This window comes from Gossypium hirsutum, chromosome D01, assembly GCF_007990345.1.
Source record: "Gossypium hirsutum isolate 1008001.06 chromosome D01, Gossypium_hirsutum_v2.1, whole genome shotgun sequence".
Taxonomy (NCBI): domain Eukaryota; kingdom Viridiplantae; phylum Streptophyta; class Magnoliopsida; order Malvales; family Malvaceae; genus Gossypium; species Gossypium hirsutum.
Genome location: NC_053437.1, coordinates 59250476 through 59317852, shown reverse-complemented (window position 1 = coordinate 59317852; position 67377 = coordinate 59250476). Strand labels below are relative to the sequence as shown.

The following is a 67377-nucleotide window of genomic DNA, read 5'->3' as shown; positions in this document are numbered from 1 at the left end:
ACAACAAAATCCATAGTTGCCCGAATGATTGCATGTTGTACTGGGGCGATCGGATAAACCAACAGTGCTGTCATGTATGCGGCGAATCCCGTTGGATGAATAGAAACACAGAAGATGGGAACAGCGATGAAAATGATACACAGCCAAGAAAGAAGCCGGTCAAGATTTTGCGATATTTTCCGCTGATACCAAGGCTTCAAAGGCTATTCATGTCGTCGAAGACAGCGGAGTCAATGGCGTGGCACCATGAAGGACGAATCGATGATGGACTATTAAGGCATCCGGCAGATTCTTTAGCTTGGAAATCATTTGACAATAAATTTCCAAGCTTTGCAAGCGATCCCAGGAGTGTGAGGCTTGGCCTAGCATCTGATGGATTTAATCCTTACAAGATCATGAGTACTGCATACAGTACTTGGCCAGTAGTGCTTGTTCCTTACAATCTGCCTCCGTGGATTTGCATGAAGCAATATTCCCTTATCTTATCTATGATTATCCCTGGAGAGAAAGGGCCCGGGAATGATATCGACATTTATTTACAGCCACTTATTGAAGAGCTAAAACAATTATGGGCTGGTGTCGAGACATACGATGTGCTGAGAAAGGAGAACTTTAATTTACGTGCAGCTTTGATGTGGACCATTAATGACTTCCCCGCTTATGCCAATTTATCCGGTTGGAGTACTAAGGGTCATTATGCGTGCCCTTGTTGTGCTGCACAAACATGTTCGCAATGGTTATACAGTGGGAAGAAGTTCTCTTACATGGGGCATCGTCGGTGGTTACCGGAAAATCATAGATTTAGATTTTAGAGTTCGGCATTTGACGGTACTGAAGAGTTCAGAGAAGCTCCTTCGCAGACAAGTGGATCTGAAATCTTGTTAATGTTGGAAGATATGAATTTCAGTTATGGGAAGATGAATCAACCGGAAAACACGCAAAGAAATAGAAGATCAAATGATGAAGCTGATGATAACTCCGATGAAGAGGATGATCCTAATGAGGCGGACTTGTGGAAGAAAAGAAGTATTTTTTTTAAGTTGCTTTATTGAGAGCACCACCTTTTACGACACAATCTTGATGTTATGCATATTGAGAAAAATGTCTACGAGAACATTGTCTGTACAATTTTGAATGTAGACGGAAAATCAAAAGACAATCTTCAGAGTCGACTTGATTTAGTTCAGATGGGAATTCGACCCGATCTTCATCCGAATCCACTTCCGAATGGTAAATATCGGTTGCTGCCTTCTATTTTCTCAATGTCGAAGACAGAGAAAGAAGTGTTCTGCATGGTGTTGAAGGATATAAAGGTTCCAGATGCGTATGCATCAAATATATCTCGATGTGTTAGTGTTAAAGATCGAAGACTATATTCGCTAAAATCACATGACTATCACATCTTGATGCAAGATTTACTACCAGTTGCTCTACGATGTTGTATTTCCAAGAAGGTGACGTCTTGTATAATTGAACTATCCAATATAATGAAAGCCATTTGTGGCAAAGTTTTGGATGTTCAAGAACTTCAGAAGGTACAGGATCGAGCCGCTTTAACTTTATGCAACATGGAGAAAATCTTCCCACCTTCCTTCCTCACTATTATGGTTCACTTGATAATCCATCTCCCGCGTGAAGTAATTCTTGGCGGACCCGTTTTCTATCGATGGATGTATCCCATAGAAAGGTGTTAATTACAATTTTTAAAATTTTCCTTTGTTCACCTATGACTTTAGTTACAACTTTTGATAATGTTGTATATCATGTTTAGGTTCCTGTCCAAATTAAAGTCTTATTGCCGCAACAAGCGTTATCCAGAAGGATCGATTGCTGAAGGCTACTTGGCAGAGGAATGTATGACCTTCTGTTCAAGATATTTGGAAGATGTTGAAACACGGTTGAACAGACCTAATAGAAATGCTGGACTCACGGATCATAACTTTGCCGACAATTATTTGTTCCAAAGTTTTGGAGAATCAATCGGTAAAGTTGAAATTGCAGAATTAGATGATTTATCGTGGGTACAAGCACATCGATATGTTCTGTTTCACCACGAATCAATGGAACCTTTACGCAAGTAAGTTCTAGAAATTTGATAAATATTCATCATTTAAAAATTGTTTATAGTCTAACAAACTGAACATTTTTTTAACATAGTGAGTACAAACAAATATTGAGATCTCGTTCGTGCTCCCGAAGAACACAACATCGAGATATCAATAAGTTGTTTACAGAATCTTTTCATGAATGGTTAAGCCAAATGGTATGTAATTGGAGCTTTCACCGACAAATAATAATATTTGTTCAAAACATTTTTAATTACTCAGTTTACTTTCCATTCAATAGGTTTGGAGTGGGAAGAATGTCACCGACGAAGTTAAATGGCTTTCCCAAGGTCCAAATCGGGTGGTTAAAAGATATAGTGCGTTCCTCATAAACGGATTCAGATTTCATACAAAATACGCGAGAGATTGAGGAGAACGCAAAATTGTGGAATAGTTGTTAATTCCTCAATTACAAGTTATGCTAGTGCTAGGGACAATAATTCTGTGGAGGGAAATATGGAATATTTTGGACTTCTTATTGACATAATTGAGTTGGATTACTACGGCAAATGGAAAGTTTTCTTATTTCGAGGTGATTGGGCAGATGTTAATACTGCACGTGGAATCAAGCAATATCAGTTTGGTTTCACAATGGTAAACTTCGCTCGATTGATTCACACAGGACAACAATTGATTGATGAGCCGTATGTATTTCCTTCTAAAGTCAAACAAGTTTTTTACTCAAAAGATCCAACTGATGAGGGTTGGTACGTTGTACTCCGTAACATCCCTAGAGACTTGTTTGACATGGGCAGTGGAAGTAGAGATGACATTGACGACAGAACACAAACTTTACCATTTCCAGAACAGAACTTAAATGAAAACATCCCTAGTACTAGTACACAATTTGGATGGGTCCGCCAGGATACGGATGAAGATATTTACGAATTATAATGTAGTAAGCTTTTACGATTATGTATGTATATATTTACGAATGATGATATTTCAACTATTTTATATGTGATATTATTGTTGTAATTGTATACTATGTTTTCAACTAATTTATTTGTATTGCAGATAAAATGCCTAGAAGAAAAGTGCGATCGCACCGCATTGTTCAAGGTACTCTAAACTCGGCGGAAACAAACAGCACTGAACAGCAGACTACTATTGGATCTTCGAATGTTCCGGTTACACCTGAGGAACCTATAGAAGATCAAAGTAATTTAACATTTAATTTACATATGTGTTGACTTCTTTATTTTTTTTAAATTTCGTATATTACAATACTTTTATTTTTCAGATGAAACTGGTGGGACTCGGAGAGTTCGCGGACGTACAGTACTGAGCGATTTATACGACCTAGATCCAGTCGAGCGTGTCCAAGTATCCAGTAATAGCTTTGGTCAGCCTGTTGGATCAGAAGCCCGCCTTTTAGCAGGATACATGGACATTCTAGCACGGAATGCAAATATGTTGCCAATTAACTTCGAGTCATGGCATAAAGTGCCCGAGAGTAACAAGAACCAAGCTCTCGATAACATTAAGGTAACAAAACGTGTATGTCATTTATAATACTTGGGTTTAAGTTTCATTTACATTTACTTTCTTAAATTGTGTTTTTTGTAGGCGAGATTTGCTCTAGAGGTCTCCGATGCTTATGTAAAGAAGGCATTGGGAAAAAGATGGAGAGACCATACTAGCACTTTAAAGAAAGAATATTTTAAGATAAAAACAACACTCGACGAGAGATTACAAAATGTCCCGCCGGGAATGCTGAGGTACTAGTGGGAAGAGGTCGTTAGATTTTGGACTTCGAAGAAAGGAGAGGTATGTGTAACTTATAAAATTTTGTAATTATTTTGGTGTATAGTATTTCCTAATTAACGTACTAATAATTTCATAATGTAGGATCGTGAAAAAGTTGGAAAACAAAGTAGGCAGCAACAAAAATTCACTCACACAGCTGGGTCGAAAAGTTTTGCGTGTGTAGCTCATGCAGAGGTATTTTGAATTTTTTAATATTGGCAGATATTTAATACTTTCTATCAATTAATATTTTTACTATTGTATTGTAGGAACTGTCGTCCGGTCAAAAAGTTGGACGACTTCAACTTTTTGACATTACACATAGGAAGAAAGATGGTAACCCTATGACTCCTGAAGCTGCAGAAATTATGGTACGTTTGCTTAATACAATTTCACTTGTTTTAATTATTTATAGTGTTTACTTTCTAATTATTTATTTCATTTATTGTAATGCAAATATTGTTAAGTTATGTTGCATTCAGTTTTTTAATATATATTGCGTTCCTAACTATGTGATTTATTTTTTAGGAAAAATTGAAGGATAAAAAGGCAGAGTACGAAGCGATTGCTTCCAGTGATAGTTCTGTTCATATTGACGACATTGATAACCGGATTATCACTGAAGTTTTGGGTCCTGAAAGGTATGGTCGGGTTCGATTTCAAGGATCTTTTGTTAACCCATCCCAATATTTTGGATCTAGATTGCAACAATATATGCCTTCGGGGAGTCGAGCTGAAGCTGAAGTTCAGAGGTTAAGAGACCAGATGGCTCAGATGCAAGTGACAACAGCTGAGCAAATTACACAACTTAAAGCGGAGGCAACATCGAGAGAAGCTGATGTTCAAAGAAGATATGAAGAACTCCAACTACAATTTAAAGCAGATGCAGCAGCGAGAGAAGCTGAGGTTCAACAAAAGTATGAAGAACTCCAGCAGCAGCTTAGAGCAGATGCGGCAGCAAGAGAAGTAGAGGCGGCAGCGAGAGAAGTACAGGCTGCTAAGAGGGAAGCAGAGGCTAAAGCGAGGGAAGTAGAGCTACAGCGAGGGAAGCAGAGCAGCGTCAAAAGTTCGATGAACTCCAGCAGCAGCTCCAGAGTATGATGAAGATGTTTCAGCAGTCGCAACCGCCGCCGTCTTAGACTATCGTGTAAATATACTTCAATTTTTACTTTGAATTACCATTTTAACTTTTAACATTTTTGTACGAATAATACGAATTTTATAATATTTATTGATATTTATTATATTATTTGTTTAATATATAGATTTATTACTTTTGGCTGGTTTAGATATGATTTCTTCTGATTTGTTTTTTTACAGGAGGGCTGAAAATATATAAAAATTTATTTTACAAATCTGCCAAATTTAGTGGCGTTTTTAAAAAAACGCCACTAAAGGTGTTAGTCTTTAGCGGCGTTTTTTGGTATAAGCACCGCTATAGACTAGGGTTTTTAGCGGCATTTCGGTCACAAACGCCACTAAAGACCCTGATCTATAGCGGCGCTTTTACCAAAAACGCCGCTAAAGACCCTAGTCTATAGCGGCGCTTATACCAAAAACGCCGCTAAAGGTATTACTCTTCAGCGGTGCTTCTACTAAAGCGCCGGTAAAGCTCTTACTCTTCAGCGGCGTTTGTGATATAAGCGCCGCTATAGACTAGGGTCTTTAGCGGCGCAATCTTTAGCGGCTTCTGTTGCGGCGCTTATTAAAGCGCCGCTAAAGGCCTAAAAAAGCGCCGCTAAAAGCCTGTTTTGGTGTAGTGATATGTATATATAAATAGGTTATAAAACGTACCCATGCACACACACATATATATATATTATAAAAACGTATGTATGTATGTATATGTACAACGAAAATAAAAAAATAAAATTAAGCTATAAATGGGCATATAATAACAATGGCATTTAATAATAACAGCAATAGCATTAAATTAATTAAAATAAAATGAAAGTCACGAAAAGGGGCTTAATTAAACTTTGAAACAAGATTCAGGGTTTAAATCCACAAATAAATGAAAACTTAAAGGATTATATTGAACACGCGAATAATATAGAGGGACTAGAAGGGAAATTTTCCCTTCTCCTCTAAAACGGCGTCTTTCAAATAGGACTAAATTGAAAACGAAAATAAATCAAAGGGGCAAATTTAAAAATAAAAGAAAACCTGATTGAGAAAACATTAAAAAAGTGGAGGGGCCTAAAGCGCAATTTACCCCTCCACATGAAAAACACGCGGATCCTGCCCGGGTCGAGTCGGTTCCGGGTCGGCCTCCCCAAAATGACGTCGTTTTGGCTCCTGGGGAGGCCAAGTGAAACAGCGTCGTTTCACTAGGCTATTTAAGCCAAAAAAACACCTTAAAAAATTTCATTTTTCCCTTTTCTTTAAAAAAAATCTATGAAACACTCTCCCCCCTCTTCTTCTCCGGGCATCGGCCCAAAGTCCGATAAAGGGACCACCGCATCGGCCATCGGTCACCGGCGACGGCGCTGCCGTATGCGGTGGCCGAAAAAGAGGAAAACCTCAGATCCGATCTTTTCAAAGCCTCAAACCTAAATCTAACCCCGAAATCTTCAAAATATTGACGAAAAGGCTCCAAATCTTAAAAAACCTTTCGGTTTCTGGCCATCTATCCTCGGAGGCGACTTCCTCGGTCATCCATGGCGATTTGGGCTCGAATAAAGGTCGTTTTTCACTTTTTTTCTTGTTTGTTTTATTTGTATGCAGATAAAAAAAAACAGTAGATTAAAGTGAAGCGAAAAATAAAAAACTGTAAATATAAACCTTTTGGATTGATTTCTGTTATCTCAATATTGGATTCTCTGTTCTTTTTTTTTTTGAAATACTCGTTTTTTATTGATTTCTCAATGTCTTTTTTACAGTATTTTCAGTGGCTCTTTATAGCCGTAATGAAACAAGAAAATAAAAAGAAATCCATTCATATTTGCTTGATTCGCGATTTTCTGATTTTCTTGCCATCTTTGTCAATACTGTTGTAACACCCCGACCCGAGTCCGTCGCCAGATTAGAGTTACGAGGCATTACCAATCAAAATCTGACCCAAAATTATTATTACAAAAATTAGTCAACAATTTATTTACAAAATTGGACCAGATATTAAAACATTAATAGACACAACAATGCCACTTTTGGACAGCAATAATCCTCCTCCTAACGGCAACATTTAACAACTAAAATACAATAAGTGTCTTAAATCGGACAACCAATGATTCACATCACAACCTTAGCATATTAATTATCTAAATACCATAATTATGCCCTAATTTGGACAGTCAATGCTTCATAATATAACAGCATCATATTAATTAGCTAATAACTTGTCTTAAGTTCAACTTTAACTCCTTCATGCAGTACAAACCGAACAGCATGTAAGTTAACTTCAATTTTTTTTTATATATACATCGAAAGCAATAATGAATGAACATCAAACTAAATAAAATTTTAAAGTATGGAGTTCAGCAGATTAAATAACACTTACTTATCTATCATAGCTTATACTAAAATCAAATATGTATAATTAAAATCTCCATTTTAATGACCTTTAAAACTATATGCATAGACACCAAAATAGGTCAAAACAAAGTAAGCCATTTTCGCATGGCTCGTATTCTCATATCCCAAAATTAAACATATTAACTAGACTATACATGCCATAGGTTCGAATACAAAATATATAAAATACCAAAGACGGTCGATAGTGTGATAGACTATGCTGACGATCCCCGAGCTCGTAACGTGACTTCAAAATCTATAAAACAGAGGTAAACAAATACAACACACGTTAAGCTATTTAAGCTTAGTAAATCATGAGCAAAAATTCATATATATATACTTATACTTATTCCATCATTAAGTTAAAATAAACCAAAATCATTTATATATTTATATATATATCAAATGCATATATTCACTTAATTTGACATATTCAGATCACCGGCACTTAGCCTGCTAGGTTTATAACCTGATTCATATCACCGGCATTTAGCCTACTAGGCTTATAGCCTGATTCAGATCACCGGCACTTAGCCTGCTAGGCTTATAGCCTGATTCAGATCACCGGCACTTAGCTTGCTAGGCTTATAGCCTGATTCAGATCACCAATTCCAAACTTGATAATTCAATGATTCAACCGAATACATTTATATATATACCTTTATATTATAGATTCAACTACTACCATCATAATATTTAACTTCCATTATACTTAAATAATATATATTTCACATTCGAACATATTAAAATAATCTAAGCTAATAACTTCGTTCCTTTGATTCAGATCACCGGCACTTAGCTTGCTAGGCTTATAGCCTGATTCAGATCACCGGCACTTAGCCTGCTAGGCTTATAACCTGATTCAGATCACAAATTTCAATTTCACATATACAAAATATTTCCTCAAATAATTCTTTATAACAAACGCATGTTCATTGTAGTTCATGTCCAATCAATTAAAAGTTTATAAATCATGTCTTCAATTCAATTCAAACACTTATAAATTTATAAACACACATATATATTTATATATTATTACTTAACTAAATTTAATACAAGAACTTAACATATATATATATTTATATATATATCCATCTATTTGAAAATAACTTTTACATGTATATCCGTACATATGCAGTACTACCCATATATATTTAACATTCACACCTTGAAATATGTTCAAAACCTATTCAAACATATATACGTATATGTTTCAACTCACACACACATATATATATATATACTCTTATTCGAAATTATCTATGCAAATGCAATATACATACTTTTAATCAAACTCAAAGATTATACATGAATGTACATATATATTCGAATTTTGTGTTTACATTTATAATCCTCATATCATCAAATATTTTCAATAACATAAACATATTGATACATGTTTAATATTCAAACAATGTATATATATTTTTCTATATACCATTCGTACTTACAATTAATTCAAAGACTTATATAGGCATATATTCATATATTCGAATATGGTATATACATATATACCATTTATATTTCAAACTTATTCAATCAAACTATTTTTAATTATAGATCAACAAAAATAAAATAGATATACATACATATATACTGATTTAAATACGTTAAATAACTAGTAGACTTACCTCGGACGATGGAAAATCGAAGTCGGACGATTATTCGACTAATTTGGCTTTTCTCCGATCAAACTCCGATTTCTTTGGTTCTCGATCTAAATATATTCAAAATAAGATAATTTATTTATTAACACATTCAATTTAGTCCAAAAACACATAATTTGGAAAAGTACTATTTTGCCCCTAATATTTACACTTTTTGCAATTTACTCCCTATTGCATAAAACACAATTTATACAAAATTTGCCCATACCACACAAGGGCCGAATATTCATGGTTCTCATACAAGTCCACACATTGCATTTATTTCACATTTTAGTCCCCAAAAATTTAATTTCACAATTTAGCCCTATTTACTCAATTTCACTAAAAATTCCAATACAAAACATATTAATCTATCACATATCTTTCATTTTTCATCATCAACTATCACAAAGTCAAAGCATTCATCAATGGCACATTTCAAAATCATCAACAATTCACAAAATTAAAACATGGGTTTTGAAGAACACAAAGCAACGATCTCAAAAACGTAAAAATTATTAAAAACCGAACAAAGAACTAACCTCAATCAAGCTTTTATATGACCGAATGTAGCTAGGTTTTCTTTATTTTTCTTTTGTTTACTTTCGGCTAGTGAAGAAGATGATAACCTTGAATTTTTCTTTGTTTTTAATTAACATATATTAGTTTGTTTTATTTATTTACCTTATTAACCTTTAATAAATAATTTATATTTCATATAACATAAGGATGTAATTGTCCATAGCCACCCACTATCATTTCAAATGGTCTAATTGACATTTAAGACCCCCATTTTTAAAAGACAACATCAATTGGGTATTTTTAGATTTAACCCCTAAATTTTCATTTTACGCAATTAAACCCTTTTTATCAAATTGAACATTCAAACGATTAAATTTCCACACGAATTTTTCACACCTATAACTTAACATATAATAGACACTAAAAATAATATTAAAATATTTTTTTGATTCGAATTTGTGGTCCCGAACCACTATTCTGATTAGGGTCAAAACCGGGTTGTTACAACTGTTTTGTTGCCTTTCTTGCTGTGCAGGTACAAGTTTGGTGAAGGCGCGCGCGTGGAGACTTGGCTCGTGCGAAGGGGCTTGGCTGCGGCGCTAGATGCTACTGTTTTGGGTATTTGGGCCATATTGTAATTGGGCCACTATTTTTAGATTAGGTATGGGTTTTGGGTTTTGTAATTTGGGCTTATTTTTATTGTAAATGGACTGAACATCTATTGTTTACATTTCAATCGGGCCCGGGAAAATTGGGCCGATTACAAAAATATTATAAATAATTTTTTTTTTTAATTTTTCACAATTTAACCAAACAAAGGTAGTGAAAAATCCTTCACTTCACTTTTCTTTATTAATTTTAACTTTCCAAATAAAATAAACATATATACAGTGGTGGAACCAGGATGTTAACTTTGGGGGGCAAGCTAAAATCTGATGTATTACATAACAATCGATTTAAATATATAAACAATCGATTCGAAAAAAGAAGAATCAATATTCCACCATAACAATAAATTTAAACATAAAATCAATCGATTTTGGGAAGGGCTATAGTATATATACAAAGGAAGAAATTTCAAAAATTTTAAACCTTGGGAGGGCTTATTTATATTTTTGGGAAGGTCATAGTATATCTTAAAAAAAAGCTAAATTGCAAAAAGTTTAAATCTTGGGGCCTATGACCCCTGAACTTCTACTAGTCTCCTCCATTGCATATATAATTTCCTTTCCTTAACCCTCCTCTTTTATTTTCCTTTAATTTTTTCCCTTTATAATTATTTACTTAAATATAGTGTTAAAGATTCGCACTTTATCCAAATGTATGAGAGATACATAACTTCTCTTCAAAACAATGCATGTTTAGCTCGAGAAACGTTCGACTACTTGTTGTGTGTGAGTGCGAAATAAAGAGATGGTAGAAAAATACTTTTGAGACGTAGGTTGAAGAGAATGAATTGCAGGCAAAAAGTGAGGAAGAATGAGGGAAAGATGAGTTAGAATGGAGGTCGGAAAATTTTTTAATGACATGGAAACACAATATTATATTATTCGTTGGAGACTATGGCTGATGTGGTAGAAACTTCATGGGCTAAAATCAATATTCTGAAAATATATGTATCATATTAAAATATTTGCTAAAGTAAAAGGTTCGTTCATACTATTATCCTTTAGATTTATATCAATTACTACAAAGAATCAAAATAGGTGTTGGTGGGTCGTTGCTAGATCTAGATGTGGGCCAACCAGCCGAGTATTAGTATAAAATATAGATGATGAACTGGGTCTAATTATCTTCCATTAATGTTTTTTTTTACAATGACTGTGCTCAACAACAGTGAAAATGGCGAACCCCAAATAACCCCTCTTGACCAAAACGCCAACAAAAGAAAATGATGGCAGCAGTTGCTTGGAGGTCTTTATTGCCTGTAATAATGATCTCTATTTTCATGGTATACGAAGATTGGGTCTCATTCCCTTCTTGCAAACTCCTCCCAAGCACCACCTACAGTCCCGACAAACATGTCGAGAACGTAGATGATTCGCTGGAGGATCTTAAGGTTATGATGGTTGCCAACTTGCTCTTGCTTGGCTCTGAAGCTGGGTTTGTCAACCTCTATTTCAGAGACTATTACATGTCCAAGTTTTTCAAGGTCAAATTTTCTTTTTGTAATCTCTGTTTGCTTTTATCTTATGCATTAAGTGAAAGTGATGTTAATTATTGAAATAATGATTTGGGTTCATTGAATTCTTTAGGGAAATGGGATATTTTGTTTTGAAACATGACTTGGCCTTACTGGATTGGAGGTGTGAAGTTGCCATTGATGATAAATAACATTCATTCTAGAGTAGAGATATATAGGGATTCCGAAATGCCAGTGTATTTAGGTTCTTTTTAATTTATTTCTCCTATTCTGGAAGTTGCAAAAATGCAAAAAAGAGAAGCTAGTAAAAAGCTAAACCATGTTGATTAAAGATAGGGAAATAGTTAAACTCATAAGGTAATCAAATATAGTTGTCCTATCTATATGATCATACATTTCTCTAGTCACGGAATAAGCTTATAATTCTTTTTCATTAAAACATGCTTGGTTTTGTATTTTTATTTAAAAAAATTTGAAGTTAAAGATATTGATAATCTTCGCTAATATACAATGCAGAAATCTTTTCAGAGTTTGAACCCTGATATGCTACTAGTCTTAGGTGATGTTTCTGCGAAAGGGTCAGAGTTGTCGAGAACTAAGTGGTTATCGGTGCTTCATCAGTTTGATAACATGTTGGGTCCATTTCTTGATCTTCCTTTACATGTTATTCTTGGTGATAGGGATGTTGGAGAGTGTAGTGGTCTTTGTGCAAACTCTGTTACTTGGATAGCTAGGAATTTTCCGGGGTTGGATTCATCAGGATGTGGTGCTTTCGAAATTAGCAATATCAGCTTTGTTTCACTTAACGCTGTTGCGTTGCTTTGTGGTAACAATAAACTCCGTTTTGATGTTGAGAAGGTTATAGAAAGGGAAAGTGTGGGTCTACAAATGGAAATAGAAGGCATGGATGAAACAAACAATGGGTTTGGCATGTTTAGCGAAATGTCCAATGACTTTAGGTGGAGAGTAAATGCTATGAAATCCGGTTCTGGTCCTGTCCTATTACTTCATTTTCCCTTGTATCGGTCGGGGAAGACCCATATATGGGAAGGTAGTACTTTCAAGTCTATCATTGATCCATCGGGCAAAGTTCCAGCTTCAGCACAGCGCGAGTAAGTTTGTCTTATCACTGCATTCTATATGGCTTATCATGGAATAATTCCTTAATGTTAAAAGTTTCATGTCTGCACTTCAGTTTCGGTAATTGGATGTTAAGGGTATGGTATTGAACCTGCTATCTTAATATTCAGTTCCCAATGGCCAAGTAATTATAGATTGAACTGTCATCTTTCTACTACCTGGTCAATCATGGGTCAAGGCCATTTTTATTCGTGGGATCATGGGAGATCAAGGGGATGAATAATGTTGTTAAATAAAATAATTTAAGCAAAATTTTGTGCACTTCTGAGATCTGGGTTAGCATCGCATTCCTTAATCATGTCAATGGAATATATGCATGTAAACTGAATTTTTACCATGTAATATTTTGTTTTTATTTTTATTTTCCACTTCTGCTGCAAAGCATTTTAATCAATAGTTCCAATTTTCTTTTCCTCCAGAGGCTTTTCTGGGACCGGCCCTTATGATCTATCACAGACTGTCCCACCAAATGCTACTGAATACATTTTTCATGCTCTTAAACCTAGGTAAGCATCCACTAGAGAATCTGCAAGGAATTTTCTGTTTGCTTGTCTTTGCACTTTCTATTGTTACCTAATTGTATGTATGTCTCCTGCTATTATTTAACCGTCTTCAACTACCGATAATAATTCATTTCCCCCTTTTCTGGCATAATTGTATGCTTTGAACGAATTTGATATCTTTTAGATTGCATCTTTGGAGGATTAGATGTTGACTAACTACATTTTCAACAAATTAAGTATCACATAATAGAACTTATTATTACCTACTGGCATCTTTGATGTTAGTTAGATATGGCTGCAGGCACAAAAGTAACATTGATGAAGTAGCTACATTATTAACTTTGGGAAGTGAAGCAAATTTGTCTTTTTGTCGAATGTCTGTTATTTCCCTTCTTGTTATAGAATTTTCTATTGCTTTAAGAGAATATTTTCCAGAACTGACATGGAAGTGGATTTTATGTTGTGACATCAATTTCCCTTTCATTTTCTGTATGTAGGATTATTTTTAGTGCTCACACACAAGAATTTAGTGACCACACTCACCCAGATGGGACTCGAGAGGTAACAATTCCAGCCATGACATGGAAAGTGAGGGATGATCCAGGTTTTATTGTTGCAACCTTCCAAAGGAACAAAAGTGCAGTAAGTGTCACCTATTGCTCTGTTGCTAGGGAATCTCGTATACTAATAGCCTATACTTCTGCTGTGGTTCTGTTTCTATTCTTTATTGTTGTATCAAATACACTAGAACCAAAAGGTTTAAGTTGATTGTTTGGAATACTTGCCAAACATTCTATGTTATGCACTATTCACATTAGTGTCATCTTTTAACATAGCTGGTGATTTAACATCATAATCTTATTGATGGTCACCAAACTAACTATAAATATGATTAAGGCAAGCGCACCAATCGAACAATAGTATAGTTATGGTGAGTAGGGAATATCGTATCCACGAGGACTAAAAGTACTAGTAATTATCGTTTTTCTATTATTTAGTTGACAAATTGGAGTGATTGTTTTTAATCTAAATTTACTAATCTAATTTATCTAGTAACGCAACAGAGAATAAAATAGGAAAATAATCAAAGATAACCAATGAGATAGACAATACCCAGGAAAAAATCCACCTAAACTTCACCTATTATTATAAATCTAAATTAAACGATTTATTCACTTGTGTTTTGATTTGTAGAAATCCCTAAATTATGTTAATATCTCTTTTGAGAGTAAGAACAACTAACTCTAGGTTAATTAATAGAAATCTCTTTCTAATTAAAGATTTGACTCTAATTCGGTAGATTTATGTCATCCTATTTCTAGGATTGCATGCAACTCCACTCAATTATACTAGATCTACTCTTAAATAGGGATTTTTACCCCATTGAAATAAGCACATTAAATATGAATTAATATCCCAAAAATATTAAAACACGAAATAAGCATACATAATTGAGAACAAGAATCAATATTTATCGCATAAAACTGAAATTAAATAATAAGATTCATCATAGTTTTCATCCTTCCTAGGTATCTAGGGAATTTAATTTATAATACTAAATGGAAACATCTCAAAGTTAGGATAACCACAAGACATAAAGAAACTCAATAAAACTTCGAAAGAAATTAAATAAAGATCTTCGATTTTGAGGGGGTTCCACTTCCGAGTTGATTCCGATGGCGTTCTTCGAGTGTTTTCTTTGAACTCCTCTGATTGCCCCTTTAGGTCCTCTTCTAATTGGTATTTATAGACTTTAGAATGTTCAGAAAGCCTAAAAATTGGGTTTTTCCGCGTATTTGGGAAGCAGGGTGCGAAATCGACACGGGCTGGCACATGGGTGTGTGGCCTGCCCGTGTGGAAATGCCCAGGCCTGTGGATACTGAAAACAACTCTATTTGTCCGATTTTGACTCGTTTTTCGCTCCCAAATGCTCTCCTAAGCATAGAAACATGAATTTAAAGGATTATTAGCATCGAAATCACTAATTTGCATAATTAATCATCCAAAAATACATTAAGAATGAGATTAAAATATGTTACTTTTACAGCTTATCACTTATCATATTTCAGGGGTTGCTTTAAACAAAAAAATCTGCTTAGGTGCAGAATGAAAATTTGATATTAGTTCGAGTGCCATTAGTTTTCCTAATTTTGTTATCTGTATAGCTGATTGTTGTTTATGAAATTGTATTGCATTGATTTGCAAGTTATACCTGAATGATAAAGCGCTTAGGGCAATATCTGTTTGGCTAGTGGTTGTGATTTCCTATCTGGTGATGCCTAGCTTCTTGGCTACTCAAATTAACTAGAGATTGTTTGGCTATCAACCTGCTGAATTTGTCAGTCCCTGTAACACCTCAAACCCGACCGAGTAAATTCGACCCGAATCTAGCGTGTCACATTAACCACCGATGTGACTCTCCATTAACTCCTAACTTAACCTCCAATACACCACTTAGAGATAGCATGCGAATAAGGTGTTTAAACTTTAACAAAGCAACGAAAGTCATGCATTCATATAACATAAGAGTTTGCATGCAAAATAGATCAGAGTACATAATTATGCAAAACAATAATTGTTATATACTTAGAAACATTTATAGGTTCGCATCACTTAAACCTTTCACATAACATTCAAACATAGCTCAACTACCTTAATATCATAAGAGATCGCAAGCCAACACACAAACATGAGTTTGCAGTTCAATCTAGGTTCGCACAAAAACATGAATTCGCAAGATACAACAGTTCGCATACAACGATATAAAACTTTTAAGTTCACAACAGTTCACATAACACCTAAAATTCTCAGAAATCATAGTTTCACTAATTATTAGTCTTTACAAACAAGAAAAATATGCATGCAAAAAGGAATATTACACTTAAACAGGGTTCTCGCAAACATGTAAGGGTTTGCAAAGGTAAGGGTACGCATGTAAATATGGTAAGCATACCTAGGGTCTCGCATGTAATAAAACTATCACAATAGGGGCACGTTTGTAATCAGCATACAGTGGTTCACATGTAAATAAATTAACACTACAAAAGCACGCAAGTAATTTATGCAACATAAATGGATCACAAACCAACAAAAATACACATGTATGAATAACATCGATTTATTAATAATGGAAATAGAACATATGTTTCTAGACATGGTTCGCAAGAATAAAATTAACTTAAAAATAAAACATACTAAATTCAACTTTAAGTAAATTGTTTAGTAATCAAATCAACGATATAAATATTGTTCTAAACAACATAATAAAGTCCTATCACTCGTCGTTATGGTTCGCCAATATTAGTTAGGTGCTTTGCCAGATCGTCAACCTCGTCAATGCTATTCGTGACTTACTTGAGAAGTAAGAGAAGAGTGGGTGAGTTCATTGAGAACTCAGTGAATAATCAGAAACGTTATGCTTTAAAAATAGTGTTTGAAAACAGTAGAAACTTTAGTTTGTAAACGTTTTGCGTGTTGGGTTCGTGGGTAGGATTGCGTGACCCATTTCGCATCTTTCAACAGAAAAACATCTTTTGTGGAAACAGTTTTTAAAAAAACGATGCTTATTAATCATTTCTTTGAAAACTTGCTTTAAAAGGAGCTTGCATTAAACTTGCGAGACCAGTTTTGTTCAAAATCATTTAAAAACCTAAGTCTGGGCTCGCCTTAGGCCGCGAAGTCAGCTCGTACATAATTTTCAGAAAACTTTAAACAAGGTTTGCCTTTGGTTGCAGGACCAATTCACATATCAAAATCTCGAATAGAGTCAACCTTTGGTCACACGACTGGTTCGTCAAACAGAGTCTTTGTCTCGTTGAATATGTTTATATCCAACCTAGTTTGCAAGAGAGCACATAGAATGAAACATATCACAGAAAACTCGTATGCAGAGGTAGGCTCACTGAGAAGCAAAACTTCGTCTTATTGGATATATAAATACCCAACCTAGTTCGCAAAGGAACACGCTGAATGAAACAGAAGCTTAGTGAGCACTCACACTTTTTGGTACACAAATGAGAGAGCTTGTACAAAGCTGAGCTTTAATAGAGAGCTCGCATAAAGTGAATTGAAAAACATTTGCTTATAAAAGCTTGCACGTTAAGTGCCTTTAAAGCACAGTTTAAAAACTTTTCTTTTCAAAACATTCTTAAAACATTGGCTCGTATAGGAGCTCGCATAAAACTGTGGTTTAAAATCATCCTTTTAAAATATAATTCCGTAGCTTAAACAGAACTTTTCAAAAAACTTACTTTTGGGTTTCGAAATCAGAGTTTCCTTTTTAGAAAACATTACGGTTAACATAATAAATAACATAATCGGAGTAATCTCAGACCACTCATCGAAAACGACGATACTTAAATGAATTTGGCTTTACCTTTGTCCTTGTTAGAAGATGGTCTGGTTGGTTTGCAATAAACAAGAAAATTACTAACAGAGCATATAGATTTCACACATGCAAGCGAACCTAGCTTTTGGGACGATCAATCCTAACAAGACAGAGACTTACCCGAATTGCTATGAACAGAATCTAGAACAAAGACTTTGAGGATAGAATATTTAGTGAAGAATTTCATAGAGTTAAGGGTTGTATGTATAGACTTAAGAGTGCTAGATATCTTTGGATACCCTATTTGACTTAGAAAGTTGTTACTTGCACGTAAAGTATTCCTAAATTTACTAAATCACTTTTTCTTAATTTGAGTCTGACTGCATCTTTAACCGGCAAACTCAGTTCGCCACACAAATTGGCGAACCCCAACTCGCTAAACAAACTAGCGAACCCCAGCTCGCCAACACATTAATGAACCTGACTCGCAGGGAAACTGGAGAACCCCATACCATATCATTTGGAGTGCACTGCTGCCGGTGAACCCCCTTACTGAAACTCTCTTTGTGAACACCCAGCTTGCCTAACTTTGGCAAACTCTCAGTTCGCCCGACTTTTGGCAATCCCAGTTTGTCGGAACACTGACAAACCTTCACTTCGCACTACGAAAACTTCCAACCTCGATCTCGGGATGTGACAGTCCTCTCCGTCCTTGTTCAGATCATAATTCTGATATACTCTTTGTTCTCCATAATCAAGATATTAGAACTTTCTTCCTTAACCATCAAACCATCTTCATTGGGTCAGCTAAGGTGCTCAGGAGGGCTAAGTTCCAAGTTTCCCATTCTCCTGTCTTCAGATTCACATTCTGGAATCCCATAAATTTGTTTCGTGGGATTCAGTTTCCCATCCTTGAATACCTAATATATATATATAGAGAGAGAGAGAGGGAGAGAGCAACACCGCATGCCTTCCTGCCATCCCTCCAGAGTTTTGAACTCCAACTTTGACTGTAAACCTCCTCTTCTCATTGCATTTGGTGTCCATATCTGAAACTGATACAAATCTGATAGGTTTTGGCTTCCTGTTAGTATGGTTCTGGAATACTGTTTGAAGTAGAGCTTTGTTTGGCGATGGGGAGGAATTTGTAAGAATAGTTTGAGAAGCTGAGCCCATAGCTGAAGTTGAAAATTTTGGGCCTTTTATAGATTCTGTAGGGAGATGGTTCAGTGCACATTCTCATGTATGTCATCGGTGTTTTGATGAAACTTTGTTGGTATCTGAGTAACAGGCAAATTTTCACCTGAATTGAAACATGTATTGTAATATTGTCATTAATCAATAGTGATGGATTGCGTCTCCTAGTTTTTTAATTCAAAGGATTGGAGCTTATCCTACAATCATAACTGAGATCACCTGGGTTATGGTCACCAAAATAGATGATTTCTGCTAGTGTTAGTCCTCCAGTTTTATGTGTCAGTATTGACGTCCTCCAGTTTTATGTGTCAGTATTGACGTCATCTTCACGACTCTTTTAACATGACCTCTCTCGTCAGTTTGAACAACTTTTGTAACAGCATCCGATCTGTTTCTTTTACTCTTTTAAGTTTTTACTGCTGCTCAGTGCTCCTTTGTACTTTGTCGAGAAAATGAAAGCTATTATATTGTAGTTTGGTTAAAAAGAAAGAAGAACGCTATTAATTTAGACCCATGTTCTTCTGTTGTTTGGAAGTTTAGATATATGGATAAAATTAATTGGGTTTAGACGTTTGATTTCATGTTTATTATTCATGTCTTGAAAATTTTCAAATCTAATCAATCAAATCATGTAAGCATTCTCTTATCCTCTTGCATGTTTCTATTGATAAAGTTGAAATTAAAGAAAGCAATCACCAAAATATTTGTAAACTAGAAATTACGAACACTGTGAGAGTGATAGCTTAAATAGAGTGGTGATGTGAGTGATGGGTTGGGGAGGGGGCAGCAGGCTTCCAAGATTACTGTTTTAAGGTTCTGTTTTCATTCTTTTACTGCATTGCTTTGTTCCTAATAGGGAAATAGCATTGTAGGGAATACAAAATCATCACTCATAATTTGCAAGCAAGAGAAAATTATTCTTAAAGGTGACAAAACAGCTTTTTTTATTGGAATAGCAGGATTGTATTTCCCGTGTTTTTGAGAGCCATTCCTTTGTATCATAGGATGACTGTTATCTCAGATTCTTTGTCTTCAATGCTCAAGAAATGAGAACCTTCCTCAATGACCATCAAACCATCTTCATTGGCTGTGCTAAGATGCTCGCAAGGGCTCAACTCAAATTCAACATCTGCTCTTTCCCCAGCATTCAGAATAACACTCTGGAATGCAACCAGTTGTTTTTCAGGCCTCCCATTACCAGCTTTTGCTGACCTGACAAATAGCAAAAGTGGATGCCTACCTGCCATATCACCATGGTTTTGAGCTCTAACTGTGACTGGGATTCTCTTACTGCAAAGTTCTGTTCCTATCTCTGAAACTGGTACGTGTTTGAGAGCATTTGAGTTCTCAAGCTCAGCCTTTGGAGACTTTACCGGATGGTTTAAATAGACCGTGTTTTGTGCTACAGGGAGAAATTCATAAGAATAGTTTGAGTAGCTCAGACCATAACCAAATTCAAAAACCTTTTGTCCTTGGTAGAACCTGTAAGTGCGTCCAGGATAGCCTGATGATGGTTCAGGACGCATTCTCATGTCTGTCATTGGTACTTTAACAAAACTCTGTGGATACCAAGTAACCGGTAACCTCCCTCCTGCATATAAATATGAAGCTTATAGCTTTAGTAAATTTATCTCCAGTATAAGAATGTCTTATTGCCTTTGTTAGCATACAAGCTTAATGAATGAGTATAAGAGTTCACCTGGATTGTGATCACCAAATATAATTTCTGCTAATGCAAGACCTCCAGCTTCACCTGGATAACCAGCCCATAGAATACTCCCAATGTGTTTATCGTATTTGGCAAAGCTTATATCTACTGGACCTCCAGAAAGAAGCACCAAAACAACTGGATTCTTAGCTGCTCTTGCGACTATAGAGATCAGGTTCTGTTGCTTTGGTGAAAGAACCAAGTCTACACGATCGAGTTCTTCCCTCTCTTGGGTTTGATCCAATCCCATTACTAACACCACATATTCTGCCCCTTTTGCTACTTTCACAGCTTGGTCAGTCAAAACATAAGAACAGTTAACTGCATTACAACCTGGGTGATACGTGATGTCTTTAACATATCTTTGCAACCCTTGCAGAGGTGTAACAGTTTTGCAAGGAGGGCCTGCATAGTTGCCAAGTAGTGTTTTTGCAGAATTGGCATTAGGGCCTATTACTGCAAGAGAAGCAGTTTTTGCTTTCGAAAATGGGAGGAGTCTGTAGTTGTTTTTTAGAAGGACAATGCTGTTGCGAGCAGCCTCAAGGGCAAGATTCTGATGCTCTTGGGAACAAACTTGGTCTGGACCAATCTTACCAAAAGGCTGTTGAAGTGGATTGCCATCGAAAAGCCCCAGTCTCATTCGAACAGAGAAAAGGTTATGAAGGGCTCTATCTATTTCAGATATAGGCAATTTTCTCTTTACGACAGCTGATTTGGTGTAGTTCTTCAAATAGTTACCACAGTTGACATCCATTCCTGTGAATTCATCGATCAAAAAGTTCAGATTCATATGATGCGTCTAGCAAGAAAAGAATCAGAATGATGGAGACACCATCACAGTCTAATACATGGAAAAATTTGACCATACTTGGGTCAGATACATACAGATATTCAATACTCGTACTTGTAACATAGAAGAAAGCTATTCATACCAGCTTTAAGAACATCGGCTACTGCATCCTCTGGTAATTTAGCATATCCTTGTTCCTCATGAATGATGGAGACAGCATCACAGTCAGATGTTATGTACCTGACTATATTTAACCAAAGAAAACCACAAAGTTTGTTATCTGTTTGAATTATAACCTGTATTTTTGTGCTATTAACAGTCTTTGTCATTATTACCCATTGAAACCCCATTGTGCTCTGGCTGTTTTTGACAAGAGATTGTAATCTGCACAATTGGGGACTCCATTAACACGATTGTAAGCACACATTATCCCACTGGCTTTACCTTCCTCTATGCAACTCCGAAATGGAGGCATATATGTATCTGCTAAATCCTGTAAACTAACCTGAAATCCATAATAAAAAAGAGGAAGGACATAATAATTAAACGTAGCAGTCCAATAATCAATCAAACTGAAGCAAACAAACAAATATTAACCTTTGCATTAAAGACAAAACGGTTGACTCCTTTCCAGTTATCCAAATCATAAGCTGTAAAATGCTTACAACAAGCTGAAGCTTGAAGATGATGGCCAAGTTTCCCTGCTTCAAAAGTATCCCCTTGTATCCCTCTCACGAACGAGACTGCATATTTCCCAGTAACAACAGGATCCTCACCTGGTGTCTCTTGCCCTCTTCCCCACCTTGGGTCCCTAAATATGTTAATATTTGGTGCCCAAAATGTCATCCCCGTTGCTTGTCCAGCATTATATATGGCTCTAGCTTCCCTTCCAACTGCCTGCAAGCCATCATAAACACGTAAACACGAGATATTAATAAGTAGAAAAATACAAAAAGGAAATGGTCTTTATAAATACTTGCCTGACCAATGCGGTAACAAAGATGAACATCGAAGGAAGCAGCAGTGAGAATGACTTGGGGGAAACTCGTGGCGGACTGAATGGTTCCGTTGAGACTCATACCAGTATGTAAAGTGGGGAAATAGGCAACACCATGTAAGGCTTCGGACCACCATTCATACTCGGGGATGCCGAGCCTAGGAATGGGTGGAGCTGAGTTAACGAGTTGGGATATCTTCTCATCTAGTGTGAGCCTGGAGATGAGATCTTGGACTCTTTGGTTGATGGGGAGTGTAGGTTTGCAGAATGGGTAAGATTTGGTTAGTGGGTGAGATGAATCGCAGGCAAATGGCGGCCGACTTGACTCTGCTAAGATAAACACCACTGTACTAATGTGAATAAGGACAAAGGGATATTTCAACTTCATCTTCGTTACTATTTTTTGAGCTGTGAAGTAGAGAGCAGGAAGCGTTAGCGTTTTTATAAGACCGACAAGGTCACTGTTCTCATTCCATCTACTCACTCATTTCTTACAACTTGTTTATTTTTCTAAACTTTTATTTGAATTTTTCGGATAAAACAAAAATTTACATTAAAAATTTACTTCTTTTAATATATATTTTTATGTTTAAATATTATGTAATTTATATCATTTGAAAATTATATGCTACTTACATGTGACACGAAAGGGTATCAGATCTTAGGATCCAATAGTTCTTTGGGAGTTTACTTAGTATTGGAGGCTGAACTTTAAGATATCTTTGAGAATGTGTCTCTTCTATTGAAGCAGGGGTTTAATAGAGTGTTGATTATTAAGAAACAGTTGAGATTATTCAGGACAACAATTCAAGAAATTTTAGTTCTACTTTGGTTAGGTGTATACACCAATCGCTGGAAAGGGCAGTTCAATGGAGCATCCAACATGTGCCAAAATAAATAATAAAGTTGCTGATTTTCTCGCTAAATTGAATCGAAACGATGAAGATAGTTTACTTTTGTTTAAACAACCTCATTTAGAGGTTTTAGGTCTCTTTATTAATTTATAAAATTTTAAATTAGTAATGGTAAAGTTACACTTTGGTCTCTCACAAAATAATAAAAATTTAATTTAATCTTTTAAAAATTATAAAAATATAAATTATTAAAATAATAAAATTATATTTTTATTATCGTAAAAATATATAATTTAATTCTGCATATAAAATTTTCTAATTTCGAATCAGAAATTTCTATGAAAATAAGATAGAATGTTCTAAATCCTCGTCATCTTTGATTGATGGATGTAAGAGATGATATACTAAACCAGGTAATCACTTCCATTAATTCAATCCAACTTTAGCAATGATGTAGATTGGAGTGGTTTGCAGTTAGCCAATATTGGTCCACAGCAAGGGGGATCATTGTAGAGATTTTCTTTAAAATTATTTATCGTTTAATATAAATATTTTAAAATGATTATAAAGAAACTGATAAAAATATCTATAAGAATATTGATGTACATATTCTTCTTCTATTAATAAATTTATAATTTCACATCTTTTTAATATTGTTATAAAAATAAATTAATTATTTATCATTTTTAATAGTTCGTTTTTTTTTTAATTTTTATCTTTCTCTTATAGTTATTTTTGAATCCAAACACACACCCACCATTAATTTTAATCTTATTGTTATAGTATCCAATCTCTGCCCCTCCAAAAAAATTTGTGTGAAATTTTTAATCTTTATCTATAATATATGTAATATTTTTTCTTTCTAATTTAGATTTCAAAATTACTTTTAATCAATAAATATTTTATACCACCTTCAATTCCCAGAGACATCATTATTGAAAGGGTTGGGTAGACCCAAACATGTAACATAAAACAAACGGGGGAAAAAAAAAAAGGATATACATTTGAAACCGACAATAAAAAAAATAACTTCAAACCGACAAGTAAAAAGTAAATAAAAAAGAAAACCGAAGTAGTTTCTTAAATTAGGATATACATTTGATCTTAGGGACTTCTGATAAAATTATTATTGCCGACATTTTGGGGGGTTTACGAGTAAGTCCCACATGCATCAGATTATAATAGTAACCGGCGATTTATCATCTCCTACAACCAAGAAATGCCTTCCTTCATCCATTACCATCACCCCATACTCATTAGCCCTACTTAGATCCTCACAGGGACTTACCTCAAACTCAATCTCACCCCTTTCCCCTCCACTTAGAACCACACTTTGGAACCTAATCAATTGTTTCTTCACCCTCCCATCTCCAACCTTTCCTTGCCTCGCAAACAACAATACCGGATGTTTACCGCTCATCTCCCCATCATTTTTCACTCCCACACCAACCTTGAACTTGTTTTCATCACACACTTGCGTGCCTAGCTCCGATACAAGCTTGTACCCTACGGAATCCCAGCTCCTAGTTGTATGTAAACTTGATGAATGGTTTAAGTAAAGATTCTTTCGGGACACATGACTGAATTTGTATGAATATTTTGAGTAACTAAGGCCATAGCCGAATTCAAACACTTTGTCTCCTTCATAGAATCTGTAAGTGCGACCTGGATAATCCGAAAACGAGTCCGGTCTCATTCGCATGTCTGTCATTGGTACTTTGGTATAATCTTGTGGATACCAAGTTCCCGGCAGTCTCCCTCCTGCATGTATACAAAAACATGCATGTAGTGAACTAAATAGCAATGAACGACAATATTATCAATGGCCTATTTGTTACCTGGATTATGATCACCAAAGATTATTTCGGCAAGGGCAATACCACCTCCTTGTCCGGGATAACCAGCGCACAAAATGGCTCCGATTCTGGGATCGTCCTTGGCAAAAGATACATCAATTGGACCACCAGAGAGAAGCACCAAAACAACTGGTTTCTTTGCGGATTTTGCGACACTGGTGATGAGTTCCTGTTGCCTCCCAGGAAGCAATAAATCGACACGATCAAGGGCCTCTCTTTCTTGAGTTTGGTCTAACCCCATTATCAACACCACGAAATGTGCTCGTTTCGCTATATCGACTGCTTCATCAATCGCAATGCTCGAACAAGAAACAGTATCGCAACCCGGGTGGTAAACGGTGTCCTTAACGTAGCTCTGTAGAGCTTGCAAAGGAGTAGTAGACTCGCATGGAGGACCTGCATAGTTTCCTACAAGTGTCTGCGGGGATTTTGCATTAGGGCCAATTACAGCCAGGGACATGGCTGACTTCGGAAGCCGAAGGAGCTTTGCATGGTTCTTCAAAAGGACAATGCCGTTACGAGCGGCTTCGAGTGCTAGAATCTGGTGCTCGGGGGAGCAAATTTGATCGGTCCTGATGTTGCCGAAAGGATTGTGCAGCGGATTGCCATTGAAAAGTCCTAACCTCATTCTAATAGCAAAGAGATTATGGAGAGCTCGGTCTACCTGGGATTCAGGCAGTTTTTTCTGCAGTATTGCTGATTTCGTGTATTTCTGCAGGTAGGATCCGCAGTTGACATCCATGCCTGTGAAATGGCATCTAAATAAATGACAAGAATGAAATTTTATAAAATGCTAAGTGTCATTTGGAGCACAGAAATTACATAGACAACTATCACCTTTGAAATTCTTTTATGATGCTTGTTACAGATATGATCATAGATGAATTATCAAAATTTGGTAGTATTTTTTAAAATCCTATACCTACACTCTACCCATATATAAAAATGGGGTACGCAGCACTTAAAAATAAAATAAAACAAAGGTTTAATTATGCCTCAATCCCTATTTTCTTCGTATTTTTGAAATTTAGTCACTTTACTTTTATTTTTAGGAATTATTTGAAAATTAAAGTTCAATTGATAATATTGATAATGAATTTTTATGAAATTTGAATACGTTGCATTATAGTATCCAAATATCTTATTTTAATTTTTAAACCAAATAAGTAGAGAGATTAATTTCTTGGAATTAAAAGTAGAGAGATTAAATTTCAAAAGTTGAAGGTACAATGACCAAGGGCATAATTAGATAAAAAATAAATAGGGAGAAAGCAACATTAGTCCCTAAACTTGGTAACTTCTCCAAAATTGGTTCATGTACTCTTTTCTTGTTCACATTAGTACCCAAACTTAAATCCTAACAAACAATTTAGTCCTTTTTTTTAATACAATTAAGATGATTTTTAAAAAATATATATACTATATAAAAATCGAAATTTATAAAGTATATATAATAGAAAAATATAAAAAATATAAAAATTAATAGAGATTTATATAAATTACTAAAAATTGCACGTTTAATAATTTTAAATTAAAATCTCAGTTTTAGATATATTTTTTTTAGAATTTTGACTAGATAAACCTGCATTTATCCCACTCATTTAGAACATGCATTTTTAATAATTTTTTTACGTTTTTCTAATTTCAAAAAAAAAAATTTAAATCTTAAAATTTTTATTATTTTTAATAATTTTATATAATTTTTTACTATTTTCTAAAAATTTTATAAATTTCTTATAATCTATTTTTTTATTATAAATTTTTATTTTTTTAAAAGAAATTCAGATGTTTTATGTCATTACCTTTTAATGGTGTTTAAAAAAAACTTAAACTACCTGACTGAATCCAATTTAGAAGGTTAATACACAAAAAAAAAATTATAAACCAAATTAAAAATTATCAAATTCAACAACTAAAGAGTTGCTTAAATAAATAAATAAATAAATAAAGAGTTGAAACTTACAAAAAAGAAAAATCTAAGCATCCGAAAGAAGACAAAAAGTCTTTAAAAAACGTATAGAATGATAGCGGGTGGAGTCTTGAGTGCAATGGTATATAGGATAAAGAAGATTATAATACCAGCTCTTAGAACATCAGCCACAGCATCTTGGGGTGATTTGGCGTATCCTTGTGCGTCATAGATGATGGCCACTGCATCACAGTCCGATGCTATATACCTGTTTACCATTTCCATTATTCCACAATTCCCAAATAAAAGCATTCAAACCAAAAATATATTACCCTTTGAAATCCCATTCGCCTCTCACCGTCTTTGACAAGAGGTTTTGGGGTCTGCACAGCTTGGCACTCCATTCACTCTATTGTATGCGCACATCATGCAACTCCCTCCTCCTTCCCTTACGCACTTCTCGAACGGTGGTTGGTATGTATCCGCTAAATCTTGCACCGTAACCTACCATTTCACAAATACAAACAACTTGCTTCAACAGTTTCTTCTTCAACCAAGTTGGATTTTACGTTACTTACCCGAGCATCAAAGACAAACCGGTTCATTCCCTTCCAGTTATCCAAATCATAAGCTGTAAAATGCTTACAACAAGCTGAAGCTTGAAGATGCTGCCCAAGTTTCCCTCCTTCAAAAGTGTCACCTTGTATCCCTCTTATGTACGACGCTGCATATTTCCCTGCAACAAGTGGATCTTCCCCTGGTGTTTCCTGCCCTCTTCCCCATCTGGGGTCCCTAAATATGTTAATATTTGGTGCCCAAAATGTTAACCCTTTTGCCTCTCCTGCATTATATATTGCCCTTGCTTCTCTTCCAATAGCCTTCATTAACAAGTATTAGAGTCTTGAAGATTAACAAAGTTTAGACTATAAAGCAAGGAGAGAAGAGAGAGAGAGAGAGTTACTTGTCCAATGCGGTACCATTGATAAGCATCAAAAGAAGCGGCAGCGAGAATGACTTGAGGGAAGCTAGTGGCGGCTTTGATAGTACCATCGAACTTGATGCCAGGGCCGACATTGGAAACACCATGCAGTGCCTCCGACCACCACTCGTAGGCGGGGATACCAAGTCGTGGAATTGCAGGAGCTGAGTTAACAAGTTGAGAGATTTTCTCATCTAAGGTCAACCTGGAAACAAGGTCCCTAGCCCTTTGAGTAACGGGGAGTGTACTTTGGCAAAATGGGTAGTTTTTTGTTGTTGGGTCTGATGAATCACATGAAAACGGGGGCGTAGTTGTTGAAGCAACATGGATGAACAATGTTAAGGAAACCAAACACAGTTGTTCAAACTTCATTGTGGAGGTGATCAGTAGTGAAGCTGAAGCTCAAAGTAACTTCCTATTTCCTAGTGCAGCGACAAGTGAAGTTGTTTCAGTTTGATCCATTTATCAGAATTGTTAATGACATGCTTGCCCTTGCATTCAACATTTCCAAGTCGGTATTTTGGGTAATATGTAAAGATTAGCTTTCTTCTACCTTTTTCTTTTCCTTTTTTCACTGTTGGGTCAGCACCGAGGGTTACGTGCGAGTGTAACGGTTGTAACTTATACCAAAATAAATGATTGTCATGAATTTCCGAAGCTTTTACCCAGAAGATTGGGCCTAAGTACTTTTCATTTCAGGAAATATTTCACTGTATAAGCCCAACTAACAGTAATCTTGAATTCTCCAGGAGGACCCAAATTGACGGGGGAAGAAAGCAGTGTCATGTATGTTCATCGCATAAATCTATACTCTCAAAGAAGGTTGATCGCTGAGATGGGTAATGTTACATGTATGTAAATTGCTACCATGCGCTTGTTTCAGCGAAGTTATGTTTCTAACGTTATCCATCTAAGGATTTAGTTTTTGTATTTTGATTTACTTATTTTTTATTTTTTAGATTTCAAAATTTCAGTCAAATTATTGTATTGATTAAGTTTGGTTATTTTTAAAATATAAAGAGTTATTAAATTATTACATATGTTATATCATATGAGTATGCTATTTTGACATATTACTTGTAAATAGTTTTGTTTATGGACCACGTCATGACCCAATTCCAAAAAAAAAATATTAAGCTTTGGGCCTTATCCATCATTTCATTATTCAAAATATAATAATAAATTTAAATATATATTTTATATTAACATTTTATATTTGTTTAGTTTTACCCAAAATTTTGTGAATTGTTCAGTTTAGTCCCTATATAGCCCCCGAATTATTTTTAGAAATTTTATTCACTCAATTGAGTCCTTGATATTATGAATATGCTAGAATCTATTATTTAATGACTAAATTGCTACTGTTATAATGTATAATATGTGAATGTTACATATCTAATGTCACTGTAATTCTGATAAATTGACATTGTTATTACTACTTCTAGCCTATTGAATACATGTTAAGTATGTCTACTGTTTCTACACACCACTGTTACAAGCATGTCATATTGTATTGCATGAGGTGAGATGAATGAAAGGAGGAAGTACTGATATTTTAATAATCTGCAAACACTGGTGGTTCATCCACAACTTACTACCAGTTTATTTGTAAACTTTTTATCTGAAAATACTGGTGGTTTTATCCACAAATTTTACTGGTAGTTTATTTACAAATTATTGGTGGTTTATCCACAATGCGTTGTGTAGGGATGAATGAGTTCTAAGGAACTCTTACTGTGGTATGTAGCGGAGTTGGGTATGATCTTTTCTGATAAATTGAAATGCATTGTCATTCATAAGAATTTACATGCAAAATTGAAAATTCTGAAATATTATACTGATGTGTTGATCTAAAAAAAAATCGATAGTCCGATTTGCTATACAAATGTGATTATTCTATGAGTTGTTATTTTGTATGTTTTGTCTATTGTTCTGCACTAATTTTCTGGTGAAAGGAATCACATTGAGCCTCTTAAGCTCACCTCGCTTAATTTCCATCTTTACAGATAACCCGTAAGGTTAGGACGCAGACTTGGCATCCGAAAGGTCTCGGCTCGGATTAGTATTTTCATTAAAAGTATTTTAGACTTAATATTATAATTTCCATTATTTAGAATTGTATTGTTTTATTTGATTTGTGGCATGAGACTAAGTTTTTGGTTTTTTTTTTGCATGCATGGTATTAAGTTTGATTAGGGTATCGAAATTTGAAACTTAAATTAAAGAGGCATGAAATTTGGTTTTAAATCAAAACCCCATCGAGTATCACTTTTCCATTGCGTTAATATGGAAATGAGATTTGAAATACGCATAAAATTGGAAAACAACTTTTGCTGAGTAAACTTTAAAATCCATCGTTTTTGGAAAATTATATCTTTTAGTGAAATTGAGATAAAATACTAGGTTTTTCTTCAAAGATAGATAAATGCTTTTAAAAGATTGTTTTAAACTCCGAAAATTTTTACTTGGCCATTTCGGTGACCAATGTAGCTTTCAAAATTTGGTCGTAACTTCTAGGCCGGGTTTGGGAGGTTACAGTTTGTTTTTAGAATTAAAGCCAAAGTGACAAAATATGTAAACGCCAAGGGCTAAACTTGTTTCTATACCAATCAAAATTATGTACAATTGATGCAAAGACATTAGCGCCATGATTAATTGTTCTTAGTTGCTCATTTTCAAAATTGATATGAATTAAATTGCTCTAATTTTTTTTGAGAGGGATTAAATTGATATGGATTAAATTGCTCTAATTTCAAAATTATCAAAATTATGTACAATCGATTGTGTGTATGAACTTTATAATAATTTATAACATTAGTTTTTATTTAAAAATCATTAATGAAATGAAAAAAAAAGTAATGTAACTACAAAATACTTTTAAAAATATTTAATTAATTTTGAATCAGTTATATTAATGTTGTTTAATCTTTAAAATGTTTAATATTAAAAAAATACAAAAATCCATCATGGTTTGAATATTAATATTATTTTATTATAATTTAAACAATATTATTATATTATTATAGGTTATTTATTTTATATATTTTTTGTTAATTAATTTATTTTAATGTTAAAATTCTTAATATTTAATTTTTTTTATAATTTTATATTTATCTTTGCTCTACTTTAATCAAGGATGTAATTAACTCTTATTATATTTTAAAAATATAAATTTAATTCAATAAATATTATTAATATGTGTACTTTTTTTAAGCTATGATTTAATCTTAAAAATTTAATAGTCAATAATTTTAATATTATAATATTAGAATTTAATTTAATTAAGAAAAATATTAAAATAAAAAAAATTATTTAAAATAAATTTTATATTTAACATATAAAAAATTCTAAAGAAAATAAATTTAAACAAAAGGCATGAAATAACTTAAAAAGAAATTAAAAAGTAAAGAAGTAATTTAATCAAATTGAAAATTAATGCTTCAAATAAAAAGTGTCACGTGTCAACAAGCTGTAATATGAATATGATTATTTATTTTGTTTTTTATATACAACCTTGTAATATATAACTGATAGTTAATAAAAATGGATTTGATTTAATATGATATCTTTTAGTATAAAATTTAAGCGATTAAGTGTCAAATCTTATTAATTACAAACAAAATTTTAAAACCGATTTTTATTTTTTTAAGAGATTTTTGCTATCATATATGTTGGACCAATTATATTATAAAATAAAAAAAAAGATTAATAAATTCCACATATAACTATGGGTGAAGCTAGAACTTTTTTAGGGAATCAAAATTAAATAATAATTTTTACGATAATAAAAATACAACTTTTAAAGGATTAAATCAAAATTATATCATTTTTAAAAGGGTCAAAGTGTAATTTTATCTTTATTATGTCGAAACCACCTTTTTTGAAAAACAAAAAGAGTTTAGTTGTCGACTTAAAAATAAAAATTGGAGTCACCACCGATCTTTATTGAGGTGTGACCGGTTCACCTTAAAAGCGATTTTGGTCTGCGAGATTTTGAGAAAACAAGTTCGGGAGTCGTTTATGTACGAGGAAGGGTTAGCACCCTCGTAACGTCCAAAATTGGTATCGAATTGATTGTTTAATGTCCTTAGTGTCGAAAATTTAAAAAGATTTTAGAATACGATCTTTTTGTAATGAGAATTTGAATAATTGAATTGAATAATAGGACCTGCCCATTTCAAAAAAATAAATTGCCGCACTCAATGAGTTAGGGTGCAACAGTTTAATATTTGAAGTTAGATTTGTCTTTTAAGATGTGTTTTAAGAAGGACATTTGATTATTTAAGTCAATCGAGAAATCAGAATCCAGTAAGTTAGGGTTCGATTTCTCGAAATTCTCAAACACCAAATATTGCCTTTATTTTGAAATCGAGATAACAAAACGCTATACCCAGTAAGTTAGGATCCAACATTTTGAAATCTTAAAAACTCTATTTAGATATCAAATGGTCTTATTTCAAAAGAGGTACTCGACTATCTAAATTCATTGAAAAAAAATTGAAGCCTAGTGAGTTAGGGCACAATTTCCTTAAAAATCGTGAATACTGTTATTTTGTCAAAAAGGTGATTCTAATTCTTTTATCGAAACAACCAAAAAAAACACAGTAATTAGATAAATAATGAATTGTGCAAAATTTAAATAGTAATACACTCCAATGGATAATAAGTAAGCATGGACGAACGAAATACCAATAATTTCCTCTCTACATTATACAAATATTAACATCAACATTCAAGAAATATTAATCTAAAAGGAATATAAGATGCAATACCTAAAACAAAAATGAGACCAAATAAATTTAGGATTTAAAAAAATATATATATAAATTTGAAGCCATTTTAACATAATTAAAAATAAATAGAATGTTTAAATGAATTTTAAAGAAAAAAATTTGTAAATAAAAGAGGTGAATAAATCTTAAAATTCATATATATATATATACACTTTGATTTAGATAAATAAAAAAATTGTAAACAATAGTACATATATAATAATAATGTATATAAAAAAGAGTAAAACAGAATAATAAGTTTAGAAAGAATAAAATATTTGTGCATATAAAAATAAAATTAACGATTTGATGTTAATAACATTAAATTATATATATTCAATAAAATAATTTTTATATAAATTATATATATGAAAAAGATCATGAAATGCTATTGTGTGTTTTTTAAATCCCAACGAATATATATGTATATGAATATATGTATATATGAAAATATCAAAAATAGAATATTTACAATATTTAAGTAATAATATATAAAAACTTAAGATAACGCCATATAATAAAAATAATATAAGCCATAATAAAATTAGGTTTATTATTTGAGAAATGATAATGATAATAAGAAATAATAATAAACTAATTAATTTGATAATAGGATGACAAAACAAAGGAAAAATTTTGAATTAAAACAAAAATCTTAAGTTTGAATTTGAAAATAATGCACAAATGATTAAAATGAGAACCAATTAATATCCAAGGGACCAGTACAGCAATTTAACACAAAGCCAAGAATTCAAATCTCATCAGCGAGAACGATGCCGTCTGTCCCTGGATCTAAATGAAATCGAACTCAAATATGTGGTGCAAATTAAAAGAAATTAAATAAAATCAAATTGAAACAACCCAAAACACAGAAGGGCTTGTCGCGCAAATGGACCAATTAATAAAAATGCGCGGATCCTCCCCGGGTCGGGTCATCGCGCCGGTTATTGAAGTTGGATGATTAATACGGCACCGTTTTAAGGCCACTGAAAACGGTGCCGTTTTATGCACTATATAAATCCCCTCTTAAGCCTCAGATCAGAACCTTAGGCCAGCTTAAACACCAGCCCCCAAAGCCACCCCTTTTTTGCGCCGCTTCACAATCGAACCCTTCCCCAAATTCATTCCGATCTGAACGGAGGAGGGCTTTGGCGACGCACCAACTTAGGTATCAACTCTAGTCTCCTTCTTCCTTTTATTTACCTTTTTTACAAAAAAGAAGAAGAAAACCCATGCGAAAACAGAGAAAAAAGAAAAAAAAAAGAAAAAAAATCAAACGAGAAAAATCGAAAAACCCATCACCTTTTCGAACTTTTTTTCTGAATATCCTCTTTTGTATTCAATATGCGTGTGCGAAAGAAACCAGGAAAAAAAGGATCCTTTTACAAATTCGAAAACGACCTTATATAGCCGAAAATAAAATAGAAATTTACAGGTAAATTTTCTAAATTTCTGCTATTTTTCTTTGCTATCCCCGTGTATCTGCTGCTGTTGCTGCCTTTGTTGCTTTTGTTGCGTTGCAGGTACGGGTACAGAAGTCGTACGGAGGCCAGTTGGAGGCTCATGGTGGCGCTACGTGCGTGAGGTACGCGTGGCTGGGGAGAGGAGGCCACTGTTGCGGCGGCTGGAGGGAAGTGATGCTAAAGGGCTAGGGTTTCTGCAATCGGGTTGGGGATTTGGACTGTAATGAGTTTGTAATTTGGGCCATGCTTAGGTTTGAATTTGGGCTTCTGTTAATTGGACTGTTTAATAAACTGTGGTATTTGATTTTTTTATTATCTATTGGGCCGAGTAATATTAGGCCTTTACATATTAATTTAAAATTTTTAAAAAACCAAAATAAAGAAAAAAACTTTTTCATTTTAGGGGATCCTATCAGCCCTTCTATTCCTCGCTGCATATAACATACGAAATCCACACATTATAATCATACATGATAAAATTTAAACCTCAATATTTAAAGATTGAGACCTTGGCCTTGAAAGGCTAAAATAGATTTTTATTAGTTCCATCAGTATTGGGTTTAATTAGTCATCAGCTGACCGGTGAAGTGGATTTTGTGTCTCATGATTTTGAAATTAATTAATCTATTATTAAGAGGCAGCTCCATGGAGTAATTTTCTTTTTCTGCCCAAAACTCCACTCAAAATTTAGAAATTACTTTTTATTAATTTACTCTCCCATATATTATTTATTCGCACTGATCTTGCACACCATTTTTCTAAATGGAAAAAAAAGAAAACTTTGACTTTATTTCTTTAATCATTTGAGATTTTAATTAATTCTTTTAATTATATCAGTAATTTAAACAAACCAAATAGATGTTAAGGATTCGTGACTGTTCTTTTTAACAATGTCTTAAATTTAAATTTTTTTATTGAGAGTGCAATGTGCCTTATCATTTACTCAAATTTTTTATCATTTTCTATAAGGTGTATCATTTGCTCAAATTTTTATCATTTTCTATAAAGTGTAGGACATATTTAAAAAAGAAAAAAAACAAGCACTAACGCTTGAAACTTTAAACAGAAACATCTCCCAGTTATCACTAATTTATCTAAGTCCAGGTGCCCCTATGTTTTTATATATTATATTATGAACTTCTTTGAAGTTGGAAACCTTTTCAGGAGTCAGTATCTGATAAAAAAAATAAAATATATGTACATAATGGTGGAATAAAAACTGGTTTGAAATAGTAGAAAAAGACAATAAAATATGGTAAGCTGATTAAATTATTGTGCCATGCGCATTGGGTTCTCACTTTTCTAGACACTCAGAGTAGATGTTCTTGGTGCCAGCCCAACCTCTATGGTCAATTTCCTATGAATTTAATATAGTTTTAGCAAAGGCCAAATTAACTTAATAATACTACTACTAATTAAACGGCCTTTCACATTATTGCTTGATTGGCTTAAACTCGGTGTCCTTAGTTGGAGAATAATTTCCTTTCCTCTCAAGGTGAAGGGTAATCATGTTACAAATCATAATGGGTTGTATCTACACCTTTGTTCATCTTATATATTTTCTTTTCATATTGCGGAATTATATGGTGTAATTACTAAATTATCATTTTAGTTGTTTAAATTTTATACAATTATAAGTTAGTTTAATGGTAAATATTTATTTTGGCTCCTCAAAGATGATAAATTTTTTAGTTTAATTATATCTCTTTAACTTGGTGCACGTGGTAGCACAACAAGATACTTGAGATAAGTCTCTATCCGGGAAGGATCAAGAGGTCATCAGAAGTTTCGCCTTTTGATTTAGCTTCCCATCCAGACAAAAGGCAGCCACTCAAGGAAAATATCCACCTGTTCCGGTTAGGAGGATACCAACGCTCTTTCTTCTGTTAAAAATGTGATCCTTTTGGTCATTAAACCACACATGAGTTTAACTACTTCATACCATGAATCAGAAGGAATGATAAAATACATCCCATCACAAACATCCTCGTCTCATCATCGACTTTCACCGCACGTGTCTTACAATGATGGTCTAATAGCAGATCTGGCACGTTAATGCTACATAATTAACATTGGACCTCGCTTATAAATAGCCCCCAAGATGCTGGAGAGGGGATCGACTCTTCTATACTCTAGCCTACACTCTGCCATTTTGCTCTTAGCTTTCACCTTCATTATCTTCACTCTCCGACTCTTTGCCTAGACTGGGTGAACCAACCTCCGTCAGCACCACCACATCCTCCTCCATGTCTCCTCGTTGTTGGTCCCATACATCAACAAATCCCTTTAAAATTCTAAACTAACAAACATATACAAAGATAAAATTATACTTTAATCCCTTGAAAAATTTATAGTTTAATTTTGAACCACAAAAATAAACTTTTGTCTTCATCCCTGTTAATATAAAAACTTAGATAAATTTTCTCTTCTAGAAAGCTCATTCGAATCACATGGGAATCAAATTATAATGCAATATGATATCTCCAATGTTAACTATTATTCATATCCGGAAGCAGTCCTTTTGGTTGTCCCTGGATGGAGGACGGGGACCATCCTTCCTTGGCTATTATTTGAGTATGTCTCAAAGCCTGCATGAATGAATGCTATTGCTAGGAACATTTTCTAGGGAGCAATCACATCTAAAAACCAGAGACCAATTATATTTTCAAATTAATGTATTAAAAAAGAGAGAAGAAGAATCTTGTTAATTTTTTTTTATGTATATTTAATAATTTTCAACTGTTCACATCATGGTAGGGTTTTTATAAAACTGGGTTAGATGTTATTTAATATGGTAAAGCATATATGATTTGTTGGAGCAGGAAGGATTCAAGCTTATATATTACATTATAAAGTAAGTATTAAAATGATTTTTCTCGAAAACCCACTTCATAGGAGATCTAACATGTTTTATTTTCAAGACACATAGATGATCTGAGTGGAAGCCGTTTAATAAAATGGGATCACTAACTAACCTTTTGTTTGGTAGAGTAAAACAAATTTGAAATTTTTTAATGACTAGAAAAAGAATTATATATTTTCTTTTATTTGATGTGTTTGGTGATAAATATAAAAAAATTAAAGAAATAAAAGAAATTAAAAAATACCTAATTTTGAATTAGGTTAATTATTATCTTTCTAATTTAGTGTGATTTGTTTTTATGTATTACCAGGGGAGAATTTAGAGAGCTAGGCAGTGACATTGGCGATAAAATTGTCTTTTAATCTCCTAATAAATGATATAATTAAAAGTTATTATATAATAAAATTGTTAAAATATTTTTATTTAATTCTTTCTAATATGATGAAATCATAAATTGATATAATATAAAATTACACTTTAACCTCACAAAAAAATTATAATTCAATTTCGACTTTGTTTTATGAAGCACATTTATTATTTTTTTCTTTGTAATCTTTTTACTTCCTCTTTTTATCCTTTCACTTTTTCAATTAAACTATGCAAGGCTCATGAGTTGGTCGTGGAAGGATGGTGATTTCTTTGGCCTCCAATAATTGGAGCTTTCTGCTACTTAGTTTATTGGAGTAGGACCCCATCATGGGTTTGGTACCCTTTCTTTACACGTATGAAAGAGCTATACAGAGAGAGAACTAAATGGCTTGAATGTTGGAAATCCCCCATTAACTAAAATCCATGTCCTCTTCAAACCAAAGCATTTCGAGTGGATTACAACTCCTCTTCAACAATGAATTCCCCAGCCTTCACCTACTAGTGGTGGGTATCCTTTTCACCACCAAACCTTATGGAAAATATAGCATTGAATGTAGACCATTTATTCCATTACATTATGTTATATTGTAATACTACTACTACTACTAATAATAATACAACTTTTAAGATTTTTTAATATTTTGGGCTCTCTCAAATTCAAGTGCCCTATGGTGTAGGTCAATACTATAGTTTTCTTTGCGAGCAATGGCCGAATTCTTTCCAAACCCTTCACTTCCTAATCTTAAACATGCATATAATTTTTTTTAAGTTTTCTAAAGGAGTGTTACGGTAAGATTCATGGTATTGAAATTAGAAGGCATAAATTGTGCTATAAGAGTTTTATGTGATTACAATGTAACACTTTGAGTTTGAAGGCAAAATTTTATAAGACAATATCATAATGAACTTGTTATATAGTATATGTTAGTGTTGAGTTGCTTGCCAGTTACACGTTAAATTACAACTAGAGATACAATTTAAAGAGTAAAATAATAGAGATGGTCACAAGAATTACACAGTTCGAAACCCTTTCCTACATTTGCAAGGCACTGTCCATAGAGTGATCCACTATGAATCAACAGTACAAGTCGTGATTTAAGTTCAACTCAACCATCAAAATGCAACCTTACTCCTATACTTTAACTATGACCATTATCTCCACTAAGACTTTCTCCTTAAAAACTTAGTTACAAACTGAACATGAAAATAACTTGGAAAAATGTATTTTGCACTAAAACAAGTTCCTCTCGATGAACAAAACAAGTGATTTCTCTAATTTGTACATACCATAATAAACAAGTTTTTAATATAGACTTGTGTAGACTTGTAATCTTTAGCAAGGGAAATCAAAATATTTCACTATAATCTCACTCCAATTCATCTTTTATATGGAATCAAATAAGTAGAGATCTTCAGCATATGAATTTTTATAGAAATTGGAACTCTTTAAACATGGTAAGTGAATCACACTTGAATTCCTGGAATATTATCCTTGCTTGATCGATATTCACCATAATCCAATCAAGTAATTGCTACAATCAAACTACCACATGTGCTCAGTGGAAGCCTTCAAAGATTCATGTGTAACAATTAAACACATTTGATTGTTTTTCCTTGAGAATAGCTTCTGCTTCTACCTCCTATTAGTTGGCACTCTACCTGTAACTAGTTGCTTCCTCCTGGGATTTTTCGAAAGCTTGTAATACCTAGGCTTTATACGACATGGGTACTACATTAATGACACACAATTCTATTGTGTTTATAATGTTGGTAAATGTGCCCATATTGTAGTGAACATGTAACTATTTTCTATGTATTTGAACGATGGATAAATAAATAAAATTAATTTCACATTTCACTATTATATTTTTTTTTCTGTCTTTCATGTTTTGCATACATAGCGAAATTGTGACAATAAAGTATTACCTCATTAATTGTCTAAGTTCAAGCTAATGATAAGTGGCACTGTAAGAAAGTTTACATTGCGAGAAAGATAACTTAATTTAGTAGATAATCTAAACGAGTCTGTAATCTCGTAAAAGAATCAAAGTGAGCATTTGATTCAAATACATAGAAGGATTATTATGTTGTCTACAATTTCCAATTAAGGAGATGGCTAGTCTCAGCTATCAGAGCAGTTGACTCCACGGGTAGAGACATAAATGTACTAATTGGAAGAATGATACATTGGACTGGACCCAAGTTGAATTAATTCTGAATCTGATTGTGGATTATTTCACTTATGACATTCATGGTGTGACTTACTTAAATTCGGAGCCAGTCACTGACCATGCGTATGTAACTCATGTAACACCCTATACCTAACCCAATCAACGAGTTTGGATACAAGATGTCACATCAACTTTGAAACGAACAACAAACAAATTTCAACTAAATTGTAAACTAACATAATTAAAACAACCAAATATGCTTTATGGGTCATATATAACTTAGCTCGCATAACATCAATAACGACTTAACATGTTTAATTAGCTAACTTGCTAAATGAACTTATAATTCCAAATTCCTAGTTTAGAAATCTTAACAGGCGGACTTATAGAAAATTCACAATAATAGTTTTAATATTTTGAATCGATTCGTTGTAATTTAAAATACTATTGTTCATACTTAGTTACAAAATGAAAATTCTAACTCTGAGGCTCAGCCTTTAGGATGCCTCACTATATACATGCTACAGGTAAGAACTCAAGTTCGTCAAACCTTGAACGAATTCTGACTTGATCCCTCTTCAACTCCGTACATAAACCATTTTACCTGGAAAACATAAGTAAAAAATTCATGAGTTTGATCTCCTGTTTGACATTACTTGCACAAGTAGGGTTCACAAATTCTTCTTGGCGTACTCATGTCTTTCCTTAGTTGGCTCATCTTGAGAATTTCTACACTTTTTGCATTGACACAATCCTCTGTTCCTCTTTTGCTAGCAAAACAGATGCATATTACCTTAGCAATTATTATTGCGGACTAACATACAATGGATAGATTTCAAAAAACTCATGCATGGAGATTCACACGTGAAGAATTTTTACCTGCGTATTTACCCTTAAAGTCTTTTATATGCAGACTCGAGCTTGGCGAACATTGTAGGTCTTACTTTCGAACCTTTATAAGTGAAATCATAATCATAGATTCATACATATAGTTTTTTTACTTGTGAACTTCATCTTAAATAATAGCTACTGCCAGACTCTTGTTTGGCAGATAGTCATTGCAAACTCTCAATTTAAAGATAATCCTTGGCAGACTCCTATGTGAAGAAGATCCCTACGGTTTTGGCTTGATATAACTAGTTCATAAAAACTCTTGTAGCTTGAACATAAGAAGAATCCCATGCAGGATCTTGCTTGGATAATAGTCCATGCTGACTCTTATGAAGGATAGTCTCTTTGATATCTTAAACTTGAAACATGAGTATAAGATCAGTAGACTGCCATAACTGGAATCATAAAGATAAATCCAGCGGACTGTCATACATATAGATTCATATAGAAGATTCTTATATGCGAATTCATATATGGCAAACTCATGTGTGTAGATCCATAGGCTAATACTTACATATAGATGTGGATTCTTATACACAGACTACTCCACAATTTTCGCATGAAGGAATTCTAAGTAAAACTTTTTCATGAAACACAAAGAACAAGTCCGATGGGTTGTCATGCAATGAAACACAAAGAACAAGTCCGACGGGTTGTCATGCATACGGATTCATAGTAGAAGATTCATGAATATGACAGACTTTTATATGCAAATTTTGTCGCGGACTTCATATGGGGAATTCCCACGTATACCTTTGACGAAAAACTTAAAGAACAAGTCTAGTGGATTTTCATAACTTACATATGCCATGACTATGGACTTGCTTACACGTATGATGCTTTAAGCCTTAGACTTTGCAGAGTCTCATACTTAAAAGAACCCACGTAGGGCTATCATATACATGTACTCATATATCTCCATACAATCCAACCGAACCTACGCAAAGCTGAATACAACTGTCTCCGAACGTATTAACATCTAGAGTGTGAATACTGCAACCAAATATAAGTATTAGGCGGTTTCCGTAAGTATACGGGTTAGGTTGTAATTTATTTATACAACGAAGTATGGAAGTACCTCAAGGATCGTACCCAAAGGAGGTGAGACTAAACTAATCCTAATTTCTATGTTAATGGGTCTAGCTAGTATTTTAATTAAACTATATTACGATGAATTATAAGGTGGTGATAGAATCTATTTTATTAAACTAATCAAAAGAAATAAAAAAATTGGGAAAACAAATTATAGATTTACTCAGATCTAAACAACAGAAGACTAACTCGCTTTAGTATTCATAATTAACTCCTATTTTAGGTTCTATCCAATCAACTAGTCATTAACCTATTAGGGCCTCTTGGCCTTCCACTAACCTAATGAGTCGGTAAGAACTACTTATCTCTTGACCTGATATTCTGGACCAGATTGGGGTAAGGTTTTCACTGATAGACAATACAATTTTGGGTTCATCTCTACTTATATTACTTCTTAGGGTCGTCAAGCCTAGGGTTTTAAATTCTTCTTATCCCAACCAATTGATCCGCTAAGAAACCTAAACGGAAGCTAACACACATCATGAACTTGATTAAAAATATAAACATTATGAACAAATCAAGAAAAAAGATGAGAAGAATCTTGATATATTAATAACAGTGCGAATGGTAATTCATCGAATAGTTTGGTGGATCCACAATATGAATTCCGTGAATAACTAAATAAAAAATAAATTATTCATAAACTAAATAGGCAGAGCAATCCTATTTATAGACCTAGGGTTGGTCGTCGGTCCTTAACCTAATTCAACTAACTAATCTTTGTTAAATTTTGTTGTGCAGATGGAAACACCCTTGACTTATTAGTTAGCCTCGTCACATCAGTGACGCAATATCCTCTAGCTTGTATCGCGAGACAGTTGGCAGTATACTAGCTTAGGCATGTATTCAGGGTTGTGTCGCGACACTAAAGGCAGTCTACTCCTTTGATACTTCTTTTGCTGTGTTGCAGCATCCTAACTCTGTGTTGTAACATCACAGGCAGTCTACTACTTTGTGCCTCCGAATAATGTCTTGCACATTCATTGGATATGTTAGTCTACCTTTAAGCCTCTCTTAGGCTACAAGGTCATATAAATAGTCGAAATTTCTTATTTTATTATCTAATAACTAAAAATGAAAACTAAACAAAAACATAACTAAATTGCTCTTTTACAAGCTCATTAAGTATATAAAATAGTTTAATTTGATACAACGATTTGCGACAGATCAAATACCATGTGTATACGTTCTCCGTACACTTCACCTGAACCTCTACAAAACTAATATGATGTGGAACAGAGTGCACAACATGCTATTTCTTCATATTTCATTCGCCAAAACATCCCTCCATACTTCGCATATTATTCATATTTATGACAGACATATAATAAGCATTCAACTGATCCTTTTATTAATAACACATCATAGATCATACCAAACGTATCATCTAGCACATCATTTGAATGATAATTTCTTTAGTAATTATTTTACCGATGAAAGTTTAACAAAACAACAAACTGAAATGTACAATCAAACATGCATCTGTAAATCATCACTTTGTATGCTTCAGTCGTACAAAAAATAACCCACAATATTTCAACTCATCATCAGCAGGACATGAAGTAAAAATTAATGCAATAACATAATACTGATATATAAAACAACCACATAGAGTTTGATTTTAGAAACTCACCAGAAAAATACCTGAAATGTGGTACTAATTACATTTACTTAGCTTTTCCTTATCACTTGAGCCTCCTCACTCTCGGTTAGCTAAACATAATAATCATATCAAGATAAAAAAAGATGGATTTTAAATGTAAGAAAATCATAATTCATTTGCATGCGGAGAGTTTGAGTTTAGAAACTCACCAGCAAAATACCTGAAAGTAGGTACCGATTACACCTGCTTAGCTTTTCCTTATCACTTGAGCCTCCTCCTTCTCGATTAGCTAAACATAATAATCATATCAATATAAAAAAGAAGGCTTTCAAATGTAAGAAAACCATAATTCATTTGCATGCAGAGAGAATTTAAATTTTAGTTGCAACCATAAACACCTCAGTACAAGCTTGATGAATTAAACTGAAATATTCAATTTTCCTTCCTTTTTCTTCAATAAAAAAGATACAGAAAAGCTTAGATAGATTACCAGTTTACTAAATCCTCAATTACTTAAGTTGATACACTAATTTTTCCCTCCATGCAAATCGCTTATTAACTTTTCTCTCTTTCTGGTCAAACCAAAGGAAAAGATGGAAGAAAGAAAAATGAATACTGGAATGAAATAATTCTCCCATATATAATCTTTCCACTACCATTTCCCTTAATCCCAAGTTGGTCAGTATTATTAATACCCTTAATCATTATGTTTCCCACTAAAATAAAACTCATGGTTTAAATGTAATGAGACTAAACTTAAATTCTAACTATTTACCAATCAGTTCACAAGATTCTCATAATCATACTAGAACCCGCTTAAACAAAATTTTTTTCTAATTAAATACCCATAAGTTCTATGGCACTTAACCTTTAACATTTTTGAATAGTGACAACTCATGTGCTTTGATATAAGTGGAGGCTTATGCTCTAAAGATGATCGAGTCGATAGTCTGTATGTTGGGTACATGACTTGTTTATAGCATGACTTTACCAAAAATAATGAAATTCAAAGCTCGATTAAAGAGTTAACGATATCCTTTCATTAACATTATGAAGATTGATGAATATGGAACGTGACCATGGGTTGCTAGTTCTCGAATGAGTAATTTACCACAGTCATTTGTTGGCAGTGATCATATTAATCATTAAGAAGACATAATGATGGCAATGAGATAAAATAAGATTGTATTGAATGAAAGAATTTAACTCAAAGGAATCAAGGATATAATATTAGGGTACCACACACATGGTGAGGTTATTGGACAAAGCAATTGAATGAATTACTTTCATAAAGAGCATACAATAAAGAGTTATCAATTATGGTACTTCTTGTGTACTGACTCAATGATTAAGTAAATTGTGAATTATCAGAATGATACTTTTAGCCATAATTGCAATTGCTCGAGTCTAATTGTATATGTCTGATTGGTCCCTCTGCTAGCTCAAAAAAAGCTCGATTGAACTGCATTTGAATGAGAAGAAAATTCTATGAGTTTGGAAATAATTTAATTGAGTCAATTTATTCGATGTGGAATTATATTAGGTTGTCGTGTGAATTATTCAATTAGAGAATTTGATTAAAGAATTTTCTTGAAAAATTAATTTGAAAAATCTAAGTAATTTTTGGGAAAATTAATTTTGATCAAGTAAAATTAAATTAATCAAATTAATTAAAATAAATATGATATTTTTAGAAATTAATTTTCAAGTTAGACAATTGGCTTGATGGGTAATTGAACTTGAAAATTGGACCCGAGAACCAAAACTTGAGAGCGAAACCCAAAAACTAGTTGAACTGGGCCTTGTGTATGAAATTGGATTGACGGTTTAGCTGATGGCTAGATAAGACCGGTCTGGGCCTCACTAGCCCAAATTGAATCGGCCAAGCCCATTCGGGCAAAACGACGACGGTTTGAGGTGTTAGGGAGAAGCGGTGCCAGCAATGGCACTGTCGGGCACAGTGGTTGCGATGACAACGATCCAGTGATCGGTGGATAGTCTGCGATGGTGGTTCTTCGGTGGTAAAGCAGTGGAAAAATTAGACTCTTAGTGGAACTCTACCGGTAACTAGATTTCAAAATAACTTTTCCAAAGATAATATTGTTTTAATGAATTTAATATTAAATTAAATTAAATAAAATATTTATTTAGATAGTATTTTATTAATTTAATATTAATATGAGATATTAAATTTAATTTAATAATTATCTAAATAATATTTTATTAATTGAATATTAATGTGATTAATTCTAATCTTAGTTGAACTTTCTCTAAATTCTCCCTATATATAAAAAAAGTATGGGTCATTATTCTCACACACTTGAATTTAAAAAAATTTGTAGAGAGAAAATTCTCTAAAGAAATTATTTTAGAAAATTTTTAGAGATATTCTTGTTATTTACAACTTGACCCCAAAAGTGTAGAGAAATTATGAAATTGCCCTATTGGTAATTTTGTGAATTTTTTTATTCAAAGCAAACCTACACTCGATAGACGTGAGCTTGATGATAACAGAGAAGACTACTCGGTTGAAGCATTCATCCTAGACAAATTATAAAGGTAGGATTTTGATTAAGTGTTTATTACTTTAGATAATACAACCAAGTTTTTTTTTGACAAAAAATTAAAACTATGATTTTCCTTAAACCTATTTTCCACTGCATTTTTCGAACCCAATTTTCCAACATATAACCCCTCTTAGTATGAATAATCTTTGGCTTCGTGGATTATTTGGCTTTAACTCCCTTGGCTTTGAAAAAAATTGTAGGATTTATTATCGTGTCACCTTTATCAACATATCTCAATCCACCTTTGCATGGTTCTTTTCTTCCATGGTAAGAAATTCATCCAACCTTTAACTTCTTGATCTTAGCCTTTCCAGAATGAATCGTGTAACTACTAACTCCTTCACAGTTGCATCAAGTTTAACGATCTTTTCATTCTATAATAAGTCTTTCTCTTAAAGTTTTCTTCAATAGTCTATTGTTCTCTTGTTTTGGCATTCAATTCTCATCAGTAAGCCTCACTTTAAATTTTCAAAATTGATCCTACTTATTTAGCATATGCTTGTGTCATGGTTTGTGCATGGGAGCTCGCAACCATGGCGCTCTTGTGTGATCCATCATGTTCAAATGAGGTCATTTGGCCCAACTGGACTGGCCTGATGCTTGGAGAGATTGAAGGCCTATCTATAAAGCTTGACAAATATGGAACGTGATCTTCAAAGATAAGTAATCTTAGATATGATATGTAATTTTTAAAAGATATGATTCTGTAATATTAGAGATTTGATTTGTAGATAGCTTTTAATCTTAGCCATTGATGTACTTTAATCTGTATCGTTTATTTTGGGAATGCTCAATTATAAATAAAGGCCTCTCCCCATCATTGTAATTCATTTAGTGAGTAATAGAATTCTTGAGAACATTCACTCAAAACTTTCTCTCTAGTGTTCTTGTTTTTCTATGGCTTTGTTCATTTTTTGAGTTCTTTCACTTTTCGTTCTTCCGCTTGTTCTTCATAGGTGCCTTAAAGGAATTTTGTTGAATCCTCAATTGTTGGGAGATAGGCTAACTTAGGTATTTTTGGAGCAAAGAAACTGTCTAAGGCCGTACGAATTACGTGGGAAAAATCTAAGTCCATGATAGTTGGTATCCATGCTAAAGTTCGAAGGCACCGTTGAAAGATGTCAAAAGAAATTGGCGAGCATAATGAGCCAATAGAAACTCGTGGGAGGGCCAAAAAAGTTAGTCGTTTGAGGGACATACTATCGATTTTGGAGGAACGGGTCATTACTCTTGAGGAGTCCATAGTGGACGTTAAGGGGAGGATCGATGATGTCGATGATGAGATCACCGATGGGTTGCAATCCATGAATGAGCAGCTCAGAAAGTATGTGATAGATTCTATCGAAAAGCTAACCAGTTGGGAAGATGCCCTCGAGGCTATGATGACAACCTTCAAAAAAGAGATTACGGAGGTCAAGGGTGAACTCACAATCTACAAGGCTGCTTTGGGCAATAGAGGGTTAGTTGCTGTTGTACCCAAGCTTAAGGAGTTAAAGGAAGTAAGGTTCGGGAAAGATGTGGATATTTTTCTGTGGGGACTAAAGCAATACTTTCATGCTAAAGGCATCATGGACAATGTCACTAAGGTAATTAATGCTGCTTTGTATTTTACTGACGTTGCTTTATTGTGGTGGCGTCGTAGGTCGACAAATGTAAGACGTGGTGGGACTGAAATTGGGACTTGGGAGGAGTTTCAAAGTGAGTTCAAAACATAATTTTATCTAGAGTATGCTGAGGATGAAGCTCGGGCAAAGTTGCACCAGATTACGCAACAAGGCACCGTAAGAGAGTATATGCGAAAGTTTAGAGAACTCATGCTTCAGATATCAGATATGGGTGAGAAAGAGGTGTTCTTTTCCTTATGGATAGGTTGAAACTATTGACGAAGCAAGAGTTGTAACGTTAAGAAGTCTAAGAGCTTACCAAAGCTATGACCATAGCAGAATCGTTTGTTGAGCTGGGTGGAAAGAAAGAGAAGCCTGAGCTTTCTAAGACCAATTTCAAACCAAAGGGAAATGATAGGGGAGACAAAGACAAGCCCGCTAAGAATGGCAATGGTAAGAAGACTTAGGATAAAAAGAAGAATGGACCTTTAAGTTATTTCCGTTGTGATAATCCACATATGATCAATGACTGTCAGAAGGTCGCACTTTCTGTTATGAGAGCAAAAGAAGAGGTAGATAAGGCGAACAATAATCTTGCTTCAATACTAGGGGGTATTAAAAATAAGCGAGTCATGGACTGATGTTAGTAGATATTATGGTGGCTGGTAAAGGATTGAATGTATTTGTCGACACAGATGTGTCTAATTTGTGAATGTCTGAAGAGACTGCTCATAAACTTGGTCTCAAGATCCAAAATGAATTGGGTTGGATCAAGACGGTGAAACAGAAAGTGTTCCAATCAAGGGGGTTGCAATGGAAGTGGATCTCCAACTTGGTGATTGGACTGGTAAGGCGACCATTAAGGTAATACCACTTGATGACTATAATTTTGTGGTTGGATTAAGTTTCCTTAACTGGGTTAATGCGTCTATTTTTCCTTCTGGTATTTATATGGTGATTTTAGATTCGAACCATCAATGCATGGTAATAATGATAAGGAAAGAAAGTATGGAGGGAAAAATATTGTCGGCAATCCAATTTACTAAAGGAGTATGAAAAGAAGAAATCTTCTACTTGGCCACCTTGAAGGTTGAGGAAGTTGTTAAGTCCATTGGTGAGATCCTGAAGGAAATGGGCCAGTTCTTGCAATATTTTCAATATGTGATGCCTACCAAGTTTTCTAAGAAGTTGCCACCAAATAGAGAGGTGGACCACAGGATTGAGTTAGTGCCCAACATGTAGCCGCCAACAAGGGCCCCATATCATATGTCTTCACCAAAATTAGAAGAGTTACAGAAATAGTTGAATGAGTTTTTAGATGCGAGATTTATTAGGCTATCTAAATTTCAGTTCGGTGTGCCAATATTGTTACAAAAGAAATATGATGGGTTGTTGAGGATGTGCATTTAGTATCGGCCTTAAACAAGATCATTGTGAAGAACATGTACCCTATTCCCCTTATTTTGGACTTGTTTGATCAGCTTGGTAGTGCAATATGGTTCACCAAGTTGGAATTGAGATCAGGGTACCATCAAGCTCGAATAGTCGATGGGGGTGACCTAAATACAACTTGTGTGATGCGTAAGTGGCTCAATGAGCATGTGGAATATTTGAGGGTGGTGTTCCAAACTTTGAGGGAAATGAGTTATTTGTCAAAGAGGAGAAGTGCTTATTTGCCCAATGAAATGTACCATTTCTAGGCCACATTGTGGGAGGTGGCAAGATCTAGATGAATGAAAGCAAAATTCAGGTCATTATTGAGTGAGAGCCACCAACCAAGGTGATGGAGTTGAGATCTTTCATTAGGTTGACGAATTACTATCAACACTTTATCGAAGACTACTCCAAAATTACCGTACCCTTGACAGACATGTTGAAAAAGGGTAAGGTATGAGATTGGGGTCCTCAATATGATAAGGCCTTTAACCAATTAAAGTAAGTGATAACGAGGGAGCCCGTATTTGCTTTGCCAGATTATTCAAAGTTATATGAGGTACGTGCAAATGCATCAGATTATGCCATTGGGGCAGTATTGATGCAAGATAGACATCCAATTGCTTTGGAAAATCGAAAGCTTAATGAGACAAAGTGGATGTACACAATCTAAGAAAAAAGAGATGATCGTTGTGGTACATTGTTTGTGCACATTGATACATTATTTACTGGGTCCCAGGTTCGTGGTCTTTACCGATAATATTGCCAACAATTATTTTTTAACTTGGAAAAAGTTGTCTCCCAAACAGGCTCGTTGGCAGGTTTTTCTAGCAGAGTTTGATTTCACGATAGAGTATAAGTCGTGGAGTGCCAACACTGTGGCTGATGCACTTAGCCGAAAGATGGAGTTTGCGACAATTAGCCAACCTGATGGTTCCTTACAGGAGCACATTCGAGAGGGATTGTCCCATGATCCCACAGTTAAAAACTTAATTGAGTTTGCCAAGGAGGGGAAAACGAAGAGATTTTGGCTCATTTGGAGGATTGTTACTATTGGCCTCACATGGATGATGATGTGGAAACCTATGTTTAAACTTGTCTAGTATGTTAACAAGATAAGGTTGAGTTAATGACTCCGACCGGTTTGCTACAACCCTTGCCCATTCTTGAAAGACCATGGGAGAGTGTATCCATGGATTTTGTTGTTGGCTTACCTAATTCTGATGGGTTTGCTAGTATTTTTGTTGCGGTGAATAGGTTTTTGAAGTATGCAACACAACTACCAAGGAGCGCCCTACTGATGAGATAGCTCGTTTGTTCCTTAGACACGTATGAAATATTAGGGAGTACCATTGTCTATCATCTGTGGTCGAGATGGGCAATTCACGGGCCAGTTCTGGACGAAGTTGTTCAAGTCGATGGGATCAGACTTGAACTTTTCCACTAGCATGTATCTGTAAACCGATGGGTAAACCGAACGAGTGAATGCATTGTTAGAGACATATCTTCGACACTATGTGAGTGCCATACAAAGGTACTGGCCAAAGTTGTTGGATGTGGCCCAATTTTCATACAACTTGCAGCGAAGTGGAACCATGAATCAAAGTCTGTTCGAGACAGTGATGGGCCAGCAACCACTTACACTCAATGCTGTTGTGACCCGTTATACATGACCGAATCTAATAGTTTATTGATTTGCAAAGGATTGGCAAGAGAAAAATAGCTTGGCTAGAGCTTGTCTACACAAGGCAAGTAAGCGCAACAAGAAGTGGGGTGATCAGAATTGAATGGATGTGCAATTTCAAGTTGGTGATTTAGTCCTTACTAAACTACACTTAATTTTGCAACATAATGGTTTGCACAAGGGGCTTGTATGACGGTATAAGGGACCCTTTCGAGTTGTAAAGAGAGTAGGCAAGGTGGCCTACAAGCTTGAGTTGCCAGCAAAACTCAAAGTCCACCCAGTGTTTTATGTGAGCATGCTTAAGCCATTCCATGAGGATCAAGAGGATCCAAATCGAGGCAAGTCTGAACAAGCACCAATAGGGGTAAAGGTCTCTTACGATCCTGAATTTGAAAGCAACGAGGCAAACCGTGTGATCAGATGAAAGTAGTATCGATCGCGGCGTGAATACTTAGTTCAATGGAAGGGACTTCCTGATATTGAGGTGAGTTAGGAACCTGCCGAGGCATTGTGGCAGTTCCAAGGAAAGATAGACCGGTTCCATGAGGAGCACGTAATGAGGGCATCGTTAGAAATATGTGGGGAGAATGTCATGGGTTCCGGATAGGTGGCCGCAACCATGGTGTACTTGTGTGATCCATCATGTTCAAAAGAGGTCATTTGGCCCAACCGGACTGGCCCGTTGCTTGGAGAGATTGAAGGTCCATCTATAAAGCTTGGCAAATATGGAACATGATCTACAAAGATATGTAATCTTTAGAAGATACGATTATGTAATCTTAGAGATTTGATTTGTAGATAGCTTTTAATCTTAGGCATTGATGTACTTTAATCTGTACCATTGATTTTGGGGAGGCTAAACTATAAATAGAAGCCTTTCCCCCTCGTTGTAATTCATTCAGTGAGTAATAGAAGTCTTGAGAGCATTCTTGAGAGCATTCACTCAAAACTTTCTCTCTAATGTTCTTGTTTTTCTGTGGCTTTGTTCATCTTTCGAGTTCTTTCACTTTTCGTTCTTCTGCTTGTTATTCGTGGGTACCTTAGAGGAATTTTGTTGAATCCTCAATTGTTGGGAGTTAGGTTGACTTAGGCGTTTTTAGAGCGAAGAAACTACCTAGGGCCACACGAATTGCGTGGGAAAAATCAAAGTCCGTGAATCTTGTAGGTACCCATGAAATCTTTATAATATAGATAAATAATAGGTGAAAAAGAAAGTTATGATTGTTGGACCGCATAGAATCTGAATCAAAAGTTTTAAAAGTTAAATAAATAAAAAGATAAAAAGAATAGTTTAAATGATGTTAGAAGTCTTGTATTCTTTGTAATTTAATTATTGTATTTTTATTTTCAAAAAATTAGTTCTTCTATTTTTCAGATATCAAAATTTAAGTTCAATTGTTAACAATGTGGGTGACATTTTGAAATAAGAATAAAAATTCACTTGAAAATCATGTAGCTAAAAAAATGGCATTGCAATGAAACTGAATTTGACAAGAAAAATTTAACAATATTACCAATTAGATTTAATTTTTTAAATAAAAAATGAAAAAAATTAAATTCTAAATATACAAAAAAAAAATAGGTACTTAAAAGTATATTTTAACCAAAAAAAAATAATATTAAAGGATATAAAAAGAATGAAGGGAAGAAATAATTGGAGTTTGAATAATGATAGGAATCTCTATTAGAAGTATTTAAAAAAGAATTGGGATGTGTAGGAATGATTGAAGGATTAATTATTAATGTAGAGTATGATTTTATATATAGTACTTCTTGTAACCGACTCCCGTTATATTATGATTAAAACTTTTTCGTTTAATTTAGCTTTAAGCATCACTTACATATATGGTCCATCACCAAATTATACGGTATTAGTGTACATAGAAAGATGCAAATTTAGTTCTAATGTTTATTATTGTTTGGGTTGTTATCATTTTGGTCCCTCATTTTTTAAATTAGTTAAATTGTTTTGTTCTAGATAGAAAAAATTAATTGAAGTATTAAAATTTTGATGCCACTTATGTGGCAGGTTGCATGACGGTCTATATGTACTTCATTGCTAATATGGATGATTTTTTATTTTTTTTGTTGAAATTTTATAAAGTACACGCAGGCTGTCACTCGAGTTGCCATGTTAGTGTCATTAAAACTTTTACAATCCAATCAACTTTGTCGTGAAAAACAAAATAATTTAACTGAATTTGAAGATTGAGGACTAAAATGATCCAGAAAAAATAGAATGAAGTTCAAAGTGACAAAAGAGATAAACGTTAGAATCTAAATTTATTATTATTCATATTGTTAATTTGCCGTTTGAAGAAAAGGTCTTTTAGAGTTATATAATACGATATTATAGGGTCAATTTGCAGAAATAAATTAATTTATAATAAAGAAGTAATTATAAATTCGATTAAATTAAATAGTAACCATTTATTTATATATGTGTTTGATGATTATAGAATTTAAATTTAGAGATTGCAAAATCATTACAATTGCTAGAAACTAAAATGCTAAAGGTTTAGAGATGGTGAATCATATGAATGCTTCTAAATTGCTGAATGCCCAATGGAGATCCTCAGTACAATTGACATTATTTGTTACGTGGAAGCTTGGCAAAGAAATCTAAGAATTAAAATGAAAATAGAAAGGGAAGTTAATTGAAAGAGTGAAATTATCAAAATCAACAATAACTATTTTCTCCCTCTTCTTCCTTTGTTTTTCCAATTGAATATGATTTTTAATAAGTTCTGTGAAATGATTAATGGGAAGATCACACATGATTATCACGTAGACTAATGCGACATCTTCATCAATTTCCGTAAGTTACCCCTCAATCATTTTTAAAAGTGAATCGACCCAATCATCATGACATATAGCATTCAGCATCGCAAACTTCTTTCACTATTCTTAAATTTACTTAACAACAACGTCAATTTAAGCTGAAAATGAAGGTGAAAATGATGAACTCTTAAAGAGAGTAATAAACTTCTCACATGGTGTTCCAAGTTTATTGAGAATTGCTTTCATACAATTCAACTCTGGTACAACAACAATATCATCCTTTTCCTTGATCATAATCACAAGTCAACAGTTTTTCGCTGAAGTTCATTGACTTTATGCATCATATCTCATTTGTCTGATATAATTTTGTAGATCTTGTGAAATCACGAGTATCGTCACCACTGTCACTAGTCTAAGTTATTAGTATCATCTTCATCACTATCATTTTCACTTTCACCCTAAGCCTCCATATCCTTGTCACTTGTTTCTACATTCTTCTTTTACCACAACTCTTTTGTTTTTATTCATGTTTAACATCAACCAATATGATTGCATTTGTTGAGTCGAACCCGAATTATGCAACGAACACAAACGAAAAAAAAAATTGGACACAAATATTTATGTGGAAAAATTCTTCCGAACAGGATAAAAAATCACGGGTAAAGAAATCTTGAACTTGAAATACAAAATTTTTTCGAAATTCCCACCAACTCTCTTAATTTTTGTTATTATTCTTAACTATCTTGGGTTGCTAAGAGACTTATTTATAAGCTGAATTTTGTGTATAAATATGACTAAAATATCTTTAGAATAATCAGAGTTAGACTGAGAGAAGAAACTCGATTAAGTGGGGAACACATCGCCACATCGTAATGTCGCGTTCAACTCGTCAAGACGATGGGTTCTTCTCATTAGGACATGGTGTGTAGTGTCATCGAAATATTGAGACGTTGGCTCTTCCTCATCATCTTTTGAAATGCGAAACATACTCTGCAGTATTCTTTCTATTCATATCCAATCTAAAACAATATTAAAGAAATAAATAATTAACTTTGGTAATAATGTAACTTATCCAAACCCACATGCCATGCGCATAACAACATAATCTGCTGGTAATGTACGTTTCTGTAAGTTTTTAATTAATAAAAATATTTCAAGAAACAATAGTGGTCAAAATTGTGACCAAATATTAACTGTGAGAAATTAATTTGAATAGAGAGAATAATATTTTTATCATTTTATATGGGTAAACTATAAAAATAGTCTTTTTTTTGTCTCAAATTACATTTTAGTTATTTATGTTTAAAATATTACATTTTAGTCATTTACGTTATCGTTTTTTATGAAGTGGTCACTCTACCATTAAACTCCGTTACCTCCCTAATGACAGTCCTACGTGGCAGTCCAAATGGGTTTTAAATGCCAACTTAGATGTCCAGTTATTGGGATGAAAATAGGTTTTTAATTAAATAAATTTAATTTGGAATGTCAGGTAGGAGATCTAAGTTGGCTTTAAAACTCTTTTGGACTGCCACGTAGGACTGCCGTTAGGAAGATAACGAAACTTAATGGTAGATTGATCACTTCATAACAAAACGGTAACATAAGTGACTAAAACGTAACATTTCAAACATAAATGACTAAAATATAATCTGAAGCAAACAAAAGTGACTATTTTTATAATTTACCCTTTTTTATGGTCAAAACATATAAAAGAATATCTCAAAAACAAATGGGTATGCTAATAAAGCAGCAAAAGCAATGAAAAAAAAGTTTCAAAATTATGGAATTATTCTAATTCTTCTCATTTTAATCAATTACAGCCTCAGAAATTGGTAGTTAATTACAATTAGAAACTCTCTCTAAACGAGAAAGATACATAATTAATTAACTAATTCATATTCCTCCACCCTTTAATCAAACACGTAGGAGGGTGGTATTCAAATTTCTTGTCTATGTATATGTCTAAGCAACTTAGGGTGCTGCTCCTCCTCCTTGTGCATATTTTTTCCAATCCACCAAACGCCTCAAAAACTCTTTAACCTGTAAAATTATAGTAAGTCCAAAATTAGGTTCGAAAATAACAAAAAAAAGGGTATAGATCAAAGTTAATAATGGAAAATTGCATGGGAAGATCAAGAATCATGCCTCAGATGGTTCTTGGAGAGTATATGAAGCATTTGTTTCCTTGGGTACTTTGGAAACAATAATCCCAAACCCTTGTCCTCTATCACGTAAAACCTAGTCAGACAAAATGTGTGTTTAATTTCACTTAAAATCCCACATTCTTTAATAGAAATCATAAGCTTATCACAATTAATTATGATTAGATACCTTAAATGCATCTTCATCAGTTCGATCGTCGCCAATGTAGATGGGTAAAACATCATTTGAATTGCCATATCCTATACACATCAAAATGAACAAAGCTAAAATTACTACTATATTATGGTAATAAAATATGATATTTAAACTATTTTTTTTGTTTAATTGGTATTTAAATGTAAAAATGGTAAGTTAAGTGGGTACTTTTTCTTTATATTTGATTAACACTCTCAGATTATATAGACCGACAATTAATTATTCATTTGAATATTGATAACATTTTTTATTAATTGTCGGCTCAAAATCTAACGAGGTTAGTTATGTAGCAAGAAAAAAGAAAAAGGAGAAAATTAAAAGAACCTAGTGCCGCCAATAAGAATTCAAGGGCTCTTCCTTTGTCCCACTTGATGGTTGGGCGAATCTCCAATACCTGTTTGAATGGAATCATTAAGATTAGTAATTTAATTCTACAAGCTTTATATTTTATGAAATGATATGAAAGATATATGTACCTTCCTCCCTTGAGTTAGTTTAAGCTTAGGGTACTGGTTGAGTACTGATCTAACTTGTTCAGCCAAGGCACCCCAACTCTGCACAAAAACAGTAAGAGATTATTAGCGTTTGAAACGTCACTGTACCATAAAAGAAAAAGAGTGGGTACCTTTTCATCAACACGTCGAAAGTGTACGGAGACACAAAACTTGTTATTTTCCACCTTGGCTCCCCCAATCGATTTTGTTCTCTCTACCAATGCTTTATAAACCTGCAAATTTAACCCCAAACAAATGAATCGAGATGCATTGTCGCTTTCCTTGTTAACCCCAAATTTCATGTCAATTCCATAATCAACAGACCTCATCAATCATGGGCAAGAATTCACTGGCAGGTTGGAAAAGAATTCCCGGGTTACTCTGAAAAAATACAAAAGTTGACAGTAGAAGAGAAAATTAGAACCACACACACACACACAAGGAAACAACGAAGAAGCAAATGTAATTGCAAAAAAGTACAACACTGATCTTCTTACTTTCTTGTTTTTGCATCTTTTAGATGGTCCCTTGATGTCCATACCATGGCTACCCGCATAGTAAAGGCCAGGCAATTTTACAAAGCTGTAAACCTGTTGAATCCCACCATGAAAAAATCAATCAGCCTGCTCCATTATAATGGTAGTACGTTTCTGAAGGAAAAAAAATGTACCTTGTCTCGGCACCTTCCGGTCACTATTGCTGTTGGAAAATATCTAGCAACATCCCTTACAGCTGCTCTCATCTGATCGGAGACAAACAAGTTTTGTCAAGGATTTAGACCAAACTGTGATGAACAATAGTGGTTACTTTAGTTTTACCTCTGTGGACATGAAAGCTTGATCCGGGTCTTCAACAATAGGTGAAAGTGTGCCGTCGTAATCCAAAAACATCACAATCTGTTTTCCTTTGGAAGCACCCACTATTTGCTCTAACATACTCAAAGCTGAAGGATGATGGACCTGTTTTCATTCAACAATATATATATATATATAAACACAAGGGTTCGCCAATGGTAATCCAAGTGAAGAAGGGAGGAATGGAACCCACAATGGAAGGAGAAGAAGACTTGATACGGGTAGGTGAAGAAGCTCTCATGGAATCTACCAAACCATTGATTTTGTTATCTCCTTTTTCAGCTTCAAACCTCTTCATGAATAACATCTTAAGTTCTGTTGGTGATAAGGATTTGGTCACTGGTGGTAATAAGTTTCTTAAACCAAGCGATTTCACGTCAACAGCCACCACATTTTGTTGATTAGTCATTCCTATAGATTTCTTTTTCTTACTCTTCCCTTTTATCCCCTGTATAATTTGAAAACCCAAAACCAAAACTTTAATCACAGATAACCAAAAAACATTAAAATCAAATATTCAATGCCACGAAGACTGGGATACCTGTACCAAACAGAGTGTAGAAAAAAGAAAGAACAGAGACGATGGCAATGAAAGCAAAGGTGATGAACAAGGCACAAAAGGAACTGGGATTTTGGAGTCAATTTATAAACTTGGTTTCACAGCACCAAGAACCAAACACCCATAACTTTCCATGCCACCTGTACTTTTCGACTCTCTCTCCAGGGACCACTAATCTGATTGCATGAAATATTTCTCACCCTTGATTGAAAAAATAAAGTACTTTTTATTTTTTAATTTACAGTAAGTTATTGTGTTGACAAATGATATAAAATGCACTTGAAACTCATTATTGTTAAGTTCGGAATAAACTAAGTTACCAAACTCTTTACACATTGACAACCAGGATTTAAGGATTGCAGAGTCGTGTTCCATTTCAAGGCTTGGGTTTTTTTTTCTTAATTTCCTTTTGAAGTGGGATTCTTTTTATTTGTTTTGATACATTTAGCTTGAGATTTTATATGATAAAAGTGATGGGATACGGTGTCGTGTGTTTAACTTATTTTTTATTTCACACGCTATAGTATTGTTATAATATTTAATTTCATCGTCATCGTTATTTATACACTAATCACAAGTAAACGTACTGTCCATTCAAATCTACCTTAAAAAGTTATTGTTCCACCTTTTATTTTGTAATGTGTATTTTTGTTTCACATTATGTGTATACCTTGTGTGGGTTATGTCTAGTTTTTTATGAATTAATTTCATTTTTACTTGATTCTTCCTTTATTATTCGTCGCAGTAGTTATGTCTTAATTAAAAAAACTCGTGAAGGGTGAATGGAATTTCCTTTAATTAAATATTCAACAAAAAAAGGTCCTTTGATTAAGGACCACTTAGGGAGTCCAACGGTGTAATTTGAATAGTTTGAGTTGTATTGAGGCTTGGCAGAAAAATGAAGTGGCGGGAGAGTATAATATTATTAGTTGGATATATTAATTAAAAGATAATTATTTATTTATATAGTGTAAAATTTATATAATTAATATTTTAATAATTTAACTATTACTATATATTTCATTCACATAAATTATTGATGTGAAAACTGATACTATTTGTTTTATATGAAAAAATAATAAACTGTGCCATAAATATTATATTGGTATGATAGAGATATCAGATCGATTAAAAAGTTTATATATATATTGATAATTGTAATGGATAAATCATTAAAATATTAATAAAAAATATGAAAAAGAGTAAAACTGAATCGATGTGAGTAGATCTCTCCCGTAACTAAAATATATTATTTATTTATTAAAAAATTGTAACATTTCAGAAACATTGTGACAGAGAAAGTAAAAATAAAATAATATAGCTAACAATTTACTTAGAGCATTAGTTAAATTTCAATTTAACTTACATGTAATATCTGAAAATAAATATAGTTTTTAATATATATATACATAAAAGTTAAATTTACAAACTATATTTTAATATTTATTAGTTAAATAATTAAATATAATAATTTTCAAGTAATTAATTGAAGCTATATATCATGTACTAAGATAATAAAGCTTAAAATGTTTATGTAAATTTCATAAAAAAGTAAGATTTTATAAATAAAAAAGGCAAAAAAAAAAGATAATTATTTTCCCTAAGTAATTAAAAATATATAGGGACTATTTATTTCTGAATTAAAAATGAATATAAAATTGTAAAAAAAAAAACTAATCTTTTAGCTATAGAATTGAATCAATTTTCACCATTTTAAGTATTCAAATTTTAACAAAGACTTCTTTTCTTTTATTTTCTAAATACAATTATTTTCTAAAAAAAATTATTTTTTAAATACAATTATTCACCGATGATGAAATCGATATGCATGATTGGCGGCCTACCAAATTAGCACAGCATAGTCCATAATCATCAATTTGAATATCATTGTGAACATTATTTCATGATTAGACCATTTAAAAAAAAACAAGTTACAGTAAAGTGAGAGTTAAGAAAATTGAGAAGTCAATTCTAATTAAAAGGCAAGAGAAGTCCAAGAAATCACCTAAAGGATTAATCCAACCAGCAAAGGGAAGCACTCTTTCTTTTGCTTTTTCCTTAAAAGAATTTATATTCAATCTTTATGAAAAAGATTTAAGAAATTGAATTTCTATATGTGTTTTTTTTAAAAAATTTAATTTACTGATTATTATGTTTTAATATTATTTTAAAATATTAAAAATTATATGAATTAATTTAATAAAATTTAATTATTAAGTACAATTATCTCAAGCATCACACGATTTTAAAATAATATAATAATAAGTAGTACCGTAAGCTAAAAGTGGGTTTTTTTTTAAAAAAATTGCATTTTTTTCTAATTTTTTATATTTATATAATCATTAAAAATAATAAATATACAAATTACCGAATTTACTAGAAATAAAAAAAATGGAGAAAAAAATGGCATTATAATTTTCCTCCACCACCGCCCCCTTTTTCTAATTTGTCTATATTACGTTTTAATGACTCAGCTTGTTTATTTAAAATGGTCGGTAATAAAAGCTCATTAACTTTCAGAAGGATTTTGCTAAATAAATTTCATTTACTCATTATTGTTTAATGGGATCTCACCTTTTAGCTTTATGAATGCATAAACATTTGTTAAAACTTTTATTTTCATCAACCCGTGAAGGTTTAGAGGATTTTCGTGTTGATTTGAAAGCTGACATCTACAACTTTTATACCCTCCTTTGTTAAACGGATAGATTAGACTTCTTCGATTTTTATTATTTTAGATTCTTTTAATATAAAATTGACCCTTATATTATATCGGTATCTAGGTACTTCAATTTCTAGTAAAAGGTGGTATCAAAATTATTAATTTTATCTCATTTTACTTAAAAAGTGTATTAAATTCAAATGTGTCACATTTTTATTGGCTGGTATCATTTTTTGGGAGTAAGATGAGACAAAATTGATAGTTTAAGTGTGCTACTTTTGACGAAAAAAACTCTAGGTACATACAAGAGAAAAGCAATATAGTTTTGCTATGTGTACCTTGCCGTAATGGGCTTCGCCAGCTTCACCTCGCCAATCACAACCTTGCCCATGAACGGCAACTCACCAACTATGATCCTTGCCAACACATGTATGATCAATTTGTAGAGTGCTTCTAACCTACATTTCCAAAGATAGGTTTGAGTTTTGTAACATCCCTAACCTGTCTCCGTCGTCGAATTAGGGTTACGGAGTATTACGACAGATAACAAATTCAACAACAGGCTTCTACTATTCGAATTTAAATTTAAACATCAAATATTCATAATATATTAACATTCATAGCATAAATATGAAAAATGCCTTAAATCGAGCCTATGAAACATTTAAAACAAGTTGGGATAAATTCTAGACTAATTTCAAACTTTTACGAAATTTTGAGTAAAAAGTGTAAAACAAGGGTCACGCGGCTGTGTGGCTACTCCATACGCCCGTGTTCTCAGACCATGTACAATTCGAAAAAAGGGTCACACGGTCGTGTCGCCAGGTCATGTAACAACCTATGGCCGTGTGAAAAAAACCTGCACCAAAATTAAATAGGTCGTATGGCTGTGTGGAGTGACCGTATGTGGCACATGGCCGTGTGACAACCTGTTTCCTAGGTTGTGTACACCTAAAATGACTTCTAAAACAACCCAAATAAAACTCATTTCTTAGGTACAAAGCCAAACCAATTCCACACCTTCAAAATACATTCAAACATGCCTAAAACATACCAAAACATTCAACCTAAGTGTTTACCCAATATGCCCTCATTAGCACCACAATTCAAATACCAAACTAAATTCACGTTCAATGATCACAAGCTATTACCTTATAAACATGTCAAACATACCAATTCATTCATTCCATTCACATATATAAACATAAAGACATATAAGAACCAAAATACCAAATATATACACAACTACAAATCTTTCTTAACTAAGGTTATACACAACATTATTATAAACAAAGAACTTAAAGGCTTTTAGTACATGCCATTTATAACCAACTTCAAAATTATCAAAACCTACTGATTTGAAGAACGGATAGCGTGTGCTCCAACTTAAATTTCCAACCGACCTTTTCTGATGATTTACAAAGAATGAAATGCAGCAGACATAAGGAATCAATGCTTAGTAAGCTCGTATAACTTAAAATGTAACTTACCAAATAAGTATTTATTCAAACCATTCATGCATAGATTTATTAATTAGCTCATAAGCACATTTCTTTCCTATACACCACAAATCTCATAAGGTTAATGAGATCAACAATAATTCATATAATCCCAACATGTCATGGAACATTTATATGTAAACATACTAAGTATACATTTCATTCATCACATATCCAATAAGCATAACTGTTCATACCAACATTTTACATTTCACATGTCAAGATTATATAACATTTCATATATATATATATACATTAGTTTAAGCCTTTACCACTCGTTGAATCAAATGAACTAACATCAGATACTCGGGAAAAATGCTTACACAAGTTGTGACTGTAACTGTATATGCTCATACGAGTTGTGAAATGGGTCTGCTCTCACGAGCTGTGAAATGGGCAACAAATGCAGGACCCATTTGTAGGACCTCAACCATCGATAGGACATCCAAAACCAATACTCGAAATTGTAATAATCCCCTAATGACATGTCATTTGTATCCTAAGTATTCAAAAGGTTCTTACATGCCACATTATATTTCCAAATCATTTAACTTCATCTTCATTTTACCATGTTAAGCACACATCCATGTATTTCTCATTTTTCAAACATAATCATCAATTTAATCAACATCGCAATTTAGTCCAAAATCACTAATCGTCATTTATAATTTAAACTATACCTAACATGAGTAATGTTTAACATGTTATCAAACGCAACAATTAACAAGTTTAAACAATACACGAACTTACCTAGACAAAAACGGTTACGAATATGATGCTGGTGACTAATCCGTTAAATTAGCTTTTCCACGATTTGAGTCTGATTAATTCGTTTCTTGATCTAAATAATATTTTTCACTCAATTAATCAATTGAAACAGCTCAAATAACCAAAAATCTTATAAGCCTTTTCATTAAAAATTTACAAAATTACCCAAACATTTTACCCTTTATGCAATTTAGTCCCTAAACCCAAAACTTGCTAAATTAACCACAAATCATGCTAGCCGAATCTCCTAGGGTCTATATATAGCCCATATTTACCATCATTTCAAAAAAATTTCATGAAGTTTTATATTTAAACAATTTAGTCCTTTAACATTAAAATCACTAAAAACTACTTTACAAAATAATCTTATTACTTTACAAAATAATCTTATTTAACAACCAAGCTTAATAATCTACCATCAAACTTCAAGAATACGTCAAACTCTTAATGGCATAATATATAAAATTTAACAACTTTACAAATTAACCCCCAAGTTAGCTAGATTAAGCTATAACTATCTCAAAAACATAAAAATCACTAAAAACAGGTAAAAATTACATACCATGCATAAGAAATAACCTTTGATCGAAGCTTCCTAAGAAAACAACGGAGAATTCAGTTTTGGCTAGGTGAAAAACAAAAAAGATGATGGCTTTCCATCATTTTTTTAATTATAATTATTTACTAGATTACAAGTTTACCCTTCAACAATTTATCAAATTTCATATTATGGAACACCAAAACCATCCATGATCACAACTAGGGGTATAATTACCCAATAAGGCCTTCCAATCACGTTTCTTTATTAAATTAACACATTTAACTAATAGGAACTAACTTTTACAGCTTTTACGATTAGTCCTTTTTACTTAATTAACTATTTAAATGTCAAAATTTTCTAACCCAATTTTAATAAGACATTATGATAATACTAGAAATAATAAATAATAAAATACTAACTCACTTGTCGAAATTGTGGTCCCGAAACCATTATTTTTGACACCATTAAAAACGGGCTGTTACAAACTTCTTTCTTGCATGAAGCACACGTAGAGCCTACGTGGGGCCTTATGAAGTCCACATTATTCTAATAGAAACTAGATTGCCAAAGCTATCAGCACATCATTGCTTGCCTAAGAGGGATATAATGTTCGTTAGAAGGCTGTCCATGACAAGACTAGTATGAGTCTTTTCAAGACCTAATGGTAATGAGGGTGATGAATCTCGTAAAAAAATACCCCTTCTCAATCTTAAGGAGGATCTTCTTCTTCAACCTCTACTCTTATGTTCCTGTCTTGCTCAACCTCCCTTCCGAGTTGCTATCAACATATTATCTTTGTGTGAATCACCTGTTGGATCTAACGCCCTGAGTGTTGTATATTCGTTTGTAAACTTATATTTTTTTCAAGCAGATTGAATAATAAACCAAATTCATTGATTACATTAATATACTTTGTATGATTGTCCTCATATGATTTTTGCACGCAAAGCAAAATAGAAGCAAATGTTTCTCATTGGTTGTCTAATGTTTAAACTAATACTAAGTAGTATTACGTGGTCAGATCGTAATACGAAAAGACAACTTATATTAGTAGAAGAACCTAAACATGTCCTCAGTCTAATAGGAAATGAGCAAACCAATTGAAAGACTAATATGTCGTCTATCAAGTCCAATTGCATAGATGTTTTGTCTTGGGCATCAAAGCGGATCACTCCCAGAAGATAAAGCCATAGATATGATTGACTGGACTAACAGTACATCGGGCTGGACCCAAGAAGTATAGATCCTGAATTCGTTTATGGGTTTATTTACTTATGAAATTTGTAGTGTGGTAAACCTAAATCCTGAACAGATGACGAACTATATATGCGTAACTCGTACACTCTAATGTAAGTAAAAGCCTGAGTTCGAATAGATAAGGAACCGAAAGCTAGTGTGTTGGGTGTACGACTTCTGCAGTAAGTAGTGTTGTAACACCCTCTAACCCTAAACCGTCGCTGGAACAAGGTTATGATGCATTACCGGACATATAAGACAATCTACAAATAATTCATGAACAAATAATAAACTTATTATAATATAATCATAATCTCATATAAATATTTTTTTATTACTAGTTGACTTCATTTTTAAAAAAAAAAAAACTCAATATAACCCTTCTATAAATATTTAACCTTCCCTACAATTTCAAACCGCAACCAATTCAATACCAATATCACAATCCATACAATTCCTTATTCAAATACACCTAAACATATCTTAAACATCAACTTAGTAATTTACTAAATAAATATTCGCATATATTGTTTAAATTAATAAACTTCATTCATTCTATTTCAACTTGTTACCAAATATACCAAATATGTTATGATAATTCTATTTCCATTTCATTACACTAGGTATCAAAATATCATTTTAGTATCATTTTCAACTAAAAGCGTAAGACACTTTCAAGTGACCAATATAACACCTAAGTACATGCCACTTTACCAAAAGAAAGATTACATCACCAAATTTTGCACTGGAGTCGGAATCGCTCTAGATGCTAAGCCGAAACCTTAATTTCTACTAACCTGCGCACGAAAACAACCGTACGCTGAGTATATCATACTCAGTGGTATTACTATAATTCAAATTATAATATAATAACCAAGTAAATTAAATCATTTAACTTTAAAAATTTACCAAACTAATTCATATTTAACTTTCATTTTTCAATATCTACAATTCAATTTGGCTTTCATTAGTTAATATCATATACCATCACATTGAGCCATTATTTATCTCATGAACATTTAGTTCATGCTTTCTATTTGCATTTTCATATTCAATTCACAATTTTAAATTATATTCCACAATCACGTTTCTTTTCAATGGCTCAACTGATTCATTTCATTCGATTTAACTTTTCAATTAATTACCCTTATTAACAGACTAGGACTTTGGCAGATACACGGATCCAACCAAACACACCAGATTGGCACCTAGTGCCTCATCGGATAGTTCGAAACAAAGTTGACACCCAGTGTCTCATTGGCCTAGCCGAAGTAAAGTGATACCCAGTATCTCATTGAATCTATCTGAAGTAAAATAGTGACACCCAGTGTCTCATCGACTCGAGGTCGAAGTATTCCTGAACTTTTCCAATCCTATGGCATGCCAACTATATCTGACTCGGCCCAACTAGTTAATAGGGTTTCCAATTCTCAATTCAAATTCACTTTCATTTCAAAATTTACTTTCAATATCAAATTAACTTTTTCATTCACTAATCAAAATTCAATTCAATACTAACACATATTTCTTATTCAATTCAATTTTCTAATTTCAATTCAATAAAGTTACTTACCTCAATATTTACTTACCATAAATTAAATAAATTTAAAATTAATATTTAATAATGAATAACTTGAATTATAGTAATACAAACTTGAATTTTGCGATTACTCCTCGATAACTTTTTCTTTTCCTTTCAGTGCCGATATCTCGGGTTCTTTGTTAGCTACGAAAATTAAAATAATTTACAATCATTAATATATCACTAATTTACATTAAATACTAAATTTCTATTTAACTTTCACTTAAATTCTAATTTTAGTCCTAACTAAATTCATCTATTTTCCCATTACAATTTATACCTTATTTCTATCCAACTTCCATATAAACTTAAATTTAACTATCAAATTTTCATCATAATTTCAAATTTCTTTCAATTTAGTCCCTACAACACAAAACTTATAGCCTAGTTTACAATTAATCCTTTAATCAATTCTAATCAATAATTCTATCAAATAAACCCCTGATTCAATCATTTATTCAACATGAACCCTACTAAAAAATCTACTAATTTTCAAAATTTCAACTTAAATTCAATAATATTCAACTCTAGGACTCCAAAAACATCAAAATTATAAGAAAAGGGACTAAATTGACTTACCAAATTAAACCCCAATCTTTAAAAACCCTATTTCTCCCTTTTCTTTCTTTTCTTCTTTCCCTTCTCTGTTTCCGAATGGTTTTGTTTCTTTTTTTTTTTGCTTTATTTTATCTTTCATTTTACTTTAGTATATTAAATTATTATATTAACTTAATAATAATTATTATTTCTTAAATATTAAGTAAATAAATATGTATTTTACAATTGTATGCATATGATTTATTACACTTGTACTTTACTATCACCATACATTTGTCAACTTATTAATTTGTTTATTAATCTAATAATATAATATCAATTAAATAATAATAACAATAATTATTATTATTATAATAATAAATATCAATTTAATAATAAATATAAATATTACAAATGTACACATATATATTTTATATTTATATTTTATCATCACCATCCACTTGTCATAATTTCAATTTATTTATCATATAAAAATCTTTTACTAATTAGTAATAAATAATAAAATATCTTTTTACTAATTATATATAAATAATACAAATGTACTCATTTAAATTAATACACTTGTATTTTATTTTTACCTTACACTTGTCTTTTCTTAATTTATTTCATAATATAATAATATAATCAATTTAATATATAAAATAATAAAATAATAAAATATTTTACTCATTTAAATTAATACATTTGTATTTTATTTTTACCTTACACTTCTCTTTTCTTAATTTATTTCATAATATAATAATATAATCAATTTAATTTATAATATAATAAAATAATAAAATATTTTATGATTAATTTCCTATTTAGTCCCCCTTATCTTCTTTTAATCTATAATTAGACTTTCACACCTTATTCAATTCAGTATTTTTTCCTAATATCTATTAACTAAGCTAAATTCACCCAATTTGAACCTAATTAAACACTCAACTAGACTCATGATTACTCCTAATAATTATTTACGAACTCGGTTTACTAAGACGGAGGCCCTATAACTCACTTTTTCGGTGCCTGTGAATTTTGGGTCATTACAA

General features: G+C 33.1%; 3 protein-coding genes, 2 long non-coding RNA genes and 1 pseudogene across 6 annotated transcripts; 2 read left to right on the top strand and 4 right to left on the bottom strand.

Annotated features, from left to right (window-relative positions):
• Positions 1 to 6703: 6703 nt before the first annotated feature.
• On the bottom strand, positions 6704 to 9645 carry LOC107921874 (uncharacterized). Its single transcript, XR_001691123.2, has 3 exons — positions 9556 to 9645; positions 8999 to 9084; positions 6704 to 7623 (listed from the first exon to the last, which is right to left on the bottom strand). It is a non-coding gene; the product is annotated as an uncharacterized lncRNA (long non-coding RNA).
• Positions 9646 to 11243: 1598 nt separating this feature from the next.
• Positions 11244 to 21624, top strand: LOC107922478 (metallophosphoesterase 1). 2 transcript variants are annotated; one of them, XM_016852540.2, is made up of 5 exons: positions 11328 to 11687; positions 12195 to 12790; positions 13238 to 13324; positions 13819 to 13963; positions 20933 to 21624. In XM_016852540.2, exons 1-5 carry the CDS (start codon positions 11427 to 11429, stop codon positions 20975 to 20977), a joined length of 1134 nt encoding a protein of 377 aa, XP_016708029.1. In that variant the 5' UTR covers positions 11328 to 11426; the 3' UTR covers positions 20978 to 21624. The 2 variants fall into 2 exon arrangements, with proteins under 2 accessions (XP_016708028.1, XP_016708029.1); XM_016852539.2 differs by lacking the exon at positions 20933 to 21624 and having other exon boundaries at positions 11244 to 11687; positions 13819 to 14138.
• On the bottom strand, positions 19646 to 22765 carry LOC107922477 (probable beta-D-xylosidase 7). Its single transcript, XM_016852538.2, has 6 exons — positions 22324 to 22765; positions 21941 to 22240; positions 21679 to 21848; positions 21486 to 21583; positions 20545 to 21309; positions 19646 to 20436 (listed from the first exon to the last, which is right to left on the bottom strand). The coding sequence occupies exons 1-6, from the start codon at positions 22726 to 22728 to the stop codon at positions 19844 to 19846; spliced, it is 2331 nt and encodes a 776-aa protein (XP_016708027.1). The 5' UTR covers positions 22729 to 22765; the 3' UTR covers positions 19646 to 19843.
• Positions 22766 to 24365: 1600 nt separating this feature from the next.
• LOC121213611 (probable beta-D-xylosidase 7) lies at positions 24366 to 28310 on the bottom strand (annotated as a pseudogene).
• A 5131-nt stretch (positions 28311 to 33441) lies between these two features.
• Positions 33442 to 34485, top strand: LOC107921351 (uncharacterized). The gene is made up of 2 exons (XR_001691032.2): positions 33442 to 34145; positions 34234 to 34485. It is a non-coding gene; the product is annotated as an uncharacterized lncRNA (long non-coding RNA).
• Positions 34486 to 55013: 20528 nt separating this feature from the next.
• Positions 55014 to 57552, bottom strand: LOC107921821 (probable trehalose-phosphate phosphatase D). Its single transcript, XM_016851662.1, has 12 exons — positions 57483 to 57552; positions 57135 to 57389; positions 56906 to 57046; positions 56758 to 56829; positions 56585 to 56677; positions 56412 to 56468; positions 56219 to 56320; positions 56070 to 56147; positions 55918 to 55987; positions 55567 to 55637; positions 55381 to 55473; positions 55014 to 55275 (listed from the first exon to the last, which is right to left on the bottom strand). The coding sequence occupies exons 2-12, from the start codon at positions 57348 to 57350 to the stop codon at positions 55207 to 55209; spliced, it is 1062 nt and encodes a 353-aa protein (XP_016707151.1). The 5' UTR covers positions 57351 to 57389; positions 57483 to 57552; the 3' UTR covers positions 55014 to 55206.
• Positions 57553 to 67377: the final 9825 nt, after the last annotated feature.

Coding starts and splice junctions, on each gene's coding strand:
- LOC107922478 (XM_016852539.2), top strand. CDS start 11,427: ATGATGGCAGCAGTTGCTTGGAGGTCTTTATTGCCTGTAATAATGATC. Junction 11,688..12,194: donor ACATGTCCAAGTTTTTCAAG/GTCAAATTTTCT, acceptor TATACAATGCAG/AAATCTTTTCAGAGTTTGAA. Junction 12,791..13,237: donor CCAGCTTCAGCACAGCGCGA/GTAAGTTTGTCT, acceptor CTTTTCCTCCAG/AGGCTTTTCTGGGACCGGCC.
- LOC107922477 (XM_016852538.2), bottom strand. CDS start 22,728: ATGAAGTTGAAATATCCCTTTGTCCTTATTCACATTAGTACAGTGGTG. Junction 21,849..21,940: donor GTTTTGTCTTTAATGCAAAG/GTTAATATTTGT, acceptor TATGGATTTCAG/GTTAGTTTACAGGATTTAGC. Junction 21,584..21,678: donor GCACAATGGGGTTTCAATGG/GTAATAATGACA, acceptor AAATATAGTCAG/GTACATAACATCTGACTGTG.
- LOC107921821 (XM_016851662.1), bottom strand. CDS start 57,350: ATGACTAATCAACAAAATGTGGTGGCTGTTGACGTGAAATCGCTTGGT. Junction 56,678..56,757: donor CCGGAAGGTGCCGAGACAAG/GTACATTTTTTT, acceptor GGGATTCAACAG/GTTTACAGCTTTGTAAAATT. Junction 55,638..55,917: donor ATTCTTATTGGCGGCACTAG/GTTCTTTTAATT, acceptor TGATGTGTATAG/GATATGGCAATTCAAATGAT.